Below are 60,948 nucleotides of genomic sequence, written 5' to 3'. Positions count from 1 at the left end.
GATTGGTCAACAGAAAAATGAAACTCCATATCATCAAAACTACAGTTTAATAGAAAGACCTCATCACTTTTAAAAATCCAGATGCATATCAGAATTATCTTGGAATTTTTTGAACAATACAAATGCTCAGGTATTACTTTTATTTTTTCCAGAACTCCAGATATGTTTCTAATGAGCAGCCATGCTTAAAAATAACTGGACCATATGATGATCTTATATTTTTATCTAGTTTGCTTCATTTTTTCTATTTCATATTGAGAGTTCCCATTTCATTTAATTTATGTTTTCCAATTTCTTCACCTCTTCTTTTTTGTTCTGATGCTCTTTCTCAAACCTTTATCAAGAGTAGTAGAAAAACTTTTGTATAAATATATATAAATATTGTGTATAATATATAATTTAGAAAACATGAATTTTTGCCTAATTAAAAAATTAATGACATTTTGATTCCACTTGTTTGACTTGGTATGGATAGAATGCTAGATTTCTAATAAAAAAAAACAGATATGCAACAAGCAACAAGGTTTACTGTATAGCACAGGGAACTATAGTAAATATCTGTATTAACCTATAATGAAAAATAATTTCAAAAATAATATATATGTGTATGTATAACTGAATCACCTAGCTGTGTACATGAAACATTGTAAGTCAATTATACTTCAATAAAATATATATATTAAGAAAAAAAAGGCATCTATGGATCCTGGACAAGACTAAGCCAAGCAATGTTCCTGAGCTAAAAGGGAGTCTGTGAATTCACTTTCAAGTTTGGCATAAAGTGGGATATGTTAGTGCACAGTTGTGTCCGACTCTTTGGACCCCATGGACTGTAGCCCGCCAAGCTCCTCTGTCCTTGGGATTCTCCAGGCAAGAATGCTGGAGTGGGTTGCCATTTCCTTCTCCAGGGAAACTTCTAGACCCAGGGATCGAACCTGGGCCTCCTACATCACAGGCAGATTCTTTACCATCTGAACCACGAAGGAAACCCTAAGTTGGGGTGGGTGATGACAATTTGGGTGGTGAAGAGGTAGTGTAGAGCTATTATATGTGCAAACAGTAGGCACTCAATAAGTACTTGTTAAAAAAAATGAATGAGTGCATACATAAATATGTAGGTCAAAATATACTGGTCATTTTCAGATCTGCTGTTAACTATTAGCACTTGGTTAAAATCACAACATTAAAAACAAAAAGTAATACCACAGGCTATTCATTTGCTTCAATTTCTTTTGTTTAGTGTGACATCTTGCCAAAAACCCAGAAATGTCAAAATTAAAACCCCTAAATAAATGAGTAACATTTAGTAAGAGTTTATTGTGGATATAAAAACAGTTCACAAACAGGGAGCTAACAAATTCAAAGACTGATGCGAAGCTTGGGGACATGAATCTACAGAATGACTTACAGAGTAAAAATGAGGATGTTATTAATTTTTACAGAGATTGGTTATTACAGTGGAAGTTTCTCATGCCATTTTTAGGAAGATGACTATGCTTCTTTTATGATTGTCAGAGCCATTTACAAAAAAATAATCTAGGTTGAATTTCACTTACATTCATGAAATAAGCCAGATTTAGTTTTTCTTACATGGTTTAAATATTGTCTGCTTAGGAAATTCTCAAATCCAGACTCCATTTGTATTTAATGTTAATACTCTTAGATACTGTGACCACCACTCAGACTGTATAAGACTGTACACAGTAGCTGCCCTCAAGCAACCATTAGATACTAGCTCACTTGGGCACTTGCCTTGTACTTCAGTGGAAGGTCCTCTTTTGTCCTCAGGCTTAGAAATCTTAATTCTGGACCCAGGGTGTATGTTTTTCTTGTTTTTGGAGTAGACTGTAAGATATTTGTTGTATTTATTTTTGTAGGGAACTTAAGGGAATCAGAAGTAAATTTTAACCTTTTCATTGCTACCTTTTCACTCTGCTTTTCACCAATAAAGACAGGACCTTGTATTCTGAGCTTCTTGATTGGGGTAACTGAGATTCAGAAATTATTTGTTTCCACTCAGGTTTTTGCTTTGGCAACACAGGCTTTTGAGAGAGGACCTGAACACGGGTCTCCTGCATTGCAGGCAGATTCTTTACCATCTGAGCCACAGGGGAGCCCAAGAAAACTGGACTGTGTTTTATAGTTAGTGTGGAATAAAAATTAAGTTCTGAGGGTCCTTACTCCTGGCCATCATCTCCACGCCCCAGTGAGTCTGTCAATATCTTTAACCAAGTTTTAGCCAAGTAGGAGATGCTAATGGTAATGGTAACAACAGTATAAGAGAACAGATTCACTTTTCCAGTGTCTGACTCCCTGAAATGAAGGCTGGAGTTCTCAGAATCTCCCTTTTTACGATGCGTCTCTTTTCTAAGAGCAGGTCTCTCTGTGAATGTACACCAAGGTACTATGGCCACTCACACTGATCCATTTGGTATTCTCCCAAGACTACCTACACTACCTCTCTGTTACTGCTACCTCACTGTCAGTGCTATATTTACTGTATAAGAGAATTACCTACTCATTATGCCCATACATAAAATTTTCTCTTGCTAGTGAATCTACAGTATGTTGTATAAACTGAATCTTGAGTGTCCAACTCAAAGCTTACAAAGAACAAACAATGATGCAATGTCATGATGTACAGGCAGTTAATGTTGTGTGAATGCTGTTGTCTGTGGTTGTTACACAAAAAGTGAATTAGATTATACCATGTACTGGATTCTGGGAATATTGCTCAAACTTCTTTACTTTGGAATTTTTTATTCTTGATTTTATAATTAGGTAGTGATAATCTTGGATGAAGTCTGCTTTGACTTGTTTCCAAGAAAAAAGAATGTTTTATTACTCATTTGTATCTTCTTATCTACGTAAATAAGATGACTTAGTGAAAACCTCTCCTTACACTCAAAATGTAGATGATACATATCCACAAATTTGGAATATTTTTCCTGAGTGGAGAAAACCAAGAATTATCCTTAGAGCCAACATATTGATTACAGTCCAAATATTTCTCCAGTGAATGCTAAATGTATTGTTAAAACTTGCCAATTGCTTACAAATAGGACATAGGATATGACATTCTAAGACAAACTTCTCTGAACTTTTGGTGAAAAAATGCCAAGTTACTTGCTGACATAGCAATGCTTTATTTGGTAATAGGAAAGACCAAAATATAGATGGAGATTATAAAATATTACACAAGGAGAAGGAAGTTCTACTGTTAATGAGCCTACCACAAAAAGTTATTTTGACTTGGCCTGAAGCTGGGGCATAATTCCTGAATTTGTCTCATGAAGATTGATTACTGAAAGTAGTAGAGGAGAAGAGCTACTGAAAAGAAGGTCACATACCATTGGCCAATGTAATTTTCAACCACATAAATTCCTGTGGTATAGGAGAATTTTGCTTAGAATATAAACTATTTATTATATTTAATTCTGGGATTTGGGTCCCCAAATCAAATATAAAAAAGGCAGTGATTGTTAACACACATGCGCACTCAGAAAATTTAATGTGGAATTAAAAAGCCAGGTAAGAAGAATGAGATAAGAAAGAAGGGCCATTGAGATGTTGAGAAGAGGTAATGACAAAGTACAAGGGGTGAGAAGGCAATGAGGAGGGAGAACAAGATAGGTAGAGAAGCCAAAGGTATTCTAGATTAAAGAAACTGGAAGCTGAGCAATTGTTTAATAGTATCCTCTTATTTCAAAGATGTGGAAATAAGAATTGGGAAGGTGAAATTACCTTTCACCATCATTTGCTACCTTGGAAAAGTGCTTTTCCAAGGTAGTAAATATAAAGGAGACTGAGTTCAAGGGATGGAAATGAGAGGCAGAGTGGGAGTCTAGAGCTGTGGGAAGTACAGTTTTTCTGAGATGTGCAATTTGGGTCAGAGATTTTTCAGCTGGGGAAGAGAGGAAGTCACTTTAGAGTACTGAGAAAAAGGTTTGCTGAAATAAGAGATTAAATACGAGCTCTGAGAGTCAGAAGTTCTACTTCTCAGTGAAATGCTGCTTCTACCACTTCTATTGCTAGTGGTTATCCTTCCAGGTGGTGACGATGAGGAGGGTAAGAGTAACTCTGGCTGCTCCCAGCACAGGTGCAGGGGTTCTGGATAAAAGCATGCCACACCTACTGCTAAGGGTCTGGGCTCTGCTGTCTTCAGCCCTCTCCCCTATTCTGGAGGCTGGGGATGGAGTCAGAAGCCTTGGGGAGAGAACTGTTTTAGGCTTTATATTGTTCAGACTCTGGGTTCTTCATTCCATCCTGATTGTACATTTTTCCTCATTCTTTTCAACCTTCCACCAACGCAGTGTACCAGTGGCCAACCTCCTACCATATCATCCATATTTGGACTTTTGCCACCAGCTCCTGGGCTCAAAACCAAGACTCAGGCTGGCTGGATGATTTGCAAATTCAAAGCTGGGACCGTGACTTGGGCACTGCCATTTTCCTGAAACCCTGGTCCAAGGGGAACTTTAATGATGAGGAGATGACTGAGCTGCAGGACCTATTCTGAGTGTACTTCATTGGATTCACTCGGGGTGTGCAGGACCATGTCAGTGAGTTCCAGTTGGAATGTGAGTATAGTCCTCTGATCTGGAGAGACTCTCAATGACTTTTCTCTCTCTTGGTCAGGCTACTATTCCCTCTGATCATGGTCCACTCCTTCCCTCTTTACTCAACTGCAAGCACACAGCTCTCCAGATTTGTCTCCAACCCTGACTCCTTACCTCTGCCCAGTATCCCAGATTCTTCCTGTTTCTTGTACTTTTGTGTAATAGATGATGTTCCTGCTTTGTAGCCATTTGCTGTTTTGTGAGAATGTCACTTGCCACTCTCAAAACCTAGGAAAAACTCCTTTTCCTACTGTGTGCCTGAATGAACTAAAGTATGACTTCCCCATCCTCCAATTCATATCCTCAAGCATCTGCTGCCTAATCTCCTCTCCCAGTGTAACCCTCCCCTTCACCCTGGAATGCTGCCCTCCTGACTCCATCACACATTGCTCCTCTTCTCCCCTCTTGCTCACCGTACATCCTTAAAAGAGCCCATTCCTACCATTTACAATAGGCATACCTCTAACCAGTGCTCTTCTTCTTGAAAAGTCCTGAATACTGCAATTGGTTTTTGAGTTATAATTTCACATCTCAGACCTTTCTTGCCACTAAAATCCAAAGCCCTATGCCTTTTCCTTATCCTTTTCTTCGTTGTTTGCATTTTAATTACTTGTCTCTGCTTTCCTTTACTCAGACCCCTTTTTGATCCAGGTCATAGCAGGCTGTGCGTTGCATTCTTGGGAGGCCATAGGAAGGTTTTTGAGAGGAGTTTTAGGGGCATTGGATTTCATGAGTTTCAAGAATCATTCCTGTGTGCCTACACCAGACAGCGGTAGCAGAGGGCAGAAGTTTTGTGCACTCATGACTCAGTATCCAGGCATCTCTGATATCATTGAGAGGCTCCTCTCAGACACCTGTCCTCAATATCTCCTGGGTGTCTTCGATGCAGAGAAGGCAAAACTGCAGAAGCAAGGTTAGTCTTGTTCTCTCCCCAAGACTTTTCTATTTTACCTCCAATCGCCTTCTTTAAATTCAAAAGTGGGGAATACCTAAGTTGAGAGGTGTTTAATCAATAAATGATCTGATTCCCATAGGAGTGGAAGAGGCAACTGTCCAAATTTGTTGGTTTCTGAGTCCCCATGCTCTGGATTAGAGTCATAATCTGACATTCTTACTGCTCCTTCCTTGCCCCAGTGAAGCCTGAGGCCTGGTTGTCCAGTGGCCCTACTCCTGGGCCTGGCTGCCTACTGCTTGTGTGCCATGTCTCAGGATTCTACCCAAAACCTGTGTGGGTAATGTGGATGAGGGGTGAGCAGAAGCAGCCTGGCACTCAGCAAGGAGACATAGTGCCCAATGCTGACTGGACTTGGTATCTCCGAGTAACCCTGATTGTGGCGGCTGGGGAGGTGGCTGGCCTGAGTTGCCGAGTGAAGCACAGCAGTCTTGGAGACCAGGACATCATCCTGTACTGGGGTGAGAAGGAACTGGGGCCCAACTGGGAATGGGAGGAGGTGGTCTTCAAGAACAGAGGGTGGTCCTGAGGAAGGGGAGAGATTTGATAGATGAGCTATGGAGGGAGGGAGGGAGAGGGGGAAGAAAGAGCAACAGAGGGAGAGGTAGGAAGGGAGAGACAAAGAAAGAGAGACAGTTTGAGATTTATTTCTGGGACTGCAGTGCCAGAGGAATGAAAATAGCTGGTCTAAGGCAGGCAATAGGTAAGAATGAAGGACTACAAACTGGGTGGGATGGGGAAAGAAGAACAGACTGAGGGTGGCTGTGAGAATATGACATCTGGGAATATGAGAAAGGGAATCAGAGATGTCCAATCATCAAAAGCAGGTAACAGTGGGTGTTGACAACCAGGTGGGCAAGAAGGCCCAGAGAACTAGAGAATGGGTTTGAATTGACATCCCTTTGTCTTCTCCCAATTGCCAGGACACCCCACATCCATTGGTTTGATACTTGTGGCAATAATAGTGCCCTCCTTGATCCTTTCAATATGTCTGGCATTATGGTTTTGGAGACATTGGTGAGTTTTCATTTTTTAATCTTTCTTTTCTGTCCATCCTTTTATTCATTCCCTCCATTTTATCTATTAATATTATGCCCTTTTAGCCTCAATATTTCCACTAGAAACTTTTCCCAACTCCCATCTATAGGTAAATTTATTTTTAAAAAATTACAGTAAATTACATCATGGAAAATTTACTGCATTAGCCATTTTTACACATACAGTTTAGTAGTCTTAAGTACATTCACATTTTATGCAGCCAATCTCTAGAACTCTTTCCATCTTGAAAAACTAAAAGTCTACACCCATTAAACCACTTTCCCCAATCCTTGCTCCCTTAGACCCTGGCAACCACCATCCTACTTTCTGTCTTATATGAATCTCTATACTCTAGGTACCTCTAGAAGTGGAATCATTTGCCTTTTTGTGAATGGCTATTACATTTAGAAAGCAGAGACATTACTTTGTCAATAAAGGTCCATCTAGTCAAGGTTATGGTTTTTCCAGTGGTCATGTATGGATGTGAGAGTTGGACTATAAAGAAGGCTGAGCGCAGAAGAATTGATGCTTTTGAACTGTGGTGTTGGAGAAGACTCTTGAGAGTCCCTTGGACTGCAAAGAGATCCAACCAGTCCATCCTAAAGGAGATCAGTCCTAGGTGTTCATTGGAAGGACTGATGTTGAAGCTGAAACTCCAAAACTTTGGCCATCTCATGCGAAGAGCTGACTCATTGGAAAAGACCCTGATGCTGGGAAAGATTGAGGGCAAGAGAAGGAGATGACAGAATATGAGATGGTTGGATGGCATCACTGACTCAATGGACATGGGTTTGGGTAAACTCCGGGAGTTGGTGATGGACAGGGAGGCCTGGCGTGCTGCGGTTCATGGTGTCACAAAGAGTCGGACATGACTGAGCGACTGAATTGAACTGAATTACATTTAGCATTATGTCCTCATAATTCATTCATGTGGTGATCTGTATTAGAATCTCTTTCCTTTTAAAGATTGTTTTGTTTACCTGTTGATCTCTCAACAGACACTTGGGTTAGTTCAACAGTCACCTTTTGTCTGTTGTGAATAATGCTGCTATGAACATAGTGTACAATATCACTTAAGAAGAGCAACTTTTTGCTTGTGTTCTTAACAGGTCATATCAGAATATCTCATGAGCCCTAAATGTCTCCTTTTCCATTTGGAATAAGTATCCAGGAACCCTGAAACTCAAGTTGTCAGCCTAGGAGTCAATCTCATCATATTTCATCAAATAATCATCACATTTGATCAAATCATTATTCCTGTAGGTTGTAAGATAAATCATAATTTATACACTAGCAGAAACATAAATGAAAATTGTTATTATGAGCCAATATCACTAGTAGGATCCACTCAGATTTCATAGATGTGATTTGTGAGAAAGAATATACTTTGGAATAAATGAAATGATGTACACAACTTTATGGTGACATTCCTTTGACTTCGTATTTAAAATTTTTCTTTTTACTTCTGCTGAAATATCATTTTTCAAATTGAACTAACTATAATTATGCTGAGATAATTGTACTTGCAGAGCTGCTAAGCATTTTTAACAAAATTTTTCCATCTTGGTTTGGATGATTTTCTAACTATAATGGTTAGCTGAGCAGCTTGTTTCTCCAGAAAGCCTTCCTTAGTGCTACAGTGGAAGTAACCCTCCCTTGACTGGTATCTTGAATAGATCCACTTTACTCATACCCAGAACACTACTGTTCTTATTGTTTTTCTTTTCTTTCTACTTATAAGTTCCTTGAGAGAAGAGCTTGCTCTTAGTGGATCTCTGGCCCAAATCATAGTTTTGTGTGTAGTGTTTTTATTGTTATTCTAAAGCTATCTTGTGGGTATAGGCTAGTGAGATATGGTGTATAGTGAGACAGGTGGATAGTATGGAATATAGCATATAGTGGGTTTAAGTGAGTACATAATTGTGTTGATTCACAGGAAACAAGAATTTTTCTGTGTGGAAAAGTTGATGTGAGTAAGTGAGTAAAACTCTGTAGTTTTAAACTTGAATTGCAAGTATAAATAAAAAATCATAACAGTAAGACTTAAAAAAAGGTCCTGGCCACTTAAAAAAACCCTAAAATGAAGGCTTAGAACTCAGATTAAGGCTTTCACATAATATTTTCCCACTACAAGGAACCAAAGTACCTTGGAGAAATGGCTGATTTCTAGTTTGGAGCAGGAAGTTTCTCCAAGAGTCTGGAACACCTTTGCCATACCAGAAGCTAAAGGGAAGCTCAATGATAAATGTATGATAAAAGGACTCATAAGTGACCGGGTTGAAAAAACTCCCATGTCATAATTGAGACAGTTTGAATCTCAAGAGAAACAATGGCTAGGATTTGATGTTGTTTAATAGCTAAGTTGTGTTGAATCTTTGTGACCCCATGGACTGCAGCATGCCAGGCTTCAGTGTCCTTCACCGTCTCCTGGAGATTGCTCAAATTCATGTCCATTGAATCAGTGAAGCTATCTAATCATCTAATCCTCTCCCACTCCCTTCTTCTTTTGCCTTCCATCTTTCCCAGCATCAGGGTCTTTTCCAATTCATTGGCTCCTTGTATCACATGGCCAAAGTGCTGGAGCTTCAGCTTCATCATCAGTCTATCCAATGAATATTCAGGGTTGATTTCCTTTAAGACTGACTGGTTTGATCTCCTTGTAGTCCAAGGAAATCTCAAGAGTCTTATTCAGCCCTTCAGTTAGAAAACATCAATTCTTTGTCACTCAACCTTCTGAACAGTCCAACTCTTACATCCATACATTGTTGTTGTTGTTCAGTCTCTCAGTCCTGTCCGACTCTTTGTGATCCCATAGACTGCAGCACACCAGGCTTCCCTGTTCATCACAAATCTGGAGTTTGCTCAAACTCATGTCCATTCAATCAGTGATGCTATCCAGTCATCTCATCCTGTGTTGCCCCTTTCTCCTCTTGCCCTCAATCTTTCCCAGCATCAGGGTCTTTTCCAATGAGTCAACTCTTCACATCAGGTGGCCAAAGTATTGGAGCTTCAGCTTGAGCATCCATCCTTCCAATGAATATTCAAGGTTGGTTTCCTTTAAGATACACTGGTTTGATCTCTTTGCTGTCCAAGGGACTCTCAAGAGTCTTCTTCAGCACTACAGTTTGAAAGCATCAATTCTTAGGCACTCAGCTTTCTTCATGGTCCAAATCTCACATCTGTACATGACTACTGGAAGAACCATAACTTTGACAATAGAGACCTTTGTTGTCAAGATGACGTCTCTGCTTTTTAATATGCTGTCTAGGTTTGTCATTGCTTTTCTTCCAAGGAGTAAGTGTCTTAATTTTGTGGCTGCAGTCACTGTCCACAGTGATTTTGGAGCCCAAGAAAATGAAATCTGTCACTGTTTTCATTTTTTCCCCATCTATTTGCTGTCAAGTGATGGGACCATCTGCCATGATCTCAGTTTTCTGAATATTGAGTTTTAAGCCAGCCTTTTCACTCTCCTATTTCACCTTCATCAAGAGACTCTTTAGTTGCACTTCGCTTTTTCCATGAGTAGTGTCATCTGTACATCTTAGGTTATTGGTATTTCTCCCAGCAATCTGGATTACAGCTTGTGTTTCATCCAGCCTGGCATGATGTACTCTGCACAGAAGCTAAATAAGAAGGTTGACAATATACAGCCTACAGTTTTCACCAGTTTGTTGTTCCATGCCCGGTTCTAACTGTTGCTTCTCGAACTGCATACAGGTTTCTCAAACCATCTCTTGAAGAATTTTCAAAAAATTGTTATGATCCACACAGTCAAAGGCTTTAGCATAGTCAATGAAGCAGAAAGTGAAAATCGCTCAGTCGTGTCCGACCCTTTGCCACCCCATGGACTATACAGTTCACAGAATTCTCTAGGCCAAAATACTGGAGAGAGTAGCTTTTCCCTTCTCCAGGGGATCCTTCTAACTCAGGGATCAAGCTCAGATCTCCTGCATTGCAGGTGAATTCTTTACCAGCTGAGCCACAAGGGAAACCCTCAATGATTCAGAAGCAGACTTTTTTTTTTTTTGAATTTCCTTCCTTTATCTATGTTCGAGCAGATGTTGACAATTTGATCTCTGGTTCCTCTACCTTTTCTAAATCCAGCTTGGACATCTAGAAGTTAACTTTTGGCACATGGTTTAAATTACAAAATTAAAAAAAAAAAGTTATACCACAGGCTACTCAGTTGCTTGAGTTTCCTTTGTTTAGTTTATCAACATGCCCCAAATCCAGAAATGGAAAAATTAAAACCATCAAATCAGTGAGTAGTATTTAGTAAGAGTTTATTGTGGATATAAAAACAGTTCACAAATAGGGAGATTCCAAATTAAAAGATTGATGTGAAGTTCAGGGGCATGAAATTATAGAATAACTTACAGAGTAAAAATGAGGAAGTTATTAATTTTTACAATGATTGGTTGCTACAGTAGAAGTTTCTCTTGCCATTTTTAGGTAGTTGACTTCTGTTTCTTTTATGATCATCAGAGCCATTTACAAAATAAACCTAGCTTGAGTTCCACTTACTTTTGTGAAATAAGCTGGTTTTAGTTTTCTTACATAGCTTAAACATTTTTGTCTGTTCAGGAAATTCTCACATCTATACTCCATGTGTATGTAGTTTTAATACTCTTTAGATACTGTGACCACCACTCAGACTGTATAGGATTGCACAGTAGCTGTCCTCAGGCAACCATTAGATACCAGCTCACTTGGGCAACTGCCTTGTACTTCAGTGGAAGATCCTCTGGTGTCCTCAGGCTTGGAGAAATCTTACTGCTGCACCTGAGGTGTGTGTTTTCCTTGCTTTTGGAGTAGACTTTAAGGTATTTGTTGTATTTATTTTTGTAGGGAACTTAAGGGAATCAGAGGTAAATTTTCACCTTTTTATCTCTACCATCTCAGTCTACTTTTCACCAATAAAGGCAAGATCTTGTTTACTGATCCTCTTGATTGGAATAGTTGAGATTTTGAAATAATTTGTTTCCACTCAGGTTTTCACTTTGGTAGCATGGGCCATTGAGAGAGGAGCCTTTACAGTATTAGTGTGGAGTAAAAACCAGGCTCTAAGTGCCATAATTCCTGGACATCATCTTCGTGTCCCAGTGAGTCTGTCAGTACCTTTAGCCAAGTATTAGCCAAGCAGGAGATATTAATAGTGGTGATAAAAATGGTATAGAGAGCATAGGTTCACTATTCTGGTGTCTGACTCCCTGAAATGGGGGCTGGAGTTCTCAGAATCTCCCTTTCTCTGGTGGATCCCCATTCTCAGAGGAGGTTTCTCTGTGAATGTACACCAAGGTACTGTGGCCACTCACATTGATCCATTTGGTATTCTCTCCAAGACTACCTACACTACCTCTCTGTTACTGCTACCTCACTGTGAGTGTTATATTTGCTGTATGAGAGAATGAGATAGGTGGACAAATCAAAGGAATACTTCCAGATTAAAAGAGACTGAAAGTTGAGCAATTGTTTAATATTACCCTCTTATATAATAGATGTGGAAATAAAGGATTGGGAAGGTGAAATAACTCTTCAACATCACAAGGGAGCTTTTCCAGGGTAGTAAGTATAAAGGAGATTAAGACCAAAGAATGGAAATGAGGTGGAGTGGAAGTTCAGAGCTGTGGGAGGCACAGTTTTTCTGAGATGTGCAATGTGGGTCAAAGATTTGCCAGTTGGGGAAGAGAGGAAGTCAATTTAGAGTACTGAAAAAAAAAAAATTGCTGAAATTAGAGATCAAATACCGGCGCCGAGAGTCAGAAGTTCTACTTTCCAGTGAAATGCTGCTTCTACCACTTCTGTTACTTGCAGTTATCCTCCCAGGTGGTGACAATGAGGATGGTAAGAATAACTCTGGCTGCTCCCAGCACAGGTGCAGGGGTTCTGGATAAAAGCATACCACACCTACCACTAAGGGTCTGGGCTCTGCTGTCTCCAGTCCTCTCCCCTATTCTGGAGGCAGGGGATGGAGCCAGAAGCTTTGGGGCAGGGAACTGTTTCAAGCTCTGTTTTGTTGTTCAGACTCTGGGTTCTTTTTCATTCTATCCTGATTCTACATTTTCCCTCACTATTCTTATCTTTCCACACTACAGTGTTCCAGGGGCCAACCTCCTTCCATGTCATGCAGACTTCAACCTTTGCCAACAGCACATGGACTCAAAATCAAGGCTCAGGCTGGTTGGATGACTTGCAGACTCATGGCTGGGAGAGTGACTCGGGCACTATCATTTTCCTGAAGCCCTGGTCCAAGGGCAACTTTAGTGATGAGGAGATGACTGAGCTGGAGGACCTCTTCCGAGCCTACTTCATTGGATTCACTCGGGAAGTGCAGGATCGAATCAGTGAGTTCCAGTTGGAATGTGAGTATAGTCCTCTGCTCTGGAAAGACTCTCAATGACTTTTCTCTCTCTTGTGTCAGGCTACTGCTCCCTCTGATGATGGTCCCCCTTTCCCCTCTTTATCCAGCTGCATGTACACACTTGTCCAGAGTAGCCTTCAACCCTGACTCCATACCTCCACCCAGTATTCCAGATTCTTCCTGTTTCTTGCTCTCTTCTGTGTACATGACCACTCTTGTGGTCATTTCTTGTTTGCTTGTATGTAACTTGCTTCTCTAAAACCCCAAGGAAGAACCTCCTTTTCCTACTCTGTGCCTGAGTGAACTTAAATGTGACTTCCTAGTTGATGTCCTCAAGCATCTGCTGCTAGATCCCTTCTCTACATGTAACCCTCCCCTTCACCCTGGAATGCTGCACTTCTGACTCCATCACATGTTGCCCCTCTCCCCTCTTGGCCACTCTACATCCTTCAAACAGTCTAATCCCACTGTTGATAACATGCATACATCTCCCCAATGCTCTTCTTCCTGAAAAGTCCTGAATATTACAATTGGTTTTATGTCAATAATTGCACATCTTAACTTGTTGCCACTGAAATCCAAAGTCCTATGCCATTTTCCCATCTCTTTCTTTCCTGTCTGCTTTTTAATAACATGTCTCTGTTTTCCTTTACACAGACCCCTTTGTGATCCAGGTCATAGCAGGGTGTGAGCTGCATTCTCGGGAGGCCATAGAAAGCTCGTTGAGAGGAGCTTTAGGGGGATTGGATTTTGTGAGGATCCAGAATCATTCCTGCGTGCCTGCAGAGAGTGGCAGCAGGGGGCAGAAGTTTTGTGCACTCATGAATCAGTATCAAGGCATCTCTGATATCATTGAGAAGCTCCTCTCAGAAACCTGTCCTCGATATCTCCTGGGTGTCCTTGATGCAGGGAAGGCAGACCTGCAGAGGCAAGGTTAGTCTTATGCTCTCCCCAAGATGTTTCTATTTCTCCTCCCACCACTTTCTTTAAATTCAAAAGTGAGAGGTACCTAAATAGAGAAATGATTAATCAATAAAGTCATTTGGTGCCCATAGGAGTGGAAGAGGTAACTGTCTAAATTTGTGGATTTATGAGTTCCTATCCTCTAAATTGGAGTCATGATCTGACATTCTTACTTCTCCTTCCTACACCAGTGAAGCCTGAGGCCTGGCTGTCCAGTGGTCCTACTCCTGGGCCTGGCCGCCTGCTGCTGGTATGCCATGTCTCAGGATTCTACCCCAAACCTGTGCGGGTGATGTGGATGAAGGGTGAGCAGGAGCAGCCTGGCACTGAGCAAGGAGACATCATGCCCAATGCAAACTGGACTTGGTATCTCCGAGTAACCGTAAATGTGGCAGCTGGGGAGGCGGCTGGACTGAGTTGCCGAGTGAAGCACAGCAGTCTAGGAGACCAGGACATCATCCTGTACTGGGGTGAGAAGCAACTGAGGCCCGATTGGGAATGGGAGGAAATGGTCCTCAAGAACAGAGAGGGGGACACAGGGAGGGGAGGGATTTGATGGATGAGAGAAGGATGGAGGGTGGAAGACAAGCATGGAGAGAGGAAAGGTGGGGAGGAAAGAGAGAATCAGGGAGACAGAGAGAGAGACAGAGTTTGAGATTTATTTCTAGGACCACAGTGCCAGAGGTATGAAAATAGATGATCTAAGCTATACAATAGATAAGAATGAAGTAGTCTTCACTACTACAGTAGTAGTAGTCCCACTGTAGTCTGGGTGGGATTCGGCAAGAAGGAGAGAGTAAGCGTGGCTGTGAATATAAGACCTCTGGGAATATGAAAAAGGGAACCAGAGATGCCCATGCATCAGAAGCAGGTAATGATGGTGTTGACATTCAGATGGGCATGGGCAAGAAGGCCTGGAGAACTAGAGAATGGGTTTGAAGTGACATTCCTTTGTCTTCTCCCAATTGCCAGGACACCCCACATCCATTGGCTTGATACTTGTGGCAATAATAGTGCCTTCCTTGATCCTTTCGATATGTCTTGGATTATGGTTTTGGAGACGCTGGTGAGTTTTCATTTTTTAAACTTTTGTTTTCTGTCCATCCTTTTACACTTTCCCTCCTTTTTAATCTATTAATATTACATCTCTTTAGTCTCAAAATTTCTGCTAGAACATTTCCCTTTTGTCCCCAACTCCCATCTGTAGGTAAATTTATTTTTAAAAAACTGCAGTAAAATACATCATGGAAAATTTACTGCATCAGCCAGTTTTACACATATAGTTTAATAGTATTAAGTACATTCACATTTATACAGCCAATCCCTAGAACTCTTTTCATCTTGAAAAACTAAAAGTCTATGCCCATTTTAAACCACTTTCCCCAATCCTTGCTCCCTCAGGCCCTGCCAACCTCCATTCTACTTTCTGTCTATATGAATCTGTCTACTCTAGGTACCTCATACAAATGAAATCATTTGTCATTTTGTGAATGGCTTATTCCAATTAACATTATGTCCTCATAATTCGTTCATGTGATGGCCTGTATTAGACTTTCTTTGCTTTTAAATGTTGTTTTGTTTTCCTGTTCATCTCTCAACAGACACTTGGGTTAATTCACATTTTAGCTGTTGTGAATAATGCTTCTATGAACATCGTGTACAAATATCTCTTAACTTGAGCATTTTTTTGCTTGTGTTCTTAACAGGTCATATCAAAATATCACATGAGCCCTGACTGTGTCTCCTTTTCCGTTTGGAATAAGTATCCAGGAACCCTGAAACTCAAGTTGTCAGCCTAGGAGTCAATCTCATCATATTTCATCAAATAATCATTACATTTGATCAAATCATTGTTCTTGTAGGTTGTCAGATAAATCATAATTTATACACTAGCAGAAACATGAATAAAAATTGTTATTATGAGAAAATATCACTAGCAGGATCCACTCAGATTTCATAGATGTGATTTGTGAGAAAGAATATACCTTGGAATAAATGAAATGATGTACACAATTTCATGGTAACAACCCTTTGACTTCTTATTTAAAACTTTTTTTTTGCTTCTGCTGAAAAACCATTTTTCAAATTGAACTAACTGTAACTATGCTGAGATAATTGTATTTGCAGAGTTGCTGAGCATTTTTAACATAATTTCATCCTCTTTGTTTGGATGATTTTCTAACTATGAGGGTCAGTTGAGCAGCTTGTTTCTCCAGATAGCCTTCCTTACTGTTAGCGTGGAAGTAACTCTCCCTTGACTGGTATTGTGCAGAGATCCACTTTACTCTGTACCCAGAACACTGCAGTTCCTTTTCTTTTTCTTTTCCTTCTACTTATGAGTTCCTTGAGAGAATGGCTTGTCATCAGTGGATCCCTGTCAAAAATTTATTTCTGGTGGTAGTGTTATTACTGTTATTGTAAGACTATCATGTTTGTATAGGCTAGTGAAATAAACTATACAGTGGGACAGGTGGATAGTATATAGTGTAGTGGTGGACAGATGGATAGTATATAGTTTAGGTGATTATATAGTTGTGTTGATTCACTTGGAACCAAGATTTTCTGTCTAGAGAAGTTGATGTGAGATAGATGGGATGTTAAACTCTGTAATCTTAAACTTGAATTGCAAGCATAATTAAAAAGTCATAATATTTAGGCTGAAAAAATATCCTGGCCACTTAAAAAGCCCCAAAAGCAAGGCTTAGAGCTCACATTTTGGCTTTGACATATTTTCACACTAAAGGAACCAAAGTACCTTGAAGAAATGGCTGATTTCTAGTTGGGGCAGAAAGATTCTCCAAGAGTCTAGAACAACTTTGCCATGCCATAAGGTAAAGGGAAGCTCAATGATAAAGGTATGTTGAAAGGATTCACAAATGACTGGCGTGAAAAGGCTCTCATGTCACAGTTGGGACAGTCTGAGCCTCAAGAAACAATGGCTAGGATTTGTTGTTGTTCAGTCGCTCAGTCATGTCTGACTCCTTGTGATCCCAGGGACTACAGCATGCCAGTCTTCCCTTTCCTTGGCTATCTCCTGAATTTTGCTCACATTCATGTCCATTGAGTTGATGATGCTATCTAACTATCTCATCCTCTGCTGCCTCTTCTCCTTTTGCCTTCAATTTTTCCCAGCATCAGGGTTTTTTATCCAGTGCATCAGCTCTTCACATTACGTGGCCAAATTATTAAAGCATCAGATTCAGCATCGGTCCTTCTAATGAATATTCAGGGTGGATATCCTTTATGATCGACTGGCTTGATCTTGCAGTTCAAGGAACTCTCAAGAGTCTTCTCCAGCACTACAATTCAAAAGCATCAATTCTTCGGTGCTTAACCTTCTGTGTGGTCCAACTCTTATACCTGTACATGACTACTGGAAAAACCAAAGCTTTGACTATAGGTACCTTGGTTGGCAAAGTGATATCTCTGTTTTTTTTTAACATGTTGCATAAGTTTTTCATAGCTTTCCTTCAAAGGAGCAAGCACCTTTTAATTTCATGGCTGTAGTCACAGTATGCAGTGATTTTGGAGCACACAAAGTAAAATCTCTCACTGTTTCCACTTCTATTTCCCTTTCTATTTGCCATCTCATACCCTCCAGATGGCAGAGTAGAAGGACGTACATTCATTTTCTCTGGCAAGAACACCAAAATTTCAACCAGCTGCTGGCAAAGCATAGACAGAATATTGAATCCCACCAAAAAAAGATACCCCACTTCCAAGGGCAAAGGAGAACCTGAAACAAGATGGTAAGAGTGTCGCAATTGCACTTAAAATCAAACCTCATACCCTCCAGAGGTACTCGGAGAGTGCAAAAGAAACCTTGTGTGCACCAGGACCTAGGGCAGGGAGCAGTGACCTGCACAATTGACTGAGCCAGACCTGCCTTTGAGTATCTGAGTGTCTCCTGTGGAGGCAGTGTGGTAAGTAGTGGCCTGTCATGGTGACAAAGACTTTGGCCGTAGCAGTCTTGGGGGTTGCAGTGTGTGGTATAAGTCCTCTTAGAGGAGGTCACCATTAGCTCCACTATAGAGCATCAGATATGCAGATGACACCAGCCTGATGGCAGAAAGTGAAGAGGAACTAAAGAGCCTCTTGATGAAAGTGAAAGAGGAGAGTGAAAAAGTTGGCTTAAAACTCAACATTCAGAAAAATAAGATCATGGCATCTGGTCCCATCACTTCATGGTAAATAGATGGGGAAATAATGGAAACAGTGAGAGACTTTATTTTCTTGGGCTCCAAAATCACTGCAGATGGTGATTGCAGCCATGAAATTAAGACATTTGCTCCTTGTAAGAAAACCTATGACCAACCTAGACAGCATATTAAAAAGCAGAACATTACTTTGCTGATAAAGGTCCATCTAGTCAAAGCTATGATTTTTCCAGTAGTCATATAAGGATGTCAAAGCTGGACCATAAGGAAAACTGAGCACCAAAGAATTTATGCTTTTGAACTGTGGTGTTGGAGAAGACTCTTGAGAGTCCCTTGGACTGTAAGGAAATCAAACCAGTCAATCCTAAAGGAAATCAGTCCTGAATATTCACTGGAAGGACTGATGCTGAAGCTGAAGCTCCAATACTTTGGCCACCTGATTCAAAGAGCTGACTCATTTGAAAAGACCCTGATACCTGGAAAGATTGCAGGCAGAAGGAGAAGGGGATGACAGAGGGTGAGATGGTTGGATGGCATCACTGACTCCATAGACATGAGTTTGGGTAAGCTATGGGAGTTGGTGCTGGACAGGGAAGCCTGACGTGCTGCAGTCCATGGGGTCACAAAGAGTCGGACACGACTGACTGACTGAACCAAACTGACTGAATAAGACCTACTGGTCACTACATGTCTCTTTTTTCTCTGCTAACATCTGATCTTATTGCAGTAAAAAGAAAAAAAAGGGGGGGGGGAATGAGTTATTTTCTTTCCCTTTCCTGAGAACAAAGAGAATAAAGAGAACAGTGAGCAGGGCTGAACATTCCTAATTTTCTTTACTTTAACTGCTCCTAACTCTGAATGTCTGTAACTAAGTTTGTTTGCTTTTCTGCCCCCAAACTCTGCAGGAGCTACACTTCACACTTATTTGCCTTTGACTCTAGACTAAATATATCTGTATTGGTGCACTTACAACCTTACAACACTCTTCCTCTTATGGTTCTTGTTTGACTCTAGACTAAATATATCTGTATTGGTGCTTAACCTTACAGCACTCTTCCTCTCATGGTTCTTGTTTACATATCAGAAAGAAGACTGCTGAGCCACTGAACTGCCAGACTCAATTACTGGATTACTGATGCCAGACTATGACTGTCTTTGAAATGAGGCAAGAGGAAGAAATCAAGATCCTAACACCTTTGTTCCTCATCACTGACTCCTGACTGCGAACTCACATCTTATGTAATCCCCTAGACTCCTCATGGAGGCGGGCACAGCTCTTGAGGCATGAGCCTACTGTGTTCCCCTCTCTGCCAGCTTAAAATTAAAGCCACCTTTCTGTTTCCTCCAAACTCTGTCTCTATTTTTTATTCAGCCTTCGGTGGGCAGAGAAGGCCAAGATTTTGGCCAGCAGCAATGTATAGAATCTTATTGAGTAAAAATTTGATACAGAAGAAACCTTGAAAACATATATTTGCAGCTACCAGCTGCCAGCAGACACTGCTTTGAGGATGGCTAGTGGAATTCCAAAGTTTGACACAGTTAAGAAAAGTCAACAGTACAGTAACATATCTGAAATCACATCCACAATGACTACCTAGTATTGCCTTGGATGTCTGAACCAGTTACTTTCTTTTTGACTTTCAAATGTATTTTTCTCTTCAGTGACCAAAGTGGATGTACAATGCATATCTGAAAGGCCAAAAAACAGGACAGTTTGGTCAGTACAGGTTAAGTTGTGCATTGTATAAGCCAGACTAATTTCCCTTACTTCAGTATGTGCAGATTTTCCCATCATTTTCCCTTTTGATTATAGGTCTTTTAATAGAAAATGTTGATGATCAAAATATGCACTCGTCGAGGCTGAGGTGATTCAACTATTTGCCCCAGGTGTAGGTCATATCTCTTTGTGCTAGATTTCCTTTATATTTACTTAGTTATTCAAATTTTGGAAAACTGATCAGATAACAAGCTTAGAGATATGTTAATAGGGAAATATTTTATATATACCCATTATACTCCTTTGTATACATCCATTGTCACATAAGCATTACACATGGGCTTTTAGCAACAGACTTAAAGCAAGCAGTATTATACATCATGAGTAGCTATATTCTGTGATAACTCTAGTAGATAACTTTTTTTTTTTTCCTTCTGACTATTAGGGCAAAAAAGTGCTTAACACAGTAACTTCAACAAAACTAGAATTTAATATGTATTGAAACAATATTTTTGTCTCTAATTTCCCTTATCTCCATCAAACAGGGCCAAATCAAGACTAATTTATTTCCAGATAAGTCCAGTCTATTGACCACATAGGCTCTTCCACACTGGACGTTGTGGAACTCCTCAGGAGTCTCAGACTAAATTCCCAAGACAGCAAGAGTCTCCCACAGGCCAGAAGATAGTCTTCCACATTCACCAGGTAAAGCTGCTCAGACTCCAACACTCTCCAGTTTCTGGAGGGACCAGGCAGAGAGAAAAGAACAATATTGCAATTCTACACATAGATGTCTACTTTACTTAATTGCTGTAAGTTATAGTAGCTTGAGGGGAAGGGCTTCCTTTTATCTGGAAAACATAGATCAAAAGCAACAATATTCCAGACAAAAATACTCCATAAACATTATGATCATATTCACCAGTTCACTCAGTAACTAATTCTTTTATTAATTTTTATGAAGCCACCAAGTTTCCCCAGGATGCTTTAATTTTTTTACCTAGTTCAGTGGTATAATCTGAAATTTATCAGAGACTTTTAGTTGTCACAAGTTCCTTTCTATGAGTCTACTTCAATTTGAAGCACTTTGGCAAAAGCATCAGAGTGCAACAATATCTGTCTTTAAATGACAGAAAGACTTAAGTCCACAGTTACATGCTTAATTACAATGTAATTGGTAAAGAAATTTGATTACAATAATCAGAATTATGATTGGTAACATTTTATGAGGACATAACAACTTTTTACAAATTTCATGTAATTTTTAGAATATCTGTATTAATAATGCTTATCCATACAGTATAACCTGAGAAGGCTCATCATTCCTTAACCTGCTTCGCATATAATTTAATTTACCAGATTTTCCTGGTTAATACAGTATTTCTCTGAGATGCCTCAGAATTCCTCTGAAGCATTTCAGTGTTGGTTGGAGGGCAAAATTTAGAATCTGTCAAACTATACTTATTCACTTAATTAAAGTGAAAAGACTTCAAAGGCAAATACAAATCACTTAAAGACAGAGAAACTCACACAATCTGTTATCAAAAGAAGCATTCCAAGAAAACTATTCTCTTAACAGAGAAACCAAATTCAGTCTTGCCTAAGCCCAATCCCAATAAAATCCATTTACCCAACTAAATTCAATCCAATCTTAGAGAATCCTGATCAAGGACAACTCTTTGCAGTGTTTCCTTTCACAAGCCTTCTACAGGTTTATCCATATCACTTTGGTCCTTATCACTTTGGCTCTTTTCCATTCAGAACAACCAGTTCTAGGAAAAAATTGTCCTTTTTCCCTTTAACTAAATGTCATTCCATTCTTTGTGCCTTCTTTTATTAAAAACATGAATCTAATTTTCCTGGCATATTATAATGCTTCCCCTATTTACTACCTTTAATTGCGTGTTTAAGTAGATTCCTGAACTTCCTAGTGAAAACTAAGAAGCAGTTATGAACTGTCTTTCCTACTAGCATTCTGTAGATTGCTAAATGTAAATGCAACAGTAATTTCTGAAAACATGTGCTTTCTTATAGAGGTGGCACCAAACATATTCATTAATAGTCCCTTATTTTCTCTTCAAAAGGAAGCCAATGTTTGTTAGTTAATATTTCAGTAACTTATTTTATTTGAGTGATCTATCTATTCAATAAACTTACATCATTTTACTCCATGTGGGTCCAGAAGCAACCCATACAGTAAAATTCCTTCCTGTTCTCATACCATTTACCTTGTCTTTTACACCAACAATATCGCTTCCTTGTCTCTAAATTTCCATACCCTCTTTATATAGCAAGTCATGCCTATTATTATTATTTCTCTGGTCCATATCTAGTTTCCCAATCAGAGTCCTGCAGCATTCAGGGTTGACTGGCCTGCCAAAAATTGTCTAACTTTGGTGGAGCATCCTCCCTGGTATTCATAGTACATGGCATCCCAAGGTTCTTCTAGGACTGAGACATCAGTTCTCAACATTCTTATCTTACTACCGAATTCTAAAATTTCAAGTTATCAAATATCTGGAGAGATTATTTTAGATAGACATTTCCAAAACATAATTTGTTTCTATAGAGTTTACCTAGAAGCACGCTCATCTCATTTGCATTAACTTCAGGAACTTAGGTGAACTGCAGGAGGTGATGAGGGACAGGGAAGCCTGGTGTGCTGCAGTCCGTGGGGTCACAAAGAATTGGACACGACTTGGTGACTGAACAACAACATTTTTATCATGGGGCTTCCCAGGTGGCACTAGTGGTAGAGAATCTGTCTGTCAGTGCAGGAGATTCAGGTTTGATCCCTGGGTCAGGAAGATCCTGTAGAAGGAGATGACAACTTACTCCAGTAGTGTTGCTTGGAAAATCCCATGGACAAAGGATCCTGATGAACTATGTCCATAGGATCGCAAATGTTGGCCACGACTTAGTGACTAAACCACCACCATTTTCATCATATCAGGTTATTTTCCTTGCTGATATATTTGCAAATCATATAAAGTTTTGTTTGATCCCTAATAAAACTAGGTACAACAATAGTATTACACTTAACAGCAATGACTCTAGAGACATGTCTATATTAATCAAAGCAACAAACTTAAGCTAGCTTTTCTACCAGGTGTTGATTCAGTATGGAATGTTTTCTAGATCATGTGGACCTGAAAGTCATCCTGATCAATTTTCTAAATATGTAGAAGTTTTTAATTTGCATGCACTTACTTTTAGTCCATTAACTAGTCCATTTGCAAGTTAATTTTCATGTGAAGACAAAACCAGAGATTTCACAGCTTTTCTGCTTGAGTTTAAAAAAGCCTCCCCAATCCTATGTTTCTTTCCTTTTTTACTTTTAGTGTTAGGAATTAGAGATGGCCTAGATAAGATGTGTTCCTGAGACCCTTGATAGAACATTTACATCAAGGCACAGGGGGACAGAAATACCAATTCTTTCTCATGGGAGCAGAGCTGAAGATCCTCCGATTTTTGCAAAGATATCCTAGGGGAACTACAAGCTGGAACAGAGCTCTGATCACTCACACTTATTTATTCATAGCCAAACAGCGTACCAATGCAATGCAGAGAGTTTTCCTAGAATTGCAGTTCCCTAGCCCCAGAAAAACAAATGCCCCATCAGAGATGAAGGTGAATGAATGACCTAGTCCAAAAAGGAAAACCCCCAACCAATGCTCTGCCTCAAGTGAAGCCCAATGTAATAGGGAGAACTGTTACTCACCAAAGACATCCTAACTGGCCAATGCAAGTACTGACACACACACACATAAAACAACTGTGGTAACAAATGTGAGAGTTAGACGGTGAAGAAAGCTGAGCGCTGAAGAATTGATGCTTTTGAACTGTGGTGTTGGAGAAGACTCTTGAGAGACCCTTGGACTGCAAGAAGATCCAACCAGTCCATCCTAAAGGAGATCAGTCCTAGGTGTTCATTGGAAGGACTGATGTTGAAGCTGAAACTCCAATACTACGGCCACCTCTTGCGAGAAGTTGACTCATTGGAAAAGACCCTAATGCTGGGAAGGATTGGGGGCAGGAGCAGAAGGGGATGACAGAAGATGAGATGGCTGGGTGGCATCACCGACTCGATGGACATGGGTTTGGTTAGACTCCGGGAGTCGGTGATGGACAGGGAGGCCTGGCGTGCTGCGATTCATGGGGTCGCAAAGAGTTGGACACGACTGAGCGACTGATCTGAACTGAACTGATGGTAACAAATAAGCTGTGGTCATATAGACAGAAAATCAGAGGAGATGTAATCTAAAAATTCCACTTTCACTCCCAGATGGAGGCCTCCAAACAGATTGGCCCAGTTCTTAATAGAGAAGACACTCAGAATGGCTCTCAGGGAGACCTGAGTGGCTCAGTTCCTGCAAGGGAAGTTGCCTATATGGAATGGAGGGATTTCCCAGCCTGTGCAAGATGAAGCAACTTAGCCTCAAATTACACTGAATGAGGACTCTAGCGCCAGACATTTCTTGGCTTCAAACAGTCTTGTGCTGTGGGGTTACTGGCACCTGTCAGGGACATTCCTTCCAGATGCCTGGAGCAAAATGAGCCCCAACAGCTACTGGGAACTCAGGAAAGGGGCTACTTCTGACTCACCTGCTCTGGGTACAGAATTCTGGATGACTTGCCAAAATTGATACTGAACACAAGTTCATGTGCCTAAGGCACAATGAAGTCAAACAATCCTGAACATCAGAGTTTGAAGCAGAGATATGTTTATACAACGCCAAGCAAGAAGAATGGGTGACATGCTCGAGAATCCCAGACTTCTTTGTGGTTTTGAGGGAAATGTTTTTATAGGCAAAATTTGGGGGGAGGACTGCAGGATGTGAAACTTTTCTTCTTTTTGGTGATGCGGTAACAGGGGCGTGTACTCGAATCTTTTACTCAGCCTATGTTCGCATCCTCCATCTGGTGTGGTGGTCTTATTTTCTGCTAGTGCTGTCAAAGATATTGTTATGAATATTCTTTGAGGAGAAACCAGGAATCTCTAAGTTTGTTCTATTTCTGTTTTTTAAAAATTGGAGTATGGTTGCTATACAATATTGTGTTAGTTTCTACTGTACAGCAACATGAAACAACGTACATATACATATATTCCCACCCTTTAGGACTTTCTATCCATTCAGGTCACCACAATGCGTTAATTAGATTTCCCTGTGCTATACAGTAGGTTTTCATTAGTTATCTGTTTTATACGCAGTATTAATAGTATATATATGTGAATCTCAATCTCTCAGTTGCTCCCACCCACTTTCCCCCTTGCTATCCATATATTTGTTCTTTACATCTGTGTCTCTATTTCTGCTTTGCAAACATGTTCATCTTTACCATTTTTCTAAGTTCCACATATATGTGTTCATATCTGATATTTATTTTTCTGATTCTGCTTTACTTCATTTATCAATTTTTTTTGGCTATGTTAGGTCTTCACTGCTGTGGGGGCTTTTCTCTAGTTGCAGTAATAGGGGTTACTCGTTTGAATGTGTAGACTAATTGCAGTGGTTTCTCTTGTTGCAGAACACAGGCTTTAGTGTGTGTGGGTTTCAGTGTTTGCAGCATGTGGGCTCAGTAATTGCAGCTCCCGGGCTCCAGAACACAAGCTCAACAGTTGTGGCTCATGAGCTTAGTTGCTCTGCAGCATGTGAGATTTTCCTGGATCAGAGATTGAACACATGTCTCCTGGATTGACAGGTGGATTCTTTACCAGGAGCCAGCAAGAAAGCCCTCATATCTTCTTAATCCATTCCTCTTTTGATGGACATTTAAATTGCCTCCATGTCCTGGCTATTGTAAACAGTGCTGCTATGAACACTGAGGGTGAATGTATCTTTCTGAATTATGGTTTCTCTGGATATATGCCTAGGAGTTGGATTGCTGGGTCATATTGTGGAATCCACTCTTATTTTTAGTTTTTTAGGGAACTTCCATACTGTTTTCCATAGTGGCTGTACCAATTTACACTCCCACCAACAGTAAATAAGGGTTCACTTTTCTCTACACCTCTCCAGCATTTATTGTTTGTAGATTTTTTTGATGATGGCCATATTGACCAGTGTGAGGTGATACATCATCACAGTTTTGATTTGCATTTCTCTAATAACCAGTGATGTGGAGCATATCTTCATGTGTTTGTTGGCCATCTGTATGTCTTCTTTGGAGAAATGTCTATTTAGATCTTCTGTCGATTTTTTAATTGTGTTGTTTGTTTTTTATGATATTGAGCTTCATAAGTTGCTTGTATCTTTTGGAGATTAATCCTTTGCCAATTGCTTCTTTTTTTTTATAAGCACTTCCATGTTTATTATAGTTTACAATAGCGAAGATGTGGAAACAACCAAAATGTCCATCAATGGATAAATGAATAAAAACCTATACACACCAACAATGGAATACTACTCAGCCCTGAGAAAAAGGAAACCCTGCCATTTTCAACAATACAGATGGACCTTGAGGACCTTATGCTAAGTGATATACGTCAAATATTGTATAATATCCCTGATACATGGAAAAAGCAAAGCAAAACCAAAAACTGAACTGGAAACATCACAGTGATGGTACCAAAGGCTGGGGTTGAGGTCAGGGGATGGGAGAGATGATGTTCAGGGGTATATTCTTACAACTCGTAGACAAATAATTCCTAGAGATCTAATATAAAGTACAGGGATTACAGACAACAAAACTATATTACAAACATTAAACTTGCCAAGAGATGATATTCTTATTTGTTCCCACCACTAGAAGAGCTGATAATTCTGTGGCACAACAGAGGCTAACTAATGCAATAATGGCAATCATACTACAGTATAAACGTATCAGATAAATACATTGTACATCTTAAACCTACACACTGTTATATGTCAATTATATCTCGATAATTAATGGATAAATAAAAATGAAGACTTAAACAGTTTTAAGTAGTAAAGTAAAATGTGCCTATTCATAAGTGTTTCCTTATGTCTTTAGAATATAATTTTAGACAATATTTTTGTATCCTAATTTAAGTTTAAAAGGCTTCATAAATCAAGGCATTACCTAAGACGATGTTTTGTAACATTTGCAGAGCTGTTCTCAAGCTTCCAGCTTTCCTGGTGTGGTGTAGCACACGGTACCTATTAATTCAGGTGCTTATCTCTCAAACACTTCCCCTGCCACCCTACAACAACAACAAAAACAGCCAATAAATTGTCATAGGTTTCTCAGGAAAACCAGAAAAAAAAGTCATAAATACATTTCTTTGCCTGTTACATCTACTTATATTTTTCTTTCTCCCTTGTTTTTGTTTATTAAATATTCCTGTGCTTGCTTTTTTAGTGTTTAGTAAGGGTAGAGCTATGGTTGAAGATCTTGGAAACTGCACAGTAGCCACTGGTTCTCTCTCCTTTATAAATTCTCAGATGCAGTGTCCTAGGATGGATCCATTTCCTATATGATTCTTCCAATGACAATAAGTGATGATTGGCCTCAGATTTTCTCACAATATATGGACACGTATTTCTCTTTGGTATAATTCCTCAGAGTAAGACGCTTCCTCTGTTCAGAAGGTTTTCCCCAGAAGTTACAGTCAAAAGGTCTTTATCCAGTATGAGTTCTCTGATCGTGCCTGAGACAAGTCCACTTGTAAAAGGCTTTCACCCATTTCTTATGCTCACAGGGTTTCTCCCCAGCATGAACACTCTGAGGCTTGGTAAGGGATGAATGAAGGCAGAGGGACTGTCCACATTCACTGGATGCACGGGGTTTCTCCTTCATGTGAGCCTTCCCATGTGAAATCAGGGAGGAGCTATAACGAAAGACTCTCTGATATTCTTACACTCAAAGGGTTTTTCTCCAGCGTGGATCGTATTAGGCCAGACAAATAAGAGTGAGTGAAGGCTTTTCCACATTCACCGCACTTAGTGCAGTTCATGTGCACTGCACATGCACTCCTGTGAGAACCTCTCCTGTGAGAACCCCCACATGATGAGTGAAAAAACAGCTGTCACAAAAGGTATACCCACATACTTTGCAATCAAAGTATGATTATCTTTGGAGTGGGAAATGTTACTTGGGACAAAAGCAGAGCAAACACAAGACGCTTCCCCATATTCTTTGCATTCATAATACTTCTCAGTGTGAATGTGCTGTTGCTGCATGAGCCTGACTACTCGTAGTTCTGCTGAGCATAAATCCTCATGTGCTGACTCGGGCCCACCCTCATGAAAAAGGCACATCAACGTTTGTTGAAGCCTTCCCCACATTTCTTCCACTTGCAGAGATTCTTCTCTGGATAGATCATGGATGCTTTCCCTGGTGCATGTGAGTTTTGTTTATGAAAAGCATCTTCCAGAAGATTGCTAGAGTAATTGCTGGAGTGCAGACTGTTACCTGTCCTCATATCACTGTGTTCACAGTTCATCCTCCTCAGGAGACTCTCCTTGTGGGAAACTGTCCCTGGGCTCAAGGGCTCTTTCTGCATTTCTGATTCCTAGTTTTCTCCAATCCAGAGTCCCAGAGTCAACTGACCCTGGAGTAACATTTCTTCTGACAAGGGCCGCTGAGAAGCAGAAGGCTTTATGGCTTCAGTTGTGCTTTCTGGCTCATTGGGAACCCAATACCCAAAAGGACCTCTTAGCCATGACAGCAGAGAAAAAGCTCCCGAAATGCCCGCATGGCTCTTCCCCATGGTGACGGGCCAGGTGCTGGCCCAGAAGTTCTCTCCACCCTCCCTGAAAGTGAAGGCTGTCTCTGATGCACATGATCCACAGTGCTTTACAAACGAAGCCTGGATTTTCTCTTCTGAAGACTCCATTCCACCACTTCTGCATCCGTTCAAGGTTTACACTACACCAGAAGTCTCTCCCCATGATTCACCTGCTGGGAGTTCCCTGAGGCTCAGCCTGGGGACAAACTGTCTTTCAAGACTGGGCCACACATGTCGCAGGGGTGAACCATGTGGGTGGAAGGCTCAGCCTGGGGAGTTCTCATCTGTGGCCGGTTCACAGGACCTCCCTGCTCAGAAAGTGCAGCTACACCTGCCACTCCGGGCCAGTGACCAGGTCCAGGCCTCCTCCAGGTCTTCTCTGCTATGACTGGAGCAGTGTCTACCTCCTCAGACACCCCGGGCCCCCCTCCGGCTCCAGCTGAGTAGCCCCATGAGACCTGGAAACCACAAGTCCTGGTGATGACACAAGTGCAAAGTTCTCCAGCATCACATCAGGGTACAGGAGTCTCTGAGCTTCCTCTAGCAGCTCCCAGTTCTCCCAAGAAAAGTACAGGAGCACATCCTCAAACGTCACACAGCCCTGCCCGGGTTCACCAGTGCTGCTGCACCTGCCACTGCCACAGGACACAGTGGGTGGAATGGGACCCCGAGAAGCGAGAGACCAGGGCAGGGTCACCTCAGGTGGGGCGTCAAACTCCAAACCTCGCTATAAAATGATGTCAAACAACAGCAAAAACATGACGTCAAATGTTCGAAAAAGGCCCAGGCCGCCGTCCTCAGGGCCCTTGGCGACGGAGCTCGGGCAGAGGCCTGCAGAAACTTGCAGTCTCCGCGGCAAACGCGAGGCTCGATGTCTCCTGTCCCATAGATGGGTACATAGTGTTACGGCGAAGGAGCCAGGGCTGGGGCGTCAGGACTCCTATGAGGTGGGGAGACGGGCCCCGGGTACCTCTCTCGCCTTCCCCTCCTGGCCCTTGAGACACAGTCCCAGAACTGAGCTCTGGTCCACGTGATCGCCTTTCAACCATCAACCATTCCAGGAAGTCAATTGCTTCTTTTGCAAACATTTTCTTCCATTCTTTTTCTTAATATGTTTTTAATTGAGGAATAATTGCTTTACAATATTGTATTGGTTTTGTACAAAAAACATGAATAAGCCATAAGTATACATATATGCCCTCCCATATATATGCCCTCCCACCCCATCCCCCATTCCACCCCCTCAGGGTTGTCAGAAAGCGCTGGGTGAGCTTCCTGTGTTACACAGCAACTTTCTACTAGCTATCTATTTTACATATGGTGATATATATATGCGTCAATCCTACTCTCTCTATTCATCCCACCCTGTCCTTCCCCTGCTGTTTCCACAAGTCTGTTCTCCGTGTCTGGGTCTCTATTCCTGCTCTGCAGATTGGTTCATCAGTACCATTTTTCTAGAATCCATATATATGTGTTAATATATGATATTTGTCTTTCTTTTTCTGACTTTGTTCTGTATAACAGATTCAGTTCAACCACATTTAGGTTGCTTCCATGTCCCAGCTATTGTAAATAGTGCTGCAATAAACAGTGGGGTACATGTGTCTTTTTGAATTATGGTTTTCTCCAGAAGGCAATGGCACCCCACTTCAGTACTCTTGCCTGGAAAATCCCATGGACGGAGGAGCCTGGTAGGCTGCAGTCCATGGGGTCGCAAAGAGTCGGACAAGACTGAGCGACTTCACTTTCACTTTTCACTTTCGTGCATTGGAGAAGGAAATGGCAACCCACTCCAGTGTTCTTGCCTGGAGAATCCCAGGGACGGGGGAGCCTGGTGGGCTGCCGTCTATGGGGTCGCACAGAGTCGGACACGACTGAAGCGACTTAGCAGCAGCAGCAGGGTATATGAGATAAGGTATAAGCTTCCCGTGTAGCTCAGTCAGTAAGGAAATTGCCTGCAATTCTGGAGACCTGGGTTTGGTTCCTGGGTTGGGAAGATCCCCTGGAGAAGGAAATGGCAACCCACTCCAGTACTCTTGCTTGGAAAACCCCATGGGCAGAGGAGCCTGGCAGGCTACAGTCCATAGGTTGCAAGAGTCGGACACGACTTAGCACTATCTTTCTTTCTTTCTTTCTTTTCGGGGTATATGTCCAGTAGAACTGCTGGGTCATATTGCAGTTCCTAGTTTGTTTGTTTTTTTAAGAATCTCCACACTGTTCTCCATAGTGGCTGTATCAATTTACATTCCCACCAACAGTGCAAGAGGGTCCCTTTTCCCCACATCCTCTCTAGAATTTATTTGTTTGTAGATTTTTTGATGATGGCCATCCTGATCAGTTTGAGGTAATACCTCATTGTAGTACTGATTTGCATTTCTCTAATAATGAGCAACATTGAGAATTTTTTTCATATTTTTGTTGGCCATCAGTATATCTTCTTTGGAGAAATGTCTGTTTAGGTCTTCTGCCCATTTTCTGATTGGGTTGTTTGTTTTTCTGATATTGAGTTGCATGAACTGCTTTTATATTTTGGAGATTAATCCTTTGTCAGTTACTCCATCTGCAATTATTTCTCCCATTCTTAGAGTTGTCTTTTTATATTGTTTATAGTTTCCATTGTTGTGCAAAAGCTTTTAAGTTTAATTAGGTCCTATTTATTTATTTTTGCTTTTATTTCCATTACTCTAGGAGGTGGGTCAAAGATCTTGCTGTGATTTATGTCTGAGATTGTTCTGCCTATGTTTTCCTCTAAGAATTTTATAGTTTCTGGTTTTGCATTTAGGTCTTTAATCCATTTTGAGTTTATTTTTATGTATGGTATTAAGAAGTGTTATAATTTCATTCTTTTACATGTAGTTGTTTAGTTTTCCCAGCACCACTTAACTAAGAGACTGTCTTTTTTCCATATTCTTGCCTTTTTTTGTCATAGATTAAGTGACCATAGGTGCATAGTTTATCTCTGGGCTTTCTATCCATTTCATTGATACATATTTCTGTTTTTGTGCCAGTACCATACTGTCTTGTTAACTGTAACTTTATAGTACCTGAAGTTGGGAAGCCTGATTCTTCCTGTTTCCTTTTTTTCTCTCAAGATTGTTTTGGCTATTTAGGGTTTTTTGTGTTTCCATACAAACTGAAAATATTTTGGTCTACTCTGTGAAAAATGCCACTGGTAATTTGATAGGGATTATATTAAATCTGTAGGTTGTTTTGAGTAGTATAGTCATTTTCACAGTATTGATTTTCCTAATCCAAGCACATCATACATCTCTCCATCTCTTAGTATTGTCTTGATTTTTTCATCAGTGTCTTATAGTTTTCTGCATACAGGTCTTTTACTTCCTTAGGTAGGTTTATTCCTAGGATTTTCATTCTTTTTTATGGCAGTGGTGAATGAAATTGTTTCCGTAATTTTTTTTCCTGATCCTTTGTTATTAGCATATAGCAAAGCAAGAGATTTCTGTATGCTTATTTTGTATCCTGTAACATTACTAAGTTCGTTGATTAGCCTTAATAGTTTTCTGGTGGAATCTTTAGGTTTTTCCATGTATAGTATTTTGTCATCTACAAACGATGACTCTTTTACTTCATCTTTTCCAATTTGGATTCTTTTTATTTATTTTTCCTCTCTGATTACCATGACTAGGACTTCTAGACTATGTTGAATAATAATGGTGAGAGTGAACACCTTGTCTTATTCCTGATCTTAGAGGAAATGCTTTTGGTTTTTCACCATTGGGAATAATATTTGCTGTGGATTTGTCATATATGGGCTTTATTATGTTGATGTAGTTTCCCTTTATCCTCATTTTCTGGAGAGTTTTTTTAATCATAAATGGGTATTGAATTTTGTTGAAACTTTTTTATGAGTCTATTTAGATGATCATATGGTTTTTATTCTTCAATTTGTTAATATGGTTTATTACACTGGTTGATTTTGTGTATTGAAGAATCCATGTATCCCTGACATAAATTTCCACTTGATCATGGTGTCTGATACTTTTAATGTGTTACTGAATTGAGTTTGCTAGCATTTTCTTGAGAATTTTTGTCTGTATTTTCATCAGTGATATTGGCAGGAAAAAAACACAAAAACCCAACAAAGTAAAAAATAGAAAAAAGTTAAATAAAAATAAGAAAACATACATGTTAAAAAAATAAAATATAAAGTTAGAATAAAAGATGAAAACAATAAAAGCGACAACAGCAACAAGTGAACAAAATGAAAGAAATACAAAAAAGAATAATACTAATAAGAGTATTTTCCTGGGAATTCTGCTGTCAGGGATCTTGCTCCCACAGTGATCGAGAATCAATCCCTGCCTCTCCAGGAATCCTTTCAATGCCTCTAGGTAGTTCTCTGGACCTACTATGGGCACTGTGGGGGCAGTTTAGACTCTGATCTGGCCCAATTCCTGCATGTATTTGCTCCCTAAGTCCACTGCTATGAAGGCTAGACTGGTTTCAATAGTGAGAATACTCACATCTATTCAGGTATTCCACATATACAGGATTTACCTAGCTGATCTCAGGGATTTTGAATGTGGCTTGTGAAACTGTACAGAAAGATTTCCATTCCTCTTTCTAAGTCACACTGCCCACGTGGCTAAGCTTGGGTTTTGACTCCATTTCTGCATGTCTGCTGTCCTCAGATACTTGTTCCCTGTCCAGGAAAAAGGGAGGGAAAGCAGCAGCTGCTTGGGGCATGATTACTCACTCAGACAGGATCGTAACCATCTGTGGTGGCTTGCTCTGGTGGAAGTCCCTCCCAGTGCCCATGGAGGTAGGAGCTGGCATGTGGGGATGGTGCCAGCACTGCACTCCCTGTGTGCCTCTCTACAATGGTGCATCTCTTTCCAGGCAGATCTCACTTCCTCTAGGGGCATTCTTAGTCATGCATCCCCACCCTCCTGTCACCTCTGCTGTATCCACGCACCCAACAGTGTTCCTCTCCCTTGATCAGTTCTCTCAACCCCATGTTTTAGCACTCAGTCCCTGTCAGTATCAGTGGATTCTTTTCTCAGACAATGCCCATGATTGATTCCCAAGAAGGCTTTGGAATGGGTGGTGCTCAGACCTCTGGCGCCCTCACAGCCAGTGGAGACCCTGGCTTGAGGAGTGGGCACAGCCCACTCAGAGAAGCCCCTCTCAGCACCCACAGGTGCCAAAGAGATTGGCAGGTGGTGGAAGGGCTTGTAATGGTAGTTATATTCCTAGTGCACCACTCAACAATGATATCTTGCTTCTGTGGTGTCCGGGGCTTTTTCCACAGACTTTCCCAGTTGTGGAGCTCCTTACTCCTGTTTCTTCAGGCTGTCTTTTTTAGCTAGTGTCTGTCCTCTCCCTGGGTCTATACTCCCAACCCCACTTTCTAGCAACCAGTCCCTCTTTGTAACAGACAGCTCATGATTCAGGCTGGAATGTGCAGAGGTGTGGTGTAGATCATGTGTGAAGTTTAACTTAACTTTGTCCTGCTTTCCACAGATCATCTGCTGTGTTCTTTGATCCTGGAGGGTCCTTTTCTGTCCCAGTTGATTTTCCCACCTTGAGGGTTTTTTTTTCTGAGTGTAGGGACTTCCTTTCATATTTATATTCAGCATCCCATCAGGGTTGCTGGTCTCTTTTTTGATTCCTCTTTTCTCTTTTTCTTTCTTTCATCTTACCTGGTTGTGAGGGGATTTTTGTTTTAAGTGTCTGTTAGTGTTCAGCAGATGTTCTATGACAATTGTCCCATTTATAGGTATATTTTTGATGTACTTGTGCTCAGTTGCTTCTGACTCTTTGCAACCCTATGTACTGTAGCCCACCAGCCTCCTCTGTTTATGGGATTTTCCCAGTAAGAATACTGGAGTGGGTTGCCATACTCTCCTCCAGGGGATCTTCCTGACCCAAGGATTGAAGCCGCGTCTGAGGCATTGCAGGTGGATTCTTACCACCGAGCCACTGGGGAAACCCTGATGTACTTGCCGGAGGTGATCAATTTTGCAAATCCCTACTCCATTGTCTTGACTCCTCCTCCTCTGCTCTATTGTTTCTTGATTATTTATCCTTTTTTTCTGAATTCTCTCGCTTTCCTGACTAGCAACTTTAAATCTGCCTTTTGGAACTGAGGGAAGGTAAAGGAGGCAGAATAGAGCCTATTTCCTACAAACAAGGACTATGAGACAAAAGAGGCTTTTGTGTCCAGGAGAGAATCAGAGTGTCAAATTGTCCTGCTCAAATGTAAATTGTCCTGCTTAAATGTAAATGCAAACTGTCCTGTACAAATGTAAATTTCAATTTCAAAATTTGCTATGGTGTAAGACAATTTTTCTCAGATTGTAAACTAGTGTGCTATAATGCTAAGTTGCTTCCGTTGTGTCCTACTCTTTGTGAGCCCATGGATTGTAGCCCACCAGGCTCCTCTGTCCATGGGATTCTCCAAGCAAGAATACTGGAGTGGGTTACCATTTCCTTCTCTAGGGAGTCTTCCCAAACCAGGGACTGAGACTGCTGTGTTTATCATATTTAATTCTGAGACTTGGGTTCCAGAATCAAATATGATAAAGAAGAGTTTTAAATGATTTTCCTGCATGTAAATGATTGTCAACACACACACACACACACATACACACACACACACACACACACACATATACTAAGGAGAATGTGAGATTAGAGAGATGAGGCAAGAGGAATGAGATAAAAAACACGGGCCATTGAGAACACTGGGAAGAGGTAATGGCAAAATGCTAGAGGAGAGTGGCCATGGACAGAGAGTTCAGGTTGGGTGGATAAACCAAAGGAACTCTAGATTTAAAAAGACTGGGGACTTCCCTGGGTGGTCCAGTGCTTAAGAATCTGCCTGCCAATGCAGGGGACACAGGTTCCATCCCTGATCTGGGAAGATCCCGCATGTCCTGGAGCAACTAAGCACACATGCCACAACTACTGAGCTCACGATCTAGAGCCTCCGATGTACAGCTACTGAAGCCCACAAGCCAAAGAGCCTGTGCTCAGCAACAGGAGAAGCCACAGCAATGAGAAGCCTGTGTACTGCAACTCCATTCACCACAAGTGGGGAAAGTATGAAGCAGGTAGCAAAGAAAACTCAGCACAGCTATAAATAAAAAAATATTTAAAAAACAGAATGGAGGCCGATCAATTGTTTAATATTATACTTTTGCTTAACAGATGTGAAAATAAAGAATCAGGAAGGTGAAATAAGCTTTCAACATTGCATGGTAACTTTTCCAAGGTAATAAATACGAAGGAAACTGAGATCAAGGAGATCATTTGGACCAGAGACATTAAAATAAAATCTACAAGTCATGAGCTAGAGAGGAAATGAGAAACAGAATGAAAGCCCAGAGCTGTGGGAAGCACAGTTTTTTGGTGATGAGCGATGTGTGGGCGGAAGAGACTTGTCAGTTGAGGGAGAGAGGAAGTCATTATAAAGTACTGAGAAAAAGGTTTGCTGAAATTAGAGATCAAATACCAATTCTGAGAGTCAGAAACTCTACTTTCCATTGAAATGCTGCTTCTGCCACTTCTATTGCTAGCAGTTATTGTCCCAGGTGGTGACAATGAGGATGGTAAGAGTAACTCTGGCTGTTTTCAGCATAGGTGCAGGGCTTCTGGATAAAAATATGCCACATCTACCACTAAGGGTCTGGGCTCGCCTGTCTCCAGCTCTCTCCTCCATTCTGGAGGTTGGAGATGGAACCAGAAGCCTTGGGGCAGGGAACTGTTTCAGGCTCTATACTGTTCATACTCTGGGTTCTTTTTCATTCTATCCTAATTCTCTTTTGCCTCACTTTTCTTTTCCTTCCACCACCACAGCATTCCAGGGGCCAACCTCCTACCATGTCATCCAGATTTCGACATTTGCCAACAGCACTTGGGCTCAAAATCAAGGCTCAGGCTGGTTGGACGATTTGCAGATTCATGGCTGGGACAGTGTCTCAGACACTGCCATTTTCCTGAAGCCCTGGTCGAAGGGCAACTTCAGTGATGAGGAGGTGGCTGAGCTGGAGGAACTATTTAGAGTCTACTTAATTGGATTTATTCGAGAAGTGCAGGACCATGTCAGTGAATTTCAGTTGGAATGTGAGTACAATCCTCTGAACTGGGGACGCTCTCTGCATGTACATACCTCTCTAGAGTAGCCTCCAACCCTGACTCCATACCTCCACACCTCCACCTGGTATCCCAGATTTTTCCTATTCTTTGAACTCTTGTGCCATAGATGGAATTCCTCCTTTGTGAACATCTCCTGGTTTGTTTGTACATAACTTGTTTTTCTCAAACCCCAAGCAACAAGTCCTCACTTTACCTACCTTGTTCCTGAGTGAATGAATCCCTCCAATCTGTCTCCTCAAGCATCTTATGCCTGATCCCTTCTCTCAGTGTAACTCTCCCCTTCAGGCCAGAATGCTGTACTTCTGACTCCCCTCTTGACCACCCTATTCCTTATAAGAGCACATCTCTACCATTTACAACATGTGTAACTCTCCCAAATGCTCCTTTTTTATGAAAAGTCTCTGAATACGGCATTTTTTTTTTTTGAGTCATTTCACATCTCAGACCTTTCCATCAAAATCCAAAGTCCCATGTCCTTTTCCCATCTCTGTCTTTCTCGTGTGCTTTTAAAAATAACTTTGTCTCTGTTTTCTTTCTATCCAGACCCCTTTGTGATCCAGGGCATAGCAGGCTGTGAGCTGCATACTGGGAAGGCCATAGGAAGCTTCTTGAAGGGAGCTTTAGGAGGACTGGATTTCGTGAGCATCAAGAATGATTCATGTGCACCTGCCCCAGAGGGCGGCACCAAGGCCCAGCGTTTCTGTGCACTCATCATTCAGTACCAAGCTATCTGTGATACTATAGCTAAGCTCCTCTTAGAAACCTGCCCTCGATATCTCCTGAGTGTTCTTGATGCAGGGAAAGCAGAACTGCAGAGGCAAGGTTAGTCCTGTTCTCTCCCCAAGACTTTTCTGTTTCACCTTTCATCAGCTTCTTTAAATTCAAAAGTGGGAGGTACCTAAAAGGAGAGTGTTTTAATTATTAAATTATTTGGTTTCCAAAAAAGTGGAAGAAGTCACTATCCAAACTTATGAGTTTCCGAGTCTCTATGCTCTGGATTAGAGTCATAATCTGACATTATTACTGCTCCTTTCTATCCCAGTGAAGCCTGAAGCCTGGCTGTCCAGTGGCCCCACTCCTGGGCCTGGCCGCCTACTGCTGGTGTGCCATGTCTCAGGATTCTACCCAAAACCTGTGTGGGTGATGTGGATGAGGGGCAAGCAGGAGCAGCCTGGTACTCAGCAAGGAGACATCATGCCCAATGCAGACTGGACTTGGTATCTCCAAGTAACCCTAGATGTGGCAGCTGGAGAGGCGGCTGGCCTGAGTTGCCAAGTGAAGCATAGTAGTCTAGGAAACCAGGACATCATCCTGTACTGGGGTAAGAAATTACTGGGGCACAATTGGGAATGGGAGGAGATGGTTCTCAAGCACAGAGGGAGGGCCTGCAGAAGGTAAGGGATTTAACCAATGAGAGAGGGAGGGCAAGAGTGGGAGAGAAAATAGAGAGATTGAGACAGAGACAGAGAGTCAGGTTGAGATTTATTTCTGGGACAACAGTGCGAGAGGAATGAAATTAGCTAATCTAAGGTATAGAATAGATAAGAAAGAAGAATGTAGACTAGATTAGATGGGACAAGAGAGAGACATAAAATGTGGCTGTGAGTATAAGCCTTCCAGGAGTATGAGAGAGGGAATCAGAGATGCCCATGTGTCAGAAGTGGGTAATGGAGGTGCTGACACTCAAGTAGACAAGAAGGCCAAGAGAAATAGATAATGGGTTTGAAGTGATATCCCTGTGTCTTCTCAATTGCCAGGACACCCCACCTCCATTGGCCTGATATCTGTGATAATAATAGTGCTCTCCCTCATCCTTTTGATAAGTCTTTCATTATGGTTTTGGAGGCACTGGTGAGTTTTTTATTCTGTTTTACTTTTCTGTCCATCCTCTCACTCTTTCCCTCCATTTTATCTATCGCTTTAGCCTCAATATTTCCACCAGACCCTTTCCCATTTCTTTCCAACTCCCATCTTTGTGTAAATCTATTTTTTTTTAAATGTGGTAAAAATATGCGTGACATAAAATTTGCCACATTAGTCATTTCTAAATGACTCTTTTCATCTTGAAAAACTTAAAGTCTATGCCAGTTAAACTACACTCCTCATGCCCTGGTCACCACCATTCTAGTTTATTTCTCTATTAATCTCTGTATGAATCTTGAACCTCTTAAAAGTGGAATCATTGGTGTTGTTTTTTTGTGACTGGCTTATTTCAATTAGCATTATGTCCTCATAATTCATTCATGTGATGGTACATATTAGAATTTCTTTCCTTCTTAAGACTGTGTGATACATTTTAGATTATAAATTAATTTGCCTATGGAAAGATGGTTTGATTCCACCTTTCTGCTCTTGTGAATAGTGCTGGCTATGAGCATGGTGTGAAATATCTCTTATGCAGAGTGATTTTTTGCTTGTGCTCTTAACAGGTCATATCAGACTATATTGTGAGCCACTCACCGTCTCCTTTTCCATTTGGAATAAGTACCCAGGAACCCAGAAACTCAAGTGGTCATCCCAGTAGTCAATTTCATCATATTTCATCAAATAGTCATCTGATCAAATCAGAGTTCCTGTAGATTGTAAGATCAGAAACAGAATTAAAGTTGTTCATATATTACAAGACAATATTAATATTAAGATCTGCTCAGATTTCTTGAATGTGAGATGTGGGAAAGAATGTACCTTGTAATAAATGAAATGATGTACACAACTTTTATAGTGACATCTCTTTTGCTTCTTATTTGAAATTTTTTTCTGTTTCTGCTGTAATACCATTTGTCAAAGTGAGCTAACTATTATTATGCCAAGATAATTACATTTTCAGAGATGCTGAGCATTTTTAACATAATTTCTCTGTCTCTGCCTGGCTGATTTTCTAACCATGAGGGTCAGCAAAGAAGTTTTTCTCCAGGAAGCCTTCCTAAATGATATAGTGGAAATAACCCTCCCTTGACTGATATCATGCTCAGGTTCACAGTATTCTGTATCCACAACACTGCAGTTCTTTTTGTTTTTCTTTTCCTTCTACTTATAAGTTCCTTTAGAGAGGGGCTTATCCTAGGTGGGTTCTAGGCAAGATCTTTAACTTGCCTATGTATTTGTTTAGTAACATAATCCAAGTTGATATAATTTTCTCAATAAGAGTCTTTTCCCCCAAATCACCTTTCCTTCTTTTTTTTCCCTCTTTAGTTGATATTCTATGTTTTCCTCTTACTAAAATATTTCCACATAGCCAAGAATAACATGCTTTCCTTGTTTCTGCTCTGAACTCCTCTGGAGAAATCACTTGTGCCCATACAATAAGTGTAGTTTACATGTAGAGATTCATTTGTCAGCAAAGGATCATATTTCTCAATGTGAGTTGGAATGGGTGAGGGATAATGGTGCAGATGGTTGTTAAATATTTAAGCAAAGAGTCAAGAGGTTTTTATTGCTCTCAGGGATGTTGATATCTGTGCTATCTTTGATATTTGTGATATCTTTGATATCGAGTCATATTTTTGACTTTTATTTATGTTTGTTCATCCTTTTGCTTATTTTACAATTTTCTGGAAACTTCACTTTAAAAATCTAAGCTTATTTAATAAATACAACAGGAAAGGGGAGAAGAGATTCTGAGTACATTTTTTGTAGGATTTAGGAAGGGATGTTAGAGCAAGTGGAAGTTTTGGAGAAGCCAGGGTTACTGGAAGCAGTTCTGCCACCCCATCATGCTAGGACGATACAGATGTCATGATTTGGGCAGGGTAGGAAATGATTTTTCAAATGACATATTTTTTCTCTCTGATCCATTAGTACATCTGGTTATTTCTCCAGCATGCATTAAACACCACCTCATCTTACAGGGTAGGCATGCTGTTCTACGCTTCACTGCACCCTCAGCAAAGGCCAGGACCCTGATTAGTCTGTGTTTCTTGGGGGTGTGGATTATGAACCAGCAGTAGCAGTAGTACCTGTGAGCTTGTTAGAAGAAGAAATTTTCAAGCTCAGCTCTAAACCTATTGAAAAAAAAATCCTGGAATAGGTACTATAATGCTGTGTTTTCATAAGCCTTTTAGGTTATTTGAATGCACATTTAATTTTAAGAACATCCTGTCTAAAGATTTTTCAAGCCCTGAACTATAATACTTTGGGCTGAATAATTCTTTGTGGTGGAGAGTTGTTCAATGCACTTGTAGGAATTTTAGCAGCATTGGAAAGACTGATGCTGAAGCCGAAGCCCCAATACTTTGGCCACCTGATGCAAAGAACTGACTCATTGGAAAAGACCCAATGCTGGGAAAGATTGAAGGCAGGAGGAGAAGGGGACGACAGAGGATGAGATGGTTGGATGGCATGACCAACTAGATGGACATGAGTTTGAGCAATCTTCAGGAGGTGATGATGGACAGGGAAGCCTGGCATGCTGCAGTCCATGGGGTTGCAAAGAGTTGGACATGACTAAGTGACTGAACTGAACTGGCCTCTGTCACTAGATGCCAGTAGCTTCTCCTCAAGTTATAATAACCAAATAGATCTTCAAACATTTCCAAATGTCCCTGGATAGTAAATGGACCCCAGATAAGAGCTAAGGTCTAAGATAATATACAGAATTTCACCTCCCCTCTCATCACTTAGTTGTAATAATTGGTACTCTAAGCTAACTGAAGTCTATAGTTCATATTCAGTGGTTGAAGAAAGAAGAACTCTTCATCTGGATGGTATAATTCATTCTAAGCTCAAAGTTGCTGTAGAATTTTGTAGTGTAGTTAAAGCTGGACCAGGGATGAAGTTCAGAAATAAAACAGAATAGACAGAGCTAAAGAGCAGATCTGGAGACTGACCTACCTCTGGATATTTTAGCTATATGAGCACAACAATTTCATTTTTTCTTTTTAAAACCGAGCTAGAATTCTTACTTGCTTAAAAATTCTGATATTCTTTTTCTTTCCGATGTCTTGTAACAGCTTTTTCACATCCTTTTTATAGCTTTTCTCTTTTTTCTTCACACCTCTTCTTTCTCCTCCTTCCATCAAGTCATCATCTCTTAAAGGTGGTTTTCTTGACTTGCGTTTTTTTCCCCTAAGTTTCCTTACTTTGGAAAATGTTAATTTACTCATGACTTTAAATATGACATGTAGATGAAACACTTTCAAAAATAAATCTTAAGTCTCACAATACAAGAGTTCTTCAACTCTTTTTATATGAGAGTTTTTGTGCATGTGTATGTGTTAGCTTGATTTTTGCTAATATATAGAAATATGTTAAAATATTTTGTCTTTGCTTCCAGTATGCATGTTAAATTAACTTATCAAATTAATATTTTATCTGTAAATCCTTTTGGATTTTCTATTCATACTCTCATAATGCTCTAAATATGAAAATTCTCAATTTTTTTCAGTCCTCTTTCTACCTTTTTTTGCATTTTCTTGTCCAATGGGATTGACTCTGAACCAGTGCATAGAATTGACAGATGTCATTCCCATCTTTTTACTTTTACTGGATAAGAATATTCCAACAATTAATATTAGGTATCAACCCTGAAATTCATTAGAAGGACTGATGCTGAAGCTGAAGTTCAATACTTTGGCCACCTGAGGTAAAGAGCCAACTCTTTGTAAAAGATCCTGATGCTGGGAAAGATTGAGGGCAAGAGGAGAAGGAGATGACAGAGGATGAGATGGTTGAATGTCATCACTGATTCAATGGACATGAGTTTGAGCAAACTCCTGGAAATAGTCAAGGACAGGGAAGCCTGGAGTGCTGCAGTCCATGCAGTCGCAAACAGATACGAACGAGTGACTGAGAAACAACAATATAGTCATGGTAATTGCTCTAAGTGTATCATGGATAATGTTTTTCAGATTAAGAACATTTTCTTTCAAACTTATTAAATTTTTTATTATCATTTTTATTATGGATGACTATTGAATTTCATTAGGAGCTGATTCTGAATTTCTTGAGATGACAAAATGTTTTATATCTTTTCTATTTTTAATGTTTTGAGTCACACATAAATTCTCAAATGGTAAAACAAAATTTTGTTTATGTAACTTGCTTATAATGTACTATGTGGATCCAATTTCCTAATGTTTTATTTATACTGTTTTTCTATTCTTAAAATTTCTTTGTCAAGTATTGGTATTGAGTTTTTTGCCTCATAAAACAAGTCAAAAAGTCTTTCCTATCTTTTTATTCTCAGAGAAAGTTTCTGTGATATATCTATTTTTAAAATAAATATTGGTAAAATTAAGCAGTGAAAGTTTATGTTGGAAATTTTTGTTTTCTTATTTTTGAGGAGGGAGTTTTAAATTTAACAGTTTTTAAAAATAAAAATAGCTCTTCTAAAATTGTCTGCTTCTCTTTGTGTCAAGTTTGGTAAATTTTGATTTAACAAAATTTGTCCAATTTTTCAGATTTCTAATTTACTATTGAGTTGTGCATAATACCCTCTTTTTTTAAAATCATGTTAATGTCTATGGGGTTCATAACTACATCTGTCCCTGCTTTTTAAAAAACTGGATCTTAGAAATTGGTATTCTCTCTCTGTTCTCTTTCTGAAATTGACAGGTGATTATCAATTTTATAAATTTTTCAAAAACTAAGTTTTGACTTTTTTGTTCTGTGATCATACCGTTTTCTTTATTATGTCCTTCCTTCTATTCTCTTTGCATTTATTCTATTGTGATACAAGAATTCTGAGCACCCAGGTCCAGTGTGCGAGGTAGGGGGTTTTCCATACATCTAACAAACAACATTTTTGGCCAGCTGGGCATCTTATAACTCAGCCCAATTCTGACACCATATATCTGGAGATAACATCAGATTCCCCAGGATAAGTGTTCAGACTGCTACTGAAAGCTCAGCCTCTCAGTACACTGGTGAAGAAATCTCAAAGACAGAGCTTTGGGTGAATAGAAAAGGACAGATTTTCCAGGCAAAGGGAGATATATCAGGCTTCTGTCTTCAGAATCTGTGTATCTCAACTCAGAGACCTTGATGAGGGTTTTATAAGTGTGTCAAATGTGGAGTCTTTGGGAAGATTAAGATGTGAGCGTGGCTTACACTCCCTTAATCTCTTCTCATGTTTCATATTTTCAGCCTCCTAAAGACATACCCATCTGAAGGCAGAGTTCCAAAGATGGCAAGGAGAGATGAGAAAGCTTTCCTAAGTGAACAATGCAAAGTAATAAAGGAAAGCAATAGGATAGGAAAGGCCAGAAAATTAGAGATTTCAGGGACAATTTCATGCAAAGATGGACAATATAAAGGACAGAAGCAGTAAGGAACTAGGAGAAGCAGAAGATATTCAGAAGAGGTGGCAAGAATACACAGAAGAACTATATAAAAAATATGTTAATGACCCAGATAATCATGATGGTGTGATCATTCACCTAGAGACAGACATCCTGGAGTGTGAAGTCAGCTGGGCCTTAGGAAGGATCACTACGAACAAAGCTAGTGGAGGTGATGGAATTCCAGATGAGCCACTTCAAATCCTAAAAGATGATGCTGTGAAAGTGCTGAATTCAATATGCCAGCAAATTTAGAAAACTCAGCAGTGATCACAAGACTGGAAAAGGTCATTTTTCATTCCAATACCAATGAAAGGCAATGCCAAAGAATGTTCAAACTACTGCACAATTGCACTCATTTCACATACTAGCAAGGTAATAGTAAAAATCCTTCAAGCTAGGCTCCAAAGGAACATGAACTGAGAATTTTCAGGTGTACAAATTAGATTTAGAAAAGGCAGAGGAATCACAGACCAAACTGTCAACACACTGAATCATAGAAAAAGCAAGAGAATTCCAGAAAAATATCTACTTCTGCTTCATTGACTATGCTAAAGCCTTTGTGTGGATCACAAAAAACTGAAAAATTTTTCAAGAGTTGGTGGTACCAGATCACCTTACCTGCCTCCTGAGAAACCTGTATGCAGTCAAAAAGCAACAGTTAGAACTGGACATGAAAAAATGGGCTGGTTCCAAATTGGGAAAGGAGTACATCAAGGCTGTATATTGTCACCCTGCTTATTTAACTTGTATGCAGAGTACATCATGTGAAATGCCAGGCTGAATGAAGTTCATGCTGTAATCAAGATTGCCAGAAGAAATATCAATAACCTCAGTTATGCAGATGACACCACACTAATGGCAGAAAGCAAAGTGAAAGTGAAGTCGCTCAGTCTTGTCAGACTCTTTGCGACCCCATGAAGTGTAACCTACCAGGCTCTTCCGTCCATGGGATTTTCCAGGTAAGAGTACTGGAGTGAGTTCCCTCTTGATGAAAGTGAAAAGGAGAGTGAGAAAGCTGGCTTAAATCTCTACATTCAAAAAACAAAGATCATGGCTTCCAATCCCATCACTTCATAGCAAATAGATGGAGAAACAATGGAAACAGTGACAGACTTTATTTTCTTGGGCTCCAAAATCACTATGGATGATTGTTGCAGCCATGAAATTAAAAGACGCTTGCTCCTTGGAAGAAAAGCTATGACAAACCTAAACAGCACATTAAAAAGCAGAGACATTACTTTGCTGATAGTATGGTATGGTTTTTCCAGTAGTCATATATGTATATGAGAGCTGGACCATAAAGAAGGCTGAGTGCTGAAAAATTGATGCTTTCGAACTGTGGTGTTGGCAAAGACTCTTGAGAGTCCCTTGGACTTCAAGGAGATCAAACCAATCAATCCTAAAGTAAATCAACCCTGAATATTCAAAGGATACTGATGCTGAAGCTCCAATACTTTGGCCATCTAATGAGAATAGGTGATTCAATAGAAAAAAACCCTGACGCTGGGAAAGTTTTAAGACTTGAGAAGAAGGGAAAGACAGAGCATGAGATGGTTTAATGACACCCCTGATTCAATGGACATGAGTTTGAGCAAACTCTTGGAGATGGTGAAGTTCAGGAAAACCTGACATGCTGTAGTCCATGGGTGCCGCATCCAGCACAGTGGGTGAGAAAGACTTGAAATGGGGGCAAGCATGTAATGAAAAGACAGACACATATAATTTGGCAAGCAGGGAGTCAGAGGGCCTTCTTGCTGTCCATGGCAGGAAGACAAAATGGCTCCTATTGGCAGAAGTCACATGAGATTGTTAGGGAATAGCTATACTAGGGAGTTTGATTAGCCAAGGCTCTGCTGTTGATCAGGAATATCTTGTTTTGTTTCCATGGGTGTGAATGCAGGGGTAGGCAGTGAAGCAGAGAAGAGAGCATGCCCTGCCCTAAGAATGCCCCTTTGGCATGCTTACTAGGACAATTACGAAGCCAAAGTTTGCTGCACCCTCAAGTCATGAGGCAGGTTCTGGTCTATGTTCTGCCAGGCTGCAACACATGGGGTTGCAAAGAGTAGGAAAGGAGTGCATGACTGAACAACAGGGATCTTGACGAGCTTCTCTGGTCTCTTTAATCTTGTGTCCAGTGATTTCTTGGCTGCCCCTCCCCTGATTAGCAACTGTTCAAATCCACCCTTTGGATCTCAGGAAAAGTCATGATGGCTTGAATCTTGCCTTCAGGAAATGGGGGAGCAGAAGGGCCTTCATGTCCATGATTCCAACAGAATCCCACTCAATTTCAAGACCTACAAGTTTTGTGGTGGGGGGCAATCAAACTTATCAGTCACAATAGATTGGAAGTTCCCATGACCTTCTTCTTCAGTTCAGTTCAGGTCAGTCTCTCAGTCATGTCCAACTTTTTGTGACCCCAAGGACTGCAGCACACCAGGCTTCCCTGTCCATCACCAACTCCCGGAGCATACTCAAACTCATGTCCATTGAGTCTATGATGCCATCCAACTATCTCATCCTCTGTTGTCCCCTTCTCCTCCTGCTTTCAATCTTTCCCAGCATCAGGGTCTTTTCCAATGAGTCAGTTCTTCATGTCAGGTGGCCAAAGTATTGGAGTTTAAGCTTCAGCATCAGTCCTTCCAATGAATATTCAGGACTGATTTCCTTTAGGATCGACTGGTTGGATCTCCTTGCAGCCCAAGGGACTCTCAAGAGTCTTCTCCAACACCGCAGTTCAAAAGCATCAATTATTTGGCACTCAGCTTTCTTTATAGTCCAACTCTTACATTCATCCATGACTACTAGAAAAACCAAAGCTTTGACCTTCTCTTAGATTTGCTTGAATATCTAGAGTAGCTCATAGAACTGAGAGAAACATGTATTTATTAGATCACCTATTTTAAAAAGATAGAAACAGCCAAATGGATCAGGTAAGATGTGTGGTAAGGTGTTGGTTCCTCCACGCCACTCTAAGTATGCTACTCTCCTGTATCTCAATGTGTTCACCAAACTGAAAGCTCTCTATAAACCATCCTTTTGAGTTTCTATGGAGATTTATTATAGAGGCAAATTGATCAAATCATTGACTATAGGTTCAATATAACTTTAGTCTCTATTCTCTCCCTGTATGTCAATGGAAAGACTGAAAATTCCAACCCTTCAATCGCATAATTGTGTCCACTGACAATCAGTGCCCATTCTTAGGTTATATAGGGCTTTCTAAAATCATTTCAATAACTAGAAAAAGATATCTTGATTGTTTTCAACACTTAGAAAATTCCAAGGTTTTAGGAACTCTGTGCCAAGGTCTGTAGATTGAAAGATCAAGAGCTACTGAAAAGAAGTCATATACCAGCAGTGTTACAGAACACAAGTCCATGCCTGATGCACAAGGAGGCCAAAGAAACTGAAATGTCAGAGTATGGAGCAGAGAAAGTTTTATGCATGGCCAAGCAATAGGAACAGGTGGTTCATGCTTAAAACCCCCAAACTATCTCACAGTTTTGGGGGAAATTTTTCATCGGCAAAAATTGGGAGAGGGGTTTGTGACTCTCTTCGAATTTGTTGGTGGTGATGTACCGTAATAGGAGAGAAAGTGGCAGGGCACAACTTTTGAAAGAATGACAGCCCAAGGACACAACATAAACCAATTAGAATCAAATGGGACCAAGGTGACAGAAAAGACTAGACCTTGATCCTCAATCAGCAAGCTAAATGACACTCAGAGGGGCCATGACAGTTCCAAGGCACTGTCAAAAAACCAAGGAGTGGGTCATTGCCCAATTCCTGGAAATCTCCACCCTTTCCCCCCAATAGATGGAATAACCCTCCTGCTCATTAGCATATGAAATTAGTAAGCCTGTAAAAACTAACCATGGCACATTTTGCAGCTATACTTGCCCTCTGTGATTATTCACACTCTGTGGAGTGTGCTCCTCTCAGAATCTGAATAAATCCACTTCTTACCTATCACTTTGTCTTTCACTGAATTCTTTCTGTGATGAATCTGAGCTTCATTAGGTCATAAAATCAGGTACCATGGGTTTTGGCTGGGTTCGAGTCTCAGAATATGAGTTCAAGTCCCATTGTGAGGTAAACAATTTCAGCAAGGGCAGTGTTCTAGGAATTTTGTGCTCAGCCTAAAGTTACATTCTCCATCTAGGTGGAGAAAAAAGACAATACCAAAGAATACACAAAATACCAGACAATTGAGCTCATTTCACATGCTAGCAAAGTAATGTTCAAAATCCCTCAAGCTAGGCTTCAGCAGTATGTGAACCAAGAAATTCCAGTGGCAGATTTTATTTTTGGGGGCTCCAAAATCACTGTAGATGGTGGCTGCAGCCATGAAATTAAAAGACTCTTGCTCCTTGGAAGAAAAACTATGACAATCTTAGACAGTATATTTAAAAGCAGAGACCTTTGCTGACAAAGGTTCGTGTAGCCAAAGATACAGTTTTTTCAGTAGTCATGTACAGACGTGAGAGTTGGACCATAAAGAAGGTTGAGTGCTGAAGAATTGATGCTTTCAAATTATGGTGCTGGAGAAGACTCTTGCGAGTCCTGAAATTGCAAGGAGATCAAGCCTGTGAACTTAAAGGGAATCAACCCTGAAGACTCATTGGAAGGATTGATGCTAAAGGTGAAACTCCAATACTTTGGCCACTGACTCATTGGGAAAGACTCTGATGCTAGGAAAGACAGAAAGCAAAGGGAGAAGAGGGTGGCAGATGATGAGATGGTTGGATGGCATCACTGACTCAATGGACATGAGTTTGAGCAAACTCCAGGAGATAACGAAGAGCAGGGAAGCCTTGCTGCAGTTTATGGGATCCAAAAGAGTCAGGACACACCTTAGGGACTGAACAACAACAATGAAGATGACCTAGGTGGGGCCTTATTTCCTGCAGAAGAATTCAAAGATATTATTATGTATATTCCTTGAGGAGGAATCAGGACTCTTCCTTAAGGCTGTACTATTGTTTTTTAATTTCACCTCTGTTTCTGCATTCTCTCTTTTCCCTAATTAGCAACTGTTTGAATATGCTTTTTGGAACTGAGAGAGGATCAAGGAGCTGAAAAAAAAATGTAATTAGTATGACAAGAAATATAGATAGACTTTGGGACAGATAGATTTTCATGCCCAGGATGGCCTCATAGGTCCTGCTTAGTTTCAATGCCCCCTTTTCTTTACTACTTCTCAATGTTGAGGAGAACATGTGTTGGGCAAGAAAGGAAATAACATATTGTTATAGAGGTTACTAATAAACGGAACAGAAAACTCAGGTGTAGGAGGACTTGGTTTCAGTTCTCTCTTGTCTTTCAAATTTCCTCAAATCTTTCAGGGAACAGGGAAGAGAGCCACTCTGGGTACTTCCTGATAAAATGGGGCATAGTCTTGTCTCAGTTTGGGGAATGGACACTGAGTTAGAAATATTCCCAGGTCCTAAATCTGAGTCTGGTATGGCTAAGCGTCTATACCTTTGTCCAGCATTTTGGTGCAACAGACCCCATTCAAAATAACTTTAATAGGTAAAACAGATCTCATTCCCAGTGGAATTCAGGAGAATAAATTTAAAGCCTAGTCTGCAGCCAGCACCTTAGGAAGACAAATCCTTGTCTGTATCCAGCACCTTAGGGAGACATAGCCAGTCTTTTATCTAAGTAGATTTTAACTTTTAATGTGGTATTAGCATATACACATAGAGAAGGAAATGGCAACCCACTCCGGTGTTCTTGCCTGGAGAATCCCGGGGTGAGGGAGCCTGGTGGGCTGCCGTGTATGGGGTCGCACAGAATCAGACACGACTGAAGCAGCAGCATATACACAGTAGGATTTATTGGCCACCACATATATTTTCTTTTTTTCCTGTTTACATTTGATCTACAGACTCTTATTATTTAAAAGCATAATTGTTACAAGAGGAAACCTTCAACACATGGGGTAGCAGCTACCCGCTGCCAGCAGACACTGCTTTGAGAATGGCTAGTGGCAACCTCTAGTCCAACACAGCTCAGAAAACTCAGCAATACAGGAACGTGTCTGAAATCACATCCAAAATGACCACCTAGTATTACCTTGTATGTCTGAACCACAGTTTCTCTATTTTGACCTAGTATTACCTTGTATGTCTGCACCACAGTTTCTCTATTTTGACCTCAAATGCATTTCTCTCCTCAGTGACCAACGCAGATGTACAATGCCTGTCTGAAAGGTCACAAAATAGGCCACTTTAGTCAGTAAAGGTTAAATTAAGCCATGAATAACCCAAAATGATTTCCTCATACTTTAATATGTACAGATTTTCCCATCTTTTCCTTTTTTAATTGCATGACTTTCAATTGAAAACATTAATGATCAAAATATCCATCCTTCAATGCCAGAGTGAGTCAGCCTTTTTTCTTAGGTGTAGTCCATGTTCCTTGGTACTAGACCTCCTTTATATTTACCTAGTTATTCACATTAGGAGGAAACTGATAAGATATTGTGAAGAAACTCAGAGATATGTTCATAGGTAAACATTTTTGAAACTATAAATTTTATCTATTATATGCATTCGTCACACAAGCATTGTACATGTGTTTTTAGCAATAGACTTTAAAAAAATAATGTCATACATAGTTATTTATACTGTTACTGAAAGTCAAGTCCATCTTGCTCACCACTCAAAAGTCAAGAAAGTGGCATGGTTGATGGAAAGAAGAATTTGCTGTATTTCAGATGCTAGCAACTGAGGGGATGGCAGACTCCAGTCCAAAGGCCAGTCTCCTCACTGAAAACTCAGTGGGAAAGAGCTTTTTAGGCAGAAGGTGAGAGCCATATGTAGAAACAGCACAATCAGCTCTGATTTCATAGTCATCTTGAAATTGGTCATGTGGTGGTCTGACCAGCATCATTTGGGTTGTTTTAACTACAGTTAATCTTCAGTTCCAGGGTTGGTTTGTTCCATTTCCTCGAGGCCAATTCTCAAAATTGTGGCAGCTTTTGTCATAGCTACAGTCTTGTCATCATATAGTTAACTTCTTCCACCAAGTGAGGACTTCAGTATGTATAAGACAGCTCAAAAGATATGGCTCAGAATATTATCTATAACCCTTGAAGAGGAACTAAAGGTCCTTGACTATGCTTAATGACCAATGTATTATTATTTAGTCTCCTTGAACTGTTTCCCTTTGCTTCTACATTTTATCACTTCTCTGTTTAAACTCATTTTTTTGGCTAAAGTTTTTCTACAGACAAAAGGCATGTGGAGTACATGGGTGGTGGTGAGAGGGAAGGACCATAGGATCCTGCTCTGTTTCAATGTTCTGTGATAAATCTACTAGGTAATTTTCTTTTTCTTCAGAGTATTATGGCAAAAGTGTGGTTACCACAAGAACTTTAACAGAACTGGGATTCAGTATATATTGAAACATAATATTTTTCTTCTAATTATCTTCATCTCCATCAAATACAACTAAATCAACACTAATTTTTCTCAAATAAGTTTGATCTATTTCTATTGGCCACACAAGCTCTTGCACACTGGCTTTGGTGGAACTCCTCAGGAGTCTCAGACTGAGTTCCCCAAAAGACCTCTCATGGTCAGGAAATCCATGACAAAGTCCTGCCATCAGATTCTTCCTCGATGGATTTCTCTCTACTAGAGTTCCCCCAAATAGCAGGATTCCTGCACAGGCCCACAATAGTCCTTCCCATTCATTTGAAAAGGCTGCTCAGAACCCAGTCGTCCAGTTTCTGGAGGGACCAGACAGAGAGAAAAGAATAACATTTTAATTCTACCCACAGAAGTGGTAATTTACCCAATTGCTGTAAGTCATAATAGCTTGAGGGGAAGGGCTTCCCTATATCTTGAACACTTAGATCAACATGAGTAATACTTCAGACAAAAAGCCATGAACATTATAGCCATTTTCACCAGTTCACTCAATAACTAATCCTTTCATTGCAAAGTCTCTTCAGTTGTGTCCAACTCGTTGCGACCCTATGGACTGCAGTCCACCAGACACCTCTATCCATGGGATTCTCCAGGCATGAATACTGGAGTGGGTTTCCATGCCCTTCTCCAGGGGATCTTCCTGTCTCAGGGGTTGAACCCACGTCTCTTATATCTTCTGCATTGGCAGGCAGGTCCTTTACAACTAGTGCCACCTAGGAAGACTAATCCTTTCTTTAGCATTTTATAAAGCTACAAGATTTTCCATCAGGATTCTTTAGTTTCCTGCCTAGTTTTGTAATATAATTTAAAATTTATTAAAAACCTGTATTTGTCGAATTTCCTTCCTTCTTGAAGATGAAGCACTTTGACAACAAGCATCAGAGTTCAGTAATTGTCTTTAAATGACAGAGAGATTTAAAAGCCACAATTAAATACCTGATTGCAATGCAATCCATAAAGATACTTGACTGCAACAGCCAGAATCATGACTGGTAACATTGCATCAGGACATACCTGGAATTTCATGTAATTTTTATATCTGTGTTAATAGCATTTACTCATACAGTATAACCTGAGCAGGCTCATCATTCATTTGACAATGTTTCCCTTGTCATATGGGCTTCCCTGTTAGCTCACCTGGTAAAGAATCTGCCGGCAATGCAGGAGACCCCGATTTGATTCCTTGGTCAGGAAGATCTCCTGCAGAAGGGATAGGCTGCCCACTTCAGTATTCTTGGGCTTCCCTTGTGGCTCAGAGGGTAAAGAATCTGCCTGCAATGCCAGAGACCTGAGTTCAATTCCTGGGTTGGGAAGATCCCCTGGGGGAGGGCATGGCAACCTACTCCAGTATTCTTGCCTGGAGAATCCTCGTGGACAGAGAAGCCTGGTTGAAGCATCTCAGTTAGCCAGAGATCAATTTTAGAATCTGCAAAATGATACTTATTCACTTAACCAAAGTGAAAAGATTTCAAAAGCAAAAACAGATCACTTAAAGGCAAAGACGGAGAAGGCACTGGTGACCCACTCCAGTACTCTTGCCCAGAGAATCCCAGGGATGGAGGAGCCTGGTAGGCTGCCGTCTATGGGGTCGCACAGAGTCGGACATGACTGACTCGACTGAGCAGCAGCAGCAGCAGCAAAGGCAAAGAAACTCATACAATCTTTTCTCAAAAGCAGCTTTCTGAGAAAACTTTGTTCTTTTAACAAGAAACCAAATCCAGTATTGTGTCAGCCAACTCTCAACAAAATCCATTTATTCAACTAAATTAAATTGAATCTCAGAGAGTCTCGATCATGCGCTCCTTGCCAGTGTTCCATTTCACGAACATTCTACAACTTTCTCTAACCATGTCACTTTGCCCTTTACTTCTTTTTTTTCCATTCAGGAACAACCAGCTCTAGGACAGAACTGTCCTTTCCCCCTTTAACCAAATGTAATGTAACTCCATTCCTCATACCTTCTTTTATTGAATACATGAATTAAACTTTCCTTGCATACTGAAATGTTTCCCTTATTTAATACCTTTATTTAAATATTTAAATTAGATTCCTCAACTTTGCAGTGAATACTAAGAAGTAAGCAATTATGATCTGTCTTTTACATTAACATTCTGTAGATTGCTAAACATAAATACCAACAGTAATTTCTGAAACGTGCTTTCTTATAGATAATATCTCAGGATGACACCAAATGTATACATCAATAGTCCCTTAATTTCTCTGCAAGGAGAAACCAATTTTTGTTAATTAGTGTTTCAGTATCTTATTTTATTTGGGAGTGATCTAGCTAGTCAATAAACTACTAGACAGTAAAATCCTTTGCTGTCCTCATACCACTTATCCTGTCTTTTACAACAACAATAAGAGCCTTTCTTCTTCTTTGAGCTCCAAACCATCTTTATACAGCAAGTCATGCCTATTTACCATCATTTCTCTTGTCCAAATCAAAGTTTTCAACCAGGGCTCTGAAACATTTGCTATTGACTGAGCTGCTAAAAATGGGTAAACTTTGATGGAGTGTCCTTCTTGATCCCCATGATACATGGCATCCCATGCAACATGACATAGATACATGGGTACATGGCTCATGTATGACTAAGACTCAATTCTTAAAATACTTACCTTACCACACAACTCCAAAATTTCAAGTTACAAAATATGTGGAGAGGTTATTTTAGATAGACATTCCAAAACATAATTATTCTTATAGAGTTTACCTAGAAGCTCTTGCATCATTTGCATTTATTTAGTATCATCATAGGGCTTCTCAGGTGGTGCTAGTGGTACTACATTTAAGAGATGCAGGTTTTCTCCCTAGGTAGGGAAGATCCCCTGGAGGAGGGCATGGCAACCCACTCCAGTATTCTTGCCTGGAGAATCCTGTGGACAGAGGAGCCTGGTGGGTTCCAGTCCATGGGGTCATAAAGAGTCAGACATGATTGAAGCAACTTAGCATGCACTCACAGTATCATCATAACAGGTTATTTTTCTTTCTGATGTGTTTGCAACAGATATAAGGTCTAATAAAGCTAGGTACAACAGCAGAATTATACTGGGTTGGCCAAATAGTCATTTGTTTTTGTCCATAAGATGGCTCAGATAGCACTTAGTTATCTTTAACTTCATTTGAAACAATTTTGCTAGATTGTAATGTGACAGTATATCACAATTAGTCATATCAGTGTGCATTAAAAAATCTTATCAAAATTGGTGAATTTTTGTGTAGTCATTGAATATTAAAGATAGAAAAAAAGCAATTTTTTTGGTCATATTATGCTTTATTACTTCAAGAAAAGTAAAAATACAACTGAAAAAAAGAAAGATTTGTGCAGTATATGGATAAGGTGCTGTGACTGACTGAATATGTCAAAAGTGGTTTGCAAAGTTTCATGCTGGAGATTTTTCATTGGATAATGCTCCACAGTCTGGTAGACCATTTGAAGTAGATAGTGATCAAATTGAGACATTAATTGAGGACAATAAATGTTATTCAACTTGGGAGATAGCCAGCATACTCAAAATATCCAAGTGAAGCTCTGAAAATCATTTGGATCAACTTGGTTATGTTAATTGCTTTTACATTTGGATTCCACATCAGTTAAGTGAAAGAAAATTTTTGACTGTATTTCTGCATGTGATTCTCTATGTTGCAGCAATGAAAACATTTTGTTTTTAAAACAAACTGTGGTGGGTGATGAAAAATGAATACTGTACAATAATGTGGAATGCAAAAGTTTATGGGACCAGTGTAATGATCCACCAGAATCAACAAAGCTGTTCTTCATCCAAATTAAGTGATGCTGTGTATCTGGTGGGATTGGAAGGAAGTCCTCTACTATGAACTGCTTTTAGAAAACCAAACAATTAATTACAACAAGTAATGATCCCAATTATATCAACTGAAGGCAACACTCTACAAAAAGCACCCAGAATTAGTCAATAGGAAACACATAATCTTCCATCAAGATAACACATGACTGCTTGTTTCTTTAATGACCAGGCAAAAACTGTTACAGCTTGCCTGTGAAGTTCTGATTTATCCTTTGTATTCAACAGACACTGTACCTTCAGATTTCCATTTATTTTGATCTTTACAAAATTCTCCTAATGGAAAAATTCAATTCCCTGGAAGCCTGTAAAAGGCACCTAGAACAGTTCTTTGTTTAAAAAGATAAAAGTTTTAGGAAGATGGAACTATGAAGTTGCCTGAAAAATGGCAGATGGTAGTGGAACAAAATGAATATGTTTTCAATAAAGGTCTTGGTAAAAATGGAAAAAAAATGTGTCTCTTATTTTTACTTAAAAACTGAAGGAACTTTTTGGCTAATCTGATACTTAACATCAATGACCCTAAAGACATGACTATATTAATCAAACCAACAAGTTTAAGCAGGTTCCTATACGAGAACTGATTTAGTACTGAATACTTCCCAGATCCCATGGATCTGAATTCATCCTCAGCAAATTTCTAAATATTTAGAGGCACTTAATTTGCAAGTGCTTACTTTTAAGTTCATTAACTAGAGCTCGGTTATGAGTTAATTTTCACATGAAGACAGAACCAGACCCTCCCTGCACTCTTTCATTTTTTTCCCTTGAGTCTTAGGAATTAGAGATGGTCTGCATAAATGTTCCTGAGAGCTCTGATAGAACATTTACATCAAGGCACAAAGGGAGAGAAATACCACCTCCTTTTCTTGGGCTTGTAGCTGAAGATTTGTTTAATTTTTGCAAGAATATCCTACAAGATGAAACAGAGCTCTAATCACCCACACTAAATTATTCACAGCCAAATAACAAATCAAAGCAATGCAGAAAGGTCTCTGAGAGTTGCAGTTCTCTAGTCCCTGAAAGGGATATTCCCAATGAATGCCCCATCAGAGACAAAGCTGAATGAATGAATGACCAAGGCTAGTCCAAAAGGGAAAATCCCAACCAATGCTCTGACACAGGTGAAGCCCAATGCAATAGAGAGCTCTGTTATTAAACAAACTCAGCTCAACTGGCCAGTGCAAATACTGATACACACACACACACACACAAACAGCAAACATGGTAACAAATAAGCTACTGTCATACAGACAGAAAATCAGAGGACATGTAGTCTCAGAAGTCTACTTCCACGCCCAGATGGAGACCTCAAATAGATGGGCCCAGTTCTTGAAAAAGAATATACCCAGACTGGCTCTCAGGGAGACCTGAGTGGCTCAGTTACTGTAAGGGAAGTAGCCCAGATGGAGTGGAGGGATTTCCCAGTGCTAGCTGGAGCAGCTTAACCTCAGGTGACACTGAGCGTGGGCTGTAGTGTCAGATGTTTCTTGAATAAAAACAGCCTTTGTTGTGGGTGACTGGTAACTATCATAGAGAGTCCCTTCCAGTTTTCTGAGCAAAGTGAGCCCCAATATCTGCTAGGGACTCAGGGAAGGGGCTACTTCTGGTTGACCTGCCATGGGCACAGACTCCTGGCTGCCTCACCAAAAATGTTACTGCACATAAATCCAGGTGCCTGAGGCACAGTGAGGTCAACCAAACTGAAACAGACTCTGTAGCAGAGGAAGGTTTTTGCAAGGCCAAGCAAGGAGAGCAGGTGGTTCATGCTCAGAAATCCCAAAATCCATGATAGTTTTGGGGAAAAGTTTTTATAAGTAAAATTTTGGGAGAGGGCTGGAGGATGTGTGACTTTCTTCTGCTTGGTGATGAGGTAACAAGGTGATGTTCCAGAATCTTAGGCTCAGTCTGAAGTTGCCATCCTCCACTTGAGTTGGTAGCCTTATTTCCTGTGGAAGAACTCAAAGATTTTGTTATGTCCATTCTTGAAGAAGAACCAGGACCCTTCCCCAAGGTTGCTCTATTGTTTCTCATCTGCTTCTTCTTTTCTGCATTCCCTTCCTTCCCTGATTAGCAACTGTTTGTATCTGCCTTTTGGAACTCAGGAAGGTAAAAGAGGCTGAATGAAGTCTATTTTCTACAAATAAGGGACAGGGGACAGAAAGGCTTTTGTGCCCAGGAGGGTATCAATGTCCTGCTCAGTTTCAGTAGTAAATGTAATTTTCAATATAAAAAATTCCTATGGTTTAAGACAATCTTGCTCATATTACAAACTGTGATATTTATCACATTTAAATCTGAGATTTGGGCTTTAAGTATCTGCATGTACATGATTATCAACATACACATACATACAATAATACACACACATTCACACAAAGAATGGAAAATGTGAGGTTAGAGAGATGAGGCAAGAGGGATGAGACAAGAAAGAGGGGCCATTAAGATATATGGGCACAGAGTCCAGGATGGCTTGCCAAAATTTTTACCAAACACAAGTTCATGTGCCTGAAGCAAAATAGGACAAATGTAAGAGTTTTAAACAGAGGAAGGTTTAAACAAGGCCAAGCAAAGAGAATCAGTGGCTAGTACTCAAAAATGCAAACTCTATAATGGTTTAGGGGAAAAGATTTTATAGACAAAATTTTGGGGGAAGATGGCAGGGTGTGTGACTTTCCTCTGTTTGGGGGTGAGGTAACAGGACAATGTTCCCAGAATCTCGTGTTCAGACTGGAGTAACCATCCTCCATCTGTGGCGATGGCCTTATTTCCTGAAGATGAACTCCAAGATTGCTTTGTAGCCTCTTTGAAAAGGAACTCTTCCAAAGGCTGCTCTAATGTTTCTTGATTGCTTCTTCTTTCTGCATTCCATCCTTTCCTTCATTGATGTTGTTGTTCAGTTTCTAAGTCTTGTCTGACTCTTTGTGACCCCATGGACTTCAGCATGCCAGGCTCCTCTGTCCTCTACTATCTCCTAGAGTTTGCTCAAATTCATGTCCACTGAGTCAGTGATGCTATCTAACCATCTCATTCTCTGTTGTCCCCTTCTCCTTTTGCTTGCAATATTTCTCAGCATCAGGGTCTTTCCCAATGTGTTGGATCTTCATATCAGGTGGCCAAAGCTTTAGTTTCAGCTTCAGTCCTTTCAATGTATATTGAAGGTTGATTTCCTTTACAATCACCTGGTTTGATCTCCTTGCAGTCCAAGGGACTCTCAAGAATCTTCTCCAGCACCACAATTCAAAACCAGAAATTCTTCAGCACTGAGCCTTCTTTATGGTCCAACTCTCATATCTGTACATGACTACTGGAAAGATCATAGCTTTGACTATAGGAACCTTTGTTGGCAAAGTGATGTCTTTGCTTTTTAATATGCTGTCTAGGTTTGTCATACCTTTTCTTTCAAGGAGCAAGCATCTTTTACTTTCCCTCATCTACCTGTTGAAACTCAGGGAACAGAAAGGAGGCCACATGAAGCCTATTTCCTATAATCAAGGAACAAGAAACAGAAAAGCTTTTGTGCCCAAGAGGATATCACAGTGCCCTGCTAGGTTTTAATAGTAAATATAATTTTGATCTCAAAAATTACTAGGTATAAGACAATTTTGCTTAGATTATAAACTGCAGTATGTATCAAATTTAATTCTGGAATTTGATTCCTAGCAAAAAGAAGTGTTTTAAATGAGTTTCCTGCATGTAAATGATTGTTGACACACAAACATATACACATTCACACACACACACACACACACACACACACTAACACACAAAGGAGAATGCGAGGTTAGATGAGGCAAGAGAGATGTGATAAGAAAGAGGGATCATTTAGACACTTGCAAGGGGTAATGACAAAGTGCCAGAGGAGATGGGCTATGGGGAGGGCGGTTGAATTGGATGGATAAACCAATGTAACTCTTTTAGATTAAAACAGAGTGGAAGCTGAGCAATTCTTTGCTGAGCAATTGTTTAATATTACCCTCTTATTTCACAGATGTGGAAATAAAGGATTGCTGCTGCTGCTGCTGCTGCTAAATCTATGGGGTCGCACAGAGTCGGACACGACTGAAGCTAAGTCGCTTCAGTCGTGTCCGACTCTGTGCGACCCCATAGATGGCAGCCCACCAGGCTTCCCCGTCCCTGGGACTCTCCAGGCAAGAACACTGGAGTGGGTTGCCATTTCCTTCTCCAATGCATGAAAGCGAAAAGTGAAAGGGAACTCCCGCAGTCGTGTCCGACTCCCAGCGACCCCATGGACTGCAGCCTACCAGGCTCCTCCGTCCATGGGATTTTCCAGGCAAGAATACTGGAGTGGGTTGCCATTGCCTTCTCCAAATAAAGGATTGGGGAGGTGAAATAACCTTTTAACATCACATGGTAGTTTTTCCAAGGTAATAAATATGAAAAAAGCTGAGTTTAAGAACAGCTGAAAGTCAGAGACATTAAAATAAAATCTACAGGTGAAGGACTAGAGTGGAAATGAGAGGCAGAGTGGGAGCCCAAACGTGTGGGAGGAAAGTTTTTCTGTGATGTGCAATGTAGGTCAGAGATTTGTCAGTTGGAAGAGAGAGGAAGTTATTATAAGGGTAGTGAGAAAAAAGTTTGCTGAATTAGAGATCAAATGCCAATTCTGAGAGTCAGAAGTCCTACTTCCCATTGAAATGCTGCTTCTGCCACTTCTATTGCTAGCAGTTATTGTCCCAGGTGCTGACAATGAGGATGGTAAGAGTAACTCTCACTGTTCCTAGCCCGGGTCAGGGGCTCTGGATAAAAACACGCTGCATCAGCAATAAGGGTCTGGGCTCTCCTGTCTCCCGCCCTCTCTCCCATTCTGGAGGTTGGGGCTGGAGACAGAAATGTTTAAGCCTCTATGTTGTTATTTGGACTCTCGGTTCTTTTCCATCCTAATTCTCTTTCTCCTCACTCTTCTTATCTTTCACCACCACAGCATTACAGGGGCCAACCTCCTTCCATCTCATCCAGATTTCGACCTTTGCCAACAGCACCTGGATTCAAAATCAAGGCTCAGGCTGGTTGGACGATTTGCAGATTCATGGCTGGGACAGTGACTCAGGCACTGCCATCTTCCTGAAGCCCTGGTCAAAAGGCAACTTCAGTGATGAGGAGGTGGCTGAGCTGGAGGAACTATTCCGAGTCTACTTCATTGAGTTCACTCGGGAATTGCAGGATATTGCAAGTGAATTCCAGTTTGAATGTGAGTACAGTCCTCTGAACTGGGGAGATTCACGATGACTTTTCTCTTTCTTGGTTCAGATTCCCTTTGATCATGGCCCTCTCCTTCCCTTTTTACCCAAGTGCATGCATGTACCCGTCCAGAGTATTCTCCAATTCTGACTCCATACCTCCATCAAGTATCCCAGATTTTTGCTGTTTCTTGCACTCTTCTGTGATAGATGAAATTCCTCTTTTGTAGCCATCTCCTGGTTTGTTTGCGCATAGCTTGCTTCTCTCAGATCCCAAAGAAAAAGCTCCTTTTCCTACCTTGTGCCTGAGTGAACTAAAGTGTGACTTCTCCAATCCATTGCTCAAGCAACTGTTGCCTGATCTCTTCTCTCAGTGTAACTCTCCCCTTTACCCTGGAGTGCTGCACTCCTGACTCCATCACATACTGCTCCTCTTCTCCCTTCTTGCCCACCCAACTTCCTTACAAGAGCCCATCTCCACCATTTACAACAGCATACCTCTCTGAAATGCTCGTCTTTCTGAAAAGACTCTGAGTACAGCATTTGGTTTTTGGGTCATCATTTCATTGACCTTTCTCTC

The 60,948-nt window shown here is 40.4% G+C and overlaps 4 protein-coding genes and 1 long non-coding RNA gene across 5 annotated transcripts in view; 4 read left to right on the top strand and 1 right to left on the bottom strand.

The window, feature by feature from the left end:
* Nucleotides 1-4,007: 4,007 nt before the first annotated feature.
* LOC145504867 (T-cell surface glycoprotein CD1b-2-like) lies at nt 4,008-6,592 on the top strand. The gene is given in 5 exon segments (XM_081486188.1): nt 4,008-4,068; nt 4,314-4,580; nt 5,254-5,532; nt 5,754-6,032; nt 6,495-6,592. Coding segments are annotated over 5 exon segments (984 nt in total).
* A 5,785-nt stretch (nt 6,593-12,377) lies between these two features.
* On the top strand, nt 12,378-15,963 carry LOC145504866 (T-cell surface glycoprotein CD1b-2). The gene is made up of 6 exons (XM_081486187.1): nt 12,378-12,453; nt 12,705-12,971; nt 13,628-13,903; nt 14,125-14,403; nt 14,906-14,999; nt 15,640-15,963. Exons 1-6 carry the CDS (start codon nt 12,393-12,395, stop codon nt 15,659-15,661), a joined length of 999 nt encoding a protein of 332 aa, XP_081342313.1. The 5' UTR covers nt 12,378-12,392; the 3' UTR covers nt 15,662-15,963.
* An 18,171-nt stretch (nt 15,964-34,134) lies between these two features.
* LOC145504865 (uncharacterized) lies at nt 34,135-47,985 on the bottom strand. The gene is made up of 2 exons (XR_014052557.1): nt 47,867-47,985; nt 34,135-39,193 (listed from the first exon to the last, which is right to left on the bottom strand). It is a non-coding gene; the product is annotated as an uncharacterized LOC145504865 (long non-coding RNA).
* Nucleotides 35,939-39,342, top strand: LOC145504864 (T-cell surface glycoprotein CD1b-1). Its single transcript, XM_081486185.1, has 6 exons — nt 35,939-36,073; nt 36,321-36,587; nt 37,164-37,442; nt 37,663-37,941; nt 38,378-38,471; nt 39,050-39,342. Exons 1-6 carry the CDS (start codon nt 36,013-36,015, stop codon nt 39,069-39,071), a joined length of 1,002 nt encoding a protein of 333 aa, XP_081342311.1. The 5' UTR covers nt 35,939-36,012; the 3' UTR covers nt 39,072-39,342.
* An 11,840-nt stretch (nt 47,986-59,825) lies between the features above and the next one.
* LOC145505330 (T-cell surface glycoprotein CD1b-3) overlaps nt 59,826-60,948 on the top strand; it is a 3,572-nt gene continuing 2,449 nt past the window's right edge. The window contains exons 1-2 of the mRNA XM_081487037.1: nt 59,826-59,886; nt 60,113-60,379. Coding sequence (XP_081343163.1) covers nt 59,826-59,886; nt 60,113-60,379 — 328 coding nt within the window. The remainder of the gene's footprint in view (nt 59,887-60,112; nt 60,380-60,948) is intronic.

Source organism: Giraffa tippelskirchi, chromosome 5 (genome assembly GCF_054371585.1).
Source record: "Giraffa tippelskirchi isolate mGirTip1 chromosome 5, T2T-mGirTip1v1.2.pri, whole genome shotgun sequence".
Classification (NCBI taxonomy): domain Eukaryota; kingdom Metazoa; phylum Chordata; class Mammalia; order Artiodactyla; family Giraffidae; genus Giraffa; species Giraffa tippelskirchi.
Note: the sequence above shows the minus strand (reverse complement) of the source record. Positions and strands in the feature narration are given on the sequence as shown.

Coding starts and splice junctions, on each gene's coding strand:
- LOC145504866 (XM_081486187.1), top strand. CDS start 12,393: ATGCTGCTTCTACCACTTCTGTTACTTGCAGTTATCCTCCCAGGTGGT. Junction 13,904..14,124: donor GGCAGACCTGCAGAGGCAAG/GTTAGTCTTATG, acceptor TTCCTACACCAG/TGAAGCCTGAGGCCTGGCTG. Junction 15,000..15,639: donor TTATGGTTTTGGAGACGCTG/GTGAGTTTTCAT, acceptor TGTTCTTAACAG/GTCATATCAAAATATCACAT.
- LOC145504864 (XM_081486185.1), top strand. CDS start 36,013: ATGCTGCTTCTGCCACTTCTATTGCTAGCAGTTATTGTCCCAGGTGGT. Junction 37,942..38,377: donor GGACATCATCCTGTACTGGG/GTAAGAAATTAC, acceptor CTCAATTGCCAG/GACACCCCACCTCCATTGGC. Junction 38,472..39,049: donor TTATGGTTTTGGAGGCACTG/GTGAGTTTTTTA, acceptor TGCTCTTAACAG/GTCATATCAGACTATATTGT.